Raw genomic sequence first — 72,089 nt, 5'->3', positions numbered from 1 at the left:
TTTTAGATAATCCATTCTCCACCAAGTGACTGGGGTCATCATGAACATGGACCAGCCATAATAATTTTATGTCTATAAGAAAATGTAAACTGCATTGCACCCTCTGTAAAACTTTAGCATAGTGGCAACTCTCCCCTATGACCTCGCCCTCTCAACAAAAAAAGATATTTACCGAAATTGAGCCCACATGTAAAGTAACGTTACATAACATAACATCATGATAGTAGGAAATGTTGCAGAATTAAGTTGCTACATCTGACCTGTATGACAACAAACACTCCCTGGAAGATTGGGTAAATAATTTTGATTGGAGATTCACAGTGCATCAAACTGGCTGATTTACCAATCTTCAGCACATCGAGAACCAAAGTGCAGACTCCAAAGACAACCAGACCCACTAATGAAAAAAAAAGATATTGTTGAACATTTTAGATTTTTTTTAGCTGGATATAATTCATATCATTTGTGTTTATTCTGCATATGGTATTGTGTTTAAAAATAACGTATATATACACTGTATTGCCAAAAGTATTGGGACACCCCTCCACTAGCTCAGTACATTCAAGCATGGTGCCGTGATAGGTTGCCACCTGTGCAATAAGTCCTAAATCTGTGAAATGACCATCAGACCAGCAGCTGAAAGCCTTAACTCATTTTATAATTTTTACCAGGCTAATTGTGACTGCTATGCTAAAAAAAACAACAACAAAAAAGTTTGTTGTTTACAGAGCCAAAAAGCAAAAGCTCAGATTATACACACAGCTGAATGAGTTAAAGGAGTGGTGTATTATTGGAGGAATTAAATATTTCCATTGAGGGCAGGTCTGTTTCTTTCTCTGCACGGTTTCATCTGCTTATAATATGGACAGATATCTGCTGCTATGGACATTATTTGAAAGGTGACAATGTCTGTTAAAGGCCCCCCAACCCCCCTGATATGCACATCTCCAAGTATGGAGTAGTATGTCACCTCTTCCTATGTGACTGCCCTTGGGTCCAGTGACCTATTACTAAACCTGAGGACTGTTATATGACAAAGGGTGTTAAGTCACTGTTCTCTTTAGGTGCTGACAATGGATATTTTGGAGCTGGCTGCGGAGGGATGGAGAGATCGCTGGATAGGTGACAGTAGTTGAGATGTCTGCAAACATTGTCCGTAGTGCTTGTCTCTTCTTTATTCAGGCCAGGCATAGAGGTCTCTGGAAAAGATGTCACTAACATGGAGACACTAACACTAGGCTTTCTGAAATTTCATTTGGGTTTTATAATGTTGGGTATTGGGCATTGAGGCAGATCTCATAAAAATGACAACTGATAACACTAAAATGATTGCACAGTACCTAGTTAAAGAACCCTCATCTAAGGGAAGGTGAACACCACAGTGCGCATGAAATTATGACTTTTATATCTGCTTGAATTCAGCTTTACGCTCTGTAAAAAAACAGGTTTCAATTAGGCAGCTTCAGATTGCCCGGGAACCTTATTAAAAGTAGCATCGAACTCAACCTGGTGGCTGGATATAAAAATGCAAAGTATTCATCTGTAATATCTAATATCTTTCGGCTGAAAAAATGTTATATATCTCAATAAGAAATATCCACATGAGTTATCAGTATTGCATCTCGATGAGGTGATACAGTCCACTGCTCTAAAAAATCTGACCAGAAACAAAATTACTGTATCACCACCACCCATAAATTCATTAGTTCATAAACCTCCATAGCAGCACAAGTGAATAGTAGCAACCATACAAACACTGCACACTGATAAAGCCTTTATGACGTCTTAAATATATTTTGCATACTTGATAAGCAGAGGAATAGCTGTTGCACAATTCCTAGGTCAATACTGTAATAGGAGATTAGATATCAGCTGAACTCCTTAGATCTGCACAAAGATCTTGGCCAGTGTCAAGAAGAGATGTCAGATTTCGGTTCATTTTTTCGCTTATCAGCCAGAGAAAAGTTATTTCAGACATTCTAACAATACAGTGGCAAGGAAGGGCAAATGTTTACTAGTGTGCCTGTTGGGCTCTCCCTTTATTGAGGCATCTCTTTGGGTCACAATGTTTGCAGTGTGCCTGTTGCCCACTTTCTGGCCAGAGTGTCCCAGATTGCTCAGAACCGGGAGGGGAGATGTGTAAGGGCTATACACATCTGTCCATCCAGCTATTAGTAACCTGGGAAGCTCTTGCCGGGAACCTGCCTGGCTAATTACATCACTGGCTGCCAGGACCTCGTCGAGACCCTAGCCATAGCATCCCAGGTTGCCAGGAGCAGGGTGGGGAGATGCAGAGCTATCACACATCTCCCCACTCGGCTCTTAGCAGCGTCACTCTCCACAAGCACCCCTACCGGATGCATGCATCCCCAGTACACCCCCCTGGCAACACCCCCTCAGTTGCATGTACCGCCCGGCCTCAGGCGGCTAAAAGGCTAGGGGCACCCTTGTGTTCCCGCACAGCTAGGAGTCATTAGATCCTGAGTCTTTTCATGGGACACTCCAGACGAACTGCAGGTCAATTAGCAATTATTGGGGGTGAGAAGTAAGTCATAACTCCTATCCCTTATAGCGCACCTTCTAACCTTCAGTAATAGCTTGGTGGATCAAATACAAGCTGTTTGACTCCACACATGCTAGCTCTACGATAAAATATGGAGCAAAAATATTCACTCCTGGACGCCTGCTAATCAGCTGTCAACCGTCTTTTGAAAAGCAATCTATCACGGATTGCTTTTCAGACTGCGGTAAAGCCTAATCTGTAGGTTGACTGCTGAACTCTATGTTATTGTCTTTGTGTTGTTTCCCATATCTGTTCTCCCTCCACCCTAAATGAATATCTTTATTTTGTCATCTGTCTCTCTATACAACCTATACAACAGAAACAAGCAAGATAACACATTGATTTTTTCACACCGTACGAGGTAATGTTTTGACTCCTTATAGGAATCGCCTTATCTGTAAATATTTTTTCTTCACATTTTATCTATAATGAATTGAGAGAAAATATCTCTAATAGTGACACAATGGCAGCCGGCAAAAAGCTTTTATTAAAGATAAAATCTCGATCTTTTTATGTTCCTTTGGGGAGATTCCCTTTACTTCCTGACCACTGTGATTAGATTGGAGGAGAATTTCCCAAAGAAAACAGAGACAGCAATAACAGAATATATATATATATGCTGTATATGGTTCTATCTGGTTCTATCAAACAATGCAATTCAAAAATCCAGCAATTTTGTAAAGTATCTTGGTCACTCCAGAAGCTGTAAACTGGCTTTACATGCTATAAATAAGTTGTCCACATAATTCTCAATCCTATGGAGAGATCGTACTTTGCCTGTCCCACTAAAAAAACTCTTTATAGGAACTAATGGAGAATACGGCGTGCATGCACACTAGTACAAAGAAAAGCAGGCCAGTAGAAGACCAGTGTCCTTTGGTGGCAATTTTACCAAAATGGCAAAGTGTCAGATGTACTTTTTCTCAAAGTGAAAAAATTTAACAACTCACCAAGTGCCACATTTTCATGCCAGTAGAAAGAATACAGACTGGCACTTGTCGTTTAACACTTGCTAGCTTTGCTGCCAAGTTAACAAAAAACAGCCTGGCAGTTTACTCTGTTGGCAATTTATCAAATGCTCTTGCTGCAAAGTGATTAGTATGAGAGTACTTGATGCACAATGCCAGAATGAACAAAGTCAGCAGTTTGAAAAAGGGTAAGCTTTGCTGCCATGATGAAGCAAACAAAAAAATGCTGCCAAGTTTGCTTTGTTAGCAACTTTCCAATGTGGTGAATCAGATGTACAATCCTACTGGCATCATATTTTGGAATGCCAAAGGTTAACGATTTAACATATGTCAGCTTTGCTACCAAGCTAAAAACAATTCCGCATCTTTGTTAGGCTGGGCACACACCTTACAACCATTGCAAGACTTTTGTCTTGCGATGGTTGTAAGGTAATTAAAAAAACGTATGATCTGCCTATCTTGGACAGGCAGATCGTACTTGCGATGATCGCAAGCTGTGCCCCCCTGAGGGGCGGGCTTCCGATGACCGCAATGACGAACGGGCAGTGTGCACTTGCACACAACGGCCCGTCTGGCTTTTATGTTATGAACATGCTACACACCCGCCGAACATCGTACGATGCTCGGCGGGTTTTCGAACATGTTCCTAAGATAAAAGTCGTGCGACCTTACAGTAGTAGAGGTCGCGTGGCTTTTGCACACACCTTACGATAATCGTACGATCGTGGGATTTCCCGCGATTATCGTACGATTATCGCAAGGTGTGTGGGCACCTTTAGCAATTTTTCAAATGCGCTGTCATTATGACTAGTGTGAGAATTTTCTTAGAGTGAAAATGAAAACAACTCAGAAAGTGTCAGCTTTCCGGCCAAGTAAAAAATGCAACCTGGAAAACTTTTAAGTAATGCCAGATGCGCTTACACTCTTGTGACTAATTTTCCACTGCCTTTAATGCCTAAAGATTTTATTATATAAATTACGTTGAGGGCACAGTACTACAGCAGCAGTCTTCCACTGTCCTAATTCAGAAAAGCGCTACCATCTTTCCTCTTCCCATTACATTTCCTGCATGCTGAACTGACTTTACTACTGCTAATTGAAACTGCAGATGTCGGAAAAGGTGTTTCTTGGGTCAAAGAGTGTGTGGGTTCCCACTCCCAAAAAAACAAGCATCCATCTCTTGCAATCTACCACGAATAATCACATCTGGCAGGATACATACCTCTACTATATGTATTGATACAATTACATATGGTTCTGTTAATATACCTTACCTGTCAGGTCTTCTAAGGCTTGGATGGCATGTATTACAAAACTACACCTCATGTTCTCTTTATGGTTGATAACAAACTCTGAAATATGGCATATTTCTTACCTTTTAGCCAGATGGGACCAGCATGTGAATCCTTCAGGTTTCTATAGTTCTTCTTTTTTGATGTCCAGGTAAGGTACACAATCATCCAGCAAGCAGTAAGGCCCATAAGAACACACAGCAAAGAGAGCACCTCACGCTCAACTACTGCTACATCACTGAAGGCAGCGCTACTAACTAGAACACTAGCTAGGAGCAACACATTTAGCCCTAAAAGTCCAGAGAACAGTCGCCCTCCTTTCTTCATCAAAACAAGGGGTTCAGCGTGAGTCGAGATATTATCATCGATACTGGTTTTCTCAAACTTAGCATCTGACTCTGAGGATGTGGGCATGACTGTGGAAATATCATCAACCCCAATGTCACCCATATTCAATACCTGGAAGAAAATTTAAAAAATAAATTATTGCTGAGTTCACAGGCCTACTGGCTTCACAGTGATATTCTTTAACATCTATGCATCTTATATGTTTATAAAATGTTTCACAGTATGGTAAAGGTACAGAAGGTGAATCTCGACGTTGATATCTTTTTAAAGCCAAGCTCCAGTCTAAATTTTTATTGGGTAAGAGTTGGTAAGAAAAACCATGTATCAACTTTATATTGCCATCTGTGTTCTCATTGAGGAGATTTACTCATACTTCCTGTCCAGTGACACCAGGAGTAGAAATAAGGGTGTACGGGTGTTACTAGGACAGGAAGACAGAGAGCATTGAAAATATGACAGATGTTCTAACTGGGAGATACTACTAAATAGATAAAGCCCCTGACTCACAGAGTGTACACCACACAGTCTCAATAAAGTACATTGTGCTGTAGTATAAAAAAGCAATAGCAGCACCATAGCAATAACTGTAGAGTCAAAAAGTGTGCATATTATTTTATAATCAGATGACACAAATGATTACAACATGTTTCAGGGGTTAATACCATCTCTCTTCATCAGGGCTTAGAATACTGTCTGCAAATGAATGTCAGGACTTTATGGACGTCAAAAGTTCAGTAGATAAGTGTCCTGTTTTCTTCGATCCTCTCTTCTGTGCTACTGCAGCCAGTAACGCTTAGTGGACTAGTAAGCTATAGCAAATAAATCCCTATACCTTTGTACAAAATTTAAAAAAGTTTTGGATAGAACTGAGCGTTTATTATAATCAGCTTCCATGGCAATATGTGAGGCTTCTAAAAGATTAGTGTTGGCAAATTACTTCAAATGAGGACTTATACAGTGTTCTGTACGTGCATGATGGCAAAAATATATAAACACATGTAGGGTTAGCGCCAGCATACAGAAACTCTAACCCTCAGACTGCAGAAAGTAGATGTGTAGCTGGATAGAGACTTTTCAGGATATACAATGTTGACTTTGTAAAAGGTAGCTGTATTTACTTAAGCTAAAGCTATCTTCAGGTCAATGACTGAATAGTCTAACTAGGACTATTGCATGCTTTTTATAAGCAGGTTTCCATGAAAGGTTGAAGAAATGATCCCACATAGATGAATTGCCAAGTCACGCGCAGCAAATAAAGTCTATGGCTCCTGCATAATGTAAAAGTACTGTTATGTAATGGATTGTATATGATTAGAATTGCCCAGGTCCATGGCACAGTTGATACTAGAGGTGAAAGTTCTTGGTGCCATTGTTAGAATAACACTCCAATAATGGAATCTTATCTCATATCATGTATCTTAGATAAGACTGATTGTTAGGTTTTAGTGAACCATCTGCAGCTTATGACCGATCTATAATTTACTGCATAACCTTAACCAGGGCGGCTGTAACTTCTTCCAGGGCGGTGGTATAAATTAAATTTAGTTTAACAAACAAGTTATTGACCGTACCACTTGTGAACCATAATTTAACCCAGGTTGTCAAAGCATTGCGGACTTGTTTGTTTCAGTCCAGATGAGTATATAGAACTTAGACCTTTTCTGTTTTATATTCATCAAACAGTTCTCAAAGTGTTTATTAAAGAAGAGTGCCCATCCAATTTTGATTGCTTTTTATATCCCTACTAAGTTTTCTTGCCTTATATATTTGTTGAATGCTTGCATTGCCCGATAGGTAGACTCACCCACTCTGTTTGTCCTGGTGACAATTGTCATTGGTTGAGAAGTGATGGAAAAAACACAATTTTTGAGTTGTGACTGGAACATGAATAGAGGGAAAATCCTCCAAAGGGAACACCTATGATAAACGTCAAAGAAAAGATTTCCTTTGCTTTGGATAGATCTCCTTTCTTTTCCGGCTCTCTCTCTCTTGAGAGGAGTTGAAGGAATATGTCCCCAATGGAAAGGAAAAAACAGGGTTTTTACATTTTAATCATTCCCTACTCTTAAAACTAAGACTAAACTAACTAGAAATATAAAAATGTTTTGATTTAATATACACTTCAATTTAAAAACATGCTATTGCCTAGTTTTAAACATGAGCATGCAGTATTTTTACCAATAACAGTTATTTTAAGTGTCCCCTGAATATAAATATATCATCTCATATCATGTCACAGCTTTTACAACAATGGCACTTTAATAAAACATAATCAACATTTAAATGATATTTGGGCAATATTGAAAAAAAACAAAAAACAGAGTGGGATAGCTCATATAGGAATGAGCTATCCCATGAGGGCACCATAAATGGCTTCTTTGTTCTCTATTGCTGAATAACATGTGCTACCAGACATGCATATGCCTCAATTAGCAGCATTCCAGCTGCTGGAGACCAGATATGCAAGTGTATGGCTGGGTTGACCCTTGCTAGGAGCAAATTTGCAGTGATCAGTTTTTCATAACCAGCACCTTACCTGTTACACTTCAGATGGACTTCCACTAATTGTGTAGATGGATTTAAAGTTTCTTGAACCTTCCTCTATTCAGTTCTCAAGATCAGTTTGAGCTATAATTTTGGGTTATGATTTGCAGTTGTTGGTCTGAAGGTAAATGTAATATCTGAAAGTCTAGAATACTCCTGGACCAGGATTTTCTTTGCACAAAGGTCTCCGTTAAATATTTCTGATTCTGCTTCACCTGTGCGCTATTTTTCATGGAGAGTTTCTTCTGAAATGGGATCCAAATCTTGAGGTTTCCCGGTGATAATCCATTAATTCCAAACTTGCTTCTCTGACCAGTGCTTCTCTAATTTGTTGTTGATGAGGATCTTGAATTTAGAGAGAGAACTCTACTCTATATTGATTATCTGCCCAAGACTTATAACGTAAATTTGTGTATCAGAATATCTATTTATACAGAGTCACTCTGCAATACTGGTTATCTCTGGGTCCATTTAAAGAGATGAGGTTCCTCTTTTTGAAGATTTATGCTGTATTTTGTGAATGATTTATACATTGTGATAATATGATATTATAAACTTTTCACTCTGGACTCATGTGAATTAGATGATTTAGAATTGCTTAAATAACAAGGAGTGCATAAAACACATAAAATACCTTAAGATAAATGGATAAAAACATCTGCTCTCACGGTAGGCAGTTAATTATTTACTTAACTTTATATGACACTACTATATGCCTTTTCAATACGTTGTTGCTATATCTATAAAAACCGAAAAAACTGTGCAATGTCAGAGACACATGCAAATAAGTTTATCACAACACTTAAGATATGCTTTCAAGGATAAAGCTTGATGCATGTACAGTCATTTATTTGATAATCACTTTATCTATAATATATAAGCACTCCTATAGATTGTCTGGTAATTGAATAGCTGGTGATCACACGAATTGGAATTTTCTGCTGATAAAGTAGAGATAAGATTGCCTCCTACTCCCTATACAGCAGTGGTTCTCAACCTGTGTAACCTCAGGACCTACATTTGTCCTTGATCATTAAGTCGCGACCTAAGTCGCACTGCATTGGAATGCACGGTATTAGGGTACCACGCATCTGGTGTACGAAATGTGGGTGGAAGGTGCGTTTGGGGTACCATTCAAATGACAACACACCTTCCACACCAGAATCAGTGCGATTGTGTGGTACAGTGCGTTAATTCCACGGTACTATGTGGTTAATGCACTGTACTAGTGTGAATGGGCCCTCAAAAACACTGACATACATACATAATTACAATCTCACACATTCAGACATTCGCACATTCACACTCCAAAACTCCAATTTTTTTTAGATGTAATTAAATTTTTTTGGGGTCCACCCAGTCTCCCTACCTTATGAGAATTGGAGTGGATCCTCAGCCTTGGGTCCAGTGTGAAATGCTGTGATTTGACGGCGCTCCATCCATATATGCATTGCTTGTACAGCTCCCTTGTGTGCCCTGTAGAGGTGGGGGGAGCCAGAATGTGATGTCACCTTGGCACCTATATAGGACACGTGAGGGAGTTGTAAGCATTGCACGTATGGATGGAGCTCCCTCATGGCCATAGCCCCATCCCATCCCACCTTAAGCTGACACTTGGCGCTGGGCAGCGTATTTTGAATGGCTGCTTGGTGCGAGAACTGACAGTGCTGTGCTTGGGGGAGGCAGAGGAGCCTCTCACCTAGAAAAGTGGAAACCCACTGAACATGGGGTCGCGACCCACCAGTTGAGAACCAAGGCTATAGAGGGTCCATTCACACCATTTGCGTTTTGCTATGAAAATGCACTGGCATTTTTAACACATTCTGGTTTGATTTCATGCAATGTAAGATGCATTTTATATGCACTTAATTAGCTTTTTCCTTTTATTGTTCTTTAGTGCACTTTGAGTATGTCACAATTGACTATAAGGAAATGCAAATTTTTTTAAGAGCTGCACAAAAGATGCAGCAATCAGGATTTTTCAAACATGCATCAATATAATAAGAACTATTTTCCTGCAGTTTTGGAGCGGTCTAAACATACATTCACATGGAAAAGACTACCAGATATATTTAGTCAATATGCCAGTATGCAAGAACTCGGTAATGAATATTTTGTTTAACTGGCTGACCCCCCAGTCTAGCTGGTAACTACAAACTGTGCATCTCACATACATATACAGTGATGGGTTATCTCTCCTTGGAAATACATTTAAATAAGCAGACATTAAAGTTCCCCCTACATATCACCCCTACTGTTCCCATGCAACTATAAAAACCCATTTACACTAGCTCGTCTGCTATAATGCTGTGTTTGGGCAGGCGGGCTGGTGCCTGAATGTATACTCTCCATCAGGTCCCCGCACTGCAATACAACGCACCAGTGGTGGCATCCATGACACAGTGAAAAAATGCAGCATTCTGTATTTTTCCACAGCACATCGCTCATCACAACCGCACCCCGTGGTGTGAACAGGGTTTTCTCGGTGCCCTAGCAATTATCTGCATTGATCTGGTGGGGTAAAACACAGGTCACCGCTGTATGTGTTTGCCTTATACCAAACACAAATGTGGAAACCAAATGAATAATAACAATAACTGTTGTATTTGGATCTGATAATTAACCTCCACTAGTGCTTGCATTCCAATTAAATACAAGTTTGCTTTGTCTCATCCTCTGTATTACATACACCCTTGCAGGGGCGTCCCGAGGCTGGGTGACACACGGAGCGGTAACCGAGTCTCACCCTGCCGAGACGTCACTGTGCATGCGCGTGACGTCAACACGCGCGTGCGCGATGACGTCATCGCGCACGCGCGGCAGTATTCTGATACCTGCCAGCGGCTATCTTGGTGATGGACGCCGGCAGAGAGAGGAGGTACCAGCCACCCGGCGGGATAAGGTATGCTGCCGGGTCCCCTCCTCTCTTCTGATACTGTCAGACTTTTCAGAGGGGGGTGACACCAAAATGACTGTGAGTCATTTTGGTGTCACCCCTCCAATGGTGTCACCTGGGTGCGGGCCGCACCGCCCGCACCCCCCTTGTGACGCCACTGCACCCTTGCTATATTTTTGAACCATGTCCTTATTATCTTATGCTCCTATAATATAGAAAAATCATACTGTTTTGTTGTATTTCTAAACTATGCATCATTTACAAATAAAATACAAAGAAAGTGAATATGTCTGTTGGATAAAAGGAAAACTATCTAGAAAATGATCTCCTCTTGTTGAAAATGAAAAGTGAAAATTAATTTTGAAAAGATCCTACTTTTTTAATTTCACTTGCACAAGATCAGGTATTCTTTATAAAGTGAATTTTCACTTTGTTTTACTAGAATAAGGGGAAATTTAGTTTGAAATAGAACATACTCTCTTCTTTTAGAAAATTATGATCATTCTGTACATATACTACACAGATATTTCAGATGCATTTACTTTGTGTTTACCATATATACCCTGTTCTCATTAGATACAGTTTCTGATTCTTTGCTAGATGATTCTTCCTGAGTGACCACAGAGATAGTGAGTGCTTGGAATCTTGCATCACACTTCTCCTTCATGGGAATACTGTTTGATATCATATTGTAAGGTAAGGGCATTAGCTCAGATATTATAGATGCTCCATCTGGGATTTGCCTCAAAACAAAGTAATTACAACTTTCTATTTTTCAGTTCTTGTTAATTGTAGCTTAAAGACTTGATTTAAAGATTATGATGACATAGTGTATTATTAATTTATATTTGATCCATTTTAGGCCCATACACAAAGATCCTACTTTGTTACACCAAGCTCTGATTCAAAGTCTGTCTCTGTAGATCTCTTTTTGGTTTGTCCCTGCATGCAGGGCCGGATTTCCCACAAGGCCAACCAAGGCCCGACCTTGGGGCAGCAGGGAGTAGAGGGGCAACAGGGGTGTGGAATTCCTTTCTCCCGATGCCTGGGACATGCAGTTCCGGGTGCCGGGCGGGTATTTGTTTTCTACATTTAGCCCTGCTTTGGGCAAGCAGAGCTACATGTACAGCGGGGAAGCCACCACTTGTTTTGTACAAGCGATCCCAGCGATGTTGCCGATGCAGCCTGCATACAGGGGGGCGTATTGAGGATCCTGGCATTGGGGCAGCAGAGAGAGTAAATCCGGCCCTGCCTGCATGGTACACGTGCACTAAATCATGAAAATGTTTCCGTTTTTTTTCAGTATAGAATGTCAACATTGTAATAAAAATGGTTCTAATAATATGTCACTGATTTGACCCTTCTCTATAAGTCTGATCTAGTCGGTGTGATCCTAAGAGTAAAGGATGGAGGGTCTAACTACATTGAAAGAACAGTTGGTGGCAAGGCTAATGCATAAACATTTATAAACATTTCAGCCGATTTTGAGTGTTATAGTTTTACAGTTAGCAGACACTACCCAGCCAGCCTTAAAGTGTTTGTCCAGCCAAAGCTTCTATTCTTTATTTTCGGATAGAGTGGAGAAAGAATAAAACCCCTGTTGGGTTCTACTGCTCTCTTGGACTCCATTGGAGAGATTTATCCTAATGTTCTGCCCCAGTGACAATAGTTTCATCAGACAGGAAGTGAACAAAAATCTTCAACATTAACATGACAGAAATACAAATGTTAATGTATAGTAGAGTAGGAAAAGGATAGAACCCCCCATCAGCTTTTTATTTCTGTCTGTGTCCCTGTTACAATTTTTTTCTCACTTCCTGTCTGTTGAAACTCTTCTCAACGTGACTGTAAGTAAGGGAAAATTTCTCAGAGCCCTGGGTAGCAGTAAAACCCCACATATATTCCTATAATTCCCTATCCAACGCTAAAAATAAAATACTGCCAAAGCAGTTATAATGGCAATTAATTTTTATCTACATGGTCCATATGGAACACAAACATAAGCATTTATTAATTGACTTTTGCTGGTTACGATGAAAGCTTGTAAAGCAATGGGAAACATTTATTAGGAAAATTAGGTAGGTTGTTCACAAGGCCATTAGTTGCTCCATTACTTTATTGTTATGCCTCAAAACTAGGGTTGCACAGATATCAAGTACAATACTCGGTACAAGTACGAGTACATGTACCGATACCTTTGAGCTCCAAGATTACACTAGATAAAAATTTACAAATTAGGAGGCAGCTGTCATTTGTAAGGAGCACGCGGAGCTCCTGGGATTAGTACATCTCTGTTTTAATGTACGATTTTGTTTTTATAAAGATAAATAAAGGGATGCACAGATACCAGTTTTGTGAGTACGAGTACTGGTACTTGCCGAGTACTTACAAGTATGAGTACTGATACATTTTTGTTTATTGTCATGTGACAGTTTTTCTAAAGCAATACAGACTAATGATTTCAGGACAGTGGTGGAGTGCCAGAGCCAGGTCCCAGCTGCAACCGCATCAACCCTGGTAGTTTTCATGAAAATGCCAAGTATCTGCACTGGTACTCGAAAAGTATCTGTGCATCCCTACTCAAAACCATAGGTCAGAGATATAAGAATGGACAGCACAGAACATTAGACGTATATATATATACTGAGCCTGCTATAGGCAGTCATACAAATAAGCTAAACATGCATCATAATTTTACATTTTAGGATATTTGTGTCTGACAGGTTCAGGGTGTGCATCAAATATGTCTTTGCATAGAGAATAACATTTTAATATACTGTTCTAGTATATTAATCTACTGTAAAGGAGCAGAGTACAGCTATGTGTATCTGTCTATAAGATGTGCCAACAGCTGATTATAATTTAATGTTATAATTGTTTAATTATTTACTTCATGGTGCTACCTTCTGTAGTGGCAGTACTATCTAAAACAACCATCTATCATATTACAATAAACAGCCATGACAGGCAATTGAAACTAATCTGAGTATACTCTGATAACAGCTACATTTTGTACAAACTGTATTGTGCTAGTAATAATACGAATAAATAGATATGAGTGAACTGATGCCCATAACAGATGCTATGAAATGCATGGGACCAATTTGCAGCCAGCAAACATTCACCAATAATATGCAGTCTGGCATATTTACTCTTGTTATTCTGCTTATTTGATAGATTCCTTTTCTTTTAGATTTTCCGAACATAATAATAATTAAAAAAATGAACGTGGCCACTCTCCCCATGATACCTGCCAGCCACTCTGCGCAGAAAACAACCTGTACGTTCTGCAGACCAGCTAGTACAGGCAATGCGAGGGCATTCATCATGTGTAGCTTGCCTTTGTAAAAATAAATCCTTACCATTTTTTTAAACATAGGTAGTAGATCAACAGAGTCTTCCACTTTCATTTTTGTAGGATTTGTCTCCTCTTCTGTAAAAATAAATACATACATTTCATTAGACATTACATTTTGAGGAGCAATGATTCTTCAAATGTTCCTAGATGAATAAACCAATGAAATATGAGAGTGTGTGTACAGGACATCCCATGGGATTGGTCTTAGCTCCTGAATCCAGAGAACAACTTCACAAATTTATGGGAAAAGAGAAATTACACAAATGTTGATTCTATCCTTGGGAACAAGTCATTTTGAGGTGTAATAATTTTCAGGGAACCCTTTTAGTTAGGTCCAGCTGTAGGGACCCCAACCTGGAGTCCTGGACTGGTAGCTTACAGGATATCATCTGTTATGTAAATGTTAAATGCAAAAAAACAAAAAGAACGAAAGAGAAGACTGAATACAAGTGGACTTGCAGATTGATATGAGTTTAAGGGTAGACTGGGCAAGTTTCTCATCTCTCTTCTCTACTAATACCTTTATTTATACCACACTGGGGTTAATTAAACCTAAAGGCAACTAAAAACTAAAACAAAAGGCAAATAGGCTCTTCCAGGGCTGTCCCTAAGGTATTCACCACCTAAGGAAATGTCGTTTGGGGGGGTGCTGGCAGTGAATGGTCACAGGAGGGGAACGGTGGAACACTGTGCAGTTGTTGTACTGATTTGTCCTTTGGAGGAGGGGTGGTGGATGCCGGACAACACTGCCAGTGGCTCTGTCCAGTGTCCTGACCACCTCACTGACGTTATTCAATGCCAGAAACTCGGCTGGATGCAAGCCAAAGCGTCCAAGCGCCCGGCTCAGCTCCTGGCTACCGGTGACATCAGTGAGCTGGTTCGGAAGCCGCACCGCACAGAGCATAACAGGTTGCTAAAAGCTCTTAGCAACCTGGGCTTGACTTCCTCCCTGACGCCTGCTGCACCCCCCACTGTATAATTTTCACTATGTAATTTAATGTTACCTTTAGCTTTGTGAATGTGGACATGCAAGGAAATTTAAAAAAAACAACATTTGCTTGCACATGATTGGATGATGGAAGTCAGCAGAGCTTCACCTCATTTACTAAACTAAGGCAAAAATCCCTACGAAAGTAGAATTTACCTTGCAAAGTGAACTGTATATTTGCTTTTAGTAAATCAACCCTATTGGCTCAATTCACATTTTGTGCTTTCATGCTTTAACACAAAGATAAGGACCACTATTTTCATTAACGACTGCCATTTTCAAACCTCTATGGAATTTTCAAACCTCAATTTTTTTTAAAGAAAATCCTCTCTTGGTGTGTTTTTACAGTGAATTGTCCCTTAGTAACATGAACAAATGCTCAATCCTATGGTAAATCAAACCATAGTCACAGGCATAGAAAGTAAAAGGAAGAGAAATATTCCAACCTGTCCCAGTGACAACTGTGTAGTTGACCCTGTTGTGACTCCACAAATGACATTGGTTTGAACCCTTTTCTGCTCTATCCAAAACTAAAACAAAAGTTTTGGTTTATATACAGTATGCTTTAAATTGAGTAAAAAAGCAGCTAATATAAATAGGTTCACTGCATTCATGCTTCTTGACTTTTTTCAGGAAACATTATCATACCAGAATGCTGCTTGCAGTGTTGCCTCTGGGGCAGGGGAACATGTATGGGAGTAGTACAAAGATGCAATAACATTATGTGTTCCATTCACTGCTGTATTATGTGCTTATGTCTTCTTAATCATATGATACTGTCAGGTACAAGAATCTTAATCTTAATGTTCACACCTTGAAATCTGCATATGTAATACAGTATTCATTTTCTGCAATGTAAATACAATACGTTCATTTGTGTTACTTCGTAATAATTTAAATAATGTTCCAGGTGATTTAAAATTAGCATCCTTCATTAAAACTGATTAGTCACGGCTTTTTTTGATTAAAGAAGATCTAAACTCTGGAAGCTGTTCCCAAACAGGCAAGCAGAGGACAAATGACTAGTTACCAGTTTTGTCTGTAGGCTCCCTGCAGCTGATATACAGGTGAAACTTGAATAATTAGAATATCGTGCAAAAGTAATTGCAGTAAGTGCTGCAAAAGGGGCCCAAACCAAGTACTGAGTACATATGTATGCTTGTACTTTTCAGAGGTCCGATATTGTTCTATGTACAATCCTTGTTTAATTGATTGCATGTAATAATCTACTTTTTTGAGGTTGTGGATTTGGGGTTCTTGGGGTTTTCATGAGCTGTAAGCCATAATCATCACAATTATGACAAATCACGGCTTGAATTATCTTGCTTTGCATGTAATGAGTCTATCTCATATATTAGTTTCACCTTTTAAGTTGCATTAGTGAAATAAATGAACTTTGCACGATATTCTAATTATTCGAGTTTCACCTGTATGTTGCCCATTACGGACTTAGCATGCCTCTGCGGCAGAGGCCATTATGTTTTTTTTCCTTGTACCTTTGATAGCTCTGGTAATGAGAATGTTGAAAAGGAGTAGGATAGTTCTTCCAAGTTTTTCCAAGAATGTTATGCCTTGTGTGATAGATTGGCAGAGAAACATCCAGTGCATGCCCAAAACCCAATTTGGGTTTGCTAATCATCATTTGAGATCCACGACATAAGAAAGTTATAAACAGTGCTTTTGTATCATACCTCGACAACAATGACAGTCAGACAGTTCAGGAGGTGAACTGTGTAGCAGGGAGCTGTGGATGATCAACTCCCCATCACACATAGGGGTCTATTCACTAAGCTGCCATAGGCAGCCGAGTGAAAGACTGACCTAAAGCGAAGGGAGCCAAACGCTGTTCGGCTATTCACTTCAGGCTGATTTCAGCATGTTTGGCAGACCCAAAGTGCAGAAGGAGTTCGAAACTCTGGATCGGCTAAGCCGAACCTCCGGCAGGCTACCCGCTGCTGTTCGGTCTATTCTTATAGATGCCGAACAGCAGTGAGTGAATAGCCGAATGCTGCTGAGCGGCATTTGGCTCGGCTGTTCTGCTCGGTCCCTCTGTGGTACAGAGCAGAACAGAAAAATAGTTTAAAAAGTAGAAAAAAATAAATAGAAAACGATTGTGCGGAGCAAGCAATGACAGCTAGCTCCGCCCAACAGTTTTCTATTGGCCGGCGGTTCTGCTGCCGCCAAGGAGAGAAACACTGCTTTTTCTTTTTTTTTCTTTATTCTGACACGAAGCCATGTCAGAATAGAAAAAAAACAAATTTTGGCCATAGGAATGCATTGCTAGATTCCTATTGGTTATTTCAATTTGAAATAGCCAATAGCAAACTAGCTTTTGTACCCCCCCTCTGCTGCTGTCAATCAGTAGTGGGGACCTGATGGAAAACTGCAGCAGAGGGCGGGTGCAATGCTAGTTTGTTATTGGCTATTGCAAATTGAAATAGCCAATAGGAATCTAGCAATGCATTCCTATGGCCAAAAATTATAATTTTTTTTCTATTCTGACATGGCTCCGTGTCAGAATAAAGGAAAAAAAAGAAAATGCAGTGTTTCTCTCCTTGGCGCCCGGGAGCGGGAGACCCCCGGAGCACCCGGGAGAGTTTGCTGTCTGGAGATCAGTGTCCCTGGTTAGCTGTCTGCAAGTGGCCGGAGCCAGCCGGAAGATCACGGCTGGCTCTGCCCAGCTGTCAGAAGCAGATTGTCGGCCGGCCAATGGCCGGCCGCTCGGCCAGCCGCTCGGCCAGCTTCGGCTTTCAGCGCGGCTCAGCCGTGCCGCGCGGCCAAGTTCGGGAGCTGTACGGGCTATAGTGAATAGCCCGTACAGCAGCACTTCGGTTCTACTAAACCGAAGGGGTCCTGGGGCCGAAGGTAGCCGAAGGATCGGCCGAAGCTACGGCTAGATCCTTCGGCTGCTTCGTGAATAGACCCCATAGTGTTTCTTAATCTACTTGAGCGATTTGTTTAATGTTGTGTGCCTGACATCTGGGACAGAGTAAACACATCATTTTGAACATACGCAATACCTAATATTTGATATTTACATATTTGGGATAGACATGTTTTTTTTGCTTTCGAACATCGTGGATGTGTGCAAACATGGATATACCTTGTAATATCTCCTTTTGTGGCAATGCAAGGATTCCTTGCCAGTGGATAACATCGGTGGAGGAGCTAATTTGAATCCCAAAGACTTGGGGTTTTAATATTAGCTAATATTAGCTATATCTGTGGGAACATTCTATTCAATAAGTACAAGAGTGTCCTGAACTGATCAGCGTTCAGTGTATCTCTAAATTGAGTCCTATTATATTGTGGATATTATATGCTGAAACATTTGTCTCTAAAAAATGTGCAAGAAGTCCACCATCTGGAATCTTTAAATTATTTATTGGAAGTTGAAGCAGTACATTGTAGACAACATATGGAATCTAAATTTGTTGCATTAGTAAATGAGATCAGTTTCATCTAAAGACAACAATCATAATGTATACAAAAGGTACAGCACTGTCATTGGACTACTTATATGTAAGGGATGACTATATATAGGATATGCATGTGCCCCCACGTGTTTTTTAAACAAGAGCTCTTTTTATATGTTTCTAAATGTTTGTGTTGGTATCTATGTATTCATTGTGTTTGATATATTAAAACGGTATACATATTTGGAATTTTGATGTAGTTGGTACTATATATTTCACATCCCCCTGATGGTTGAGATGCTGTTTATAGTGGGAAACATTCAGTATTTTAGTGTTACCATCTATTTTATTTGTTTCATGTCATTTCATTTTAACATCTTCAGGCAAGCAATAATGAATTAGGGATCATGTAAGGGCTTAGTCTTCAGGAATGGTAGTCATCTGACCTGTAAACAATGGGCATCTCAAGGCAGCTCTATTGCTGCCTCAGTTTCAGCTTGCTGTGGAGATCTAAAAGATGGGCAGGTGCAACTTCCTCTATCTGGGTTATAGGGTTCGAATGCTTATATAGGCCAACTTCACTGCAGCTGGGAAGTGGAAAAAGCTAACTTTCTGGTAATATCATCTCCTGGGCTAGAAATAATAGCCCTGCTGTAGGAAAAACTCAGAACAACTCCTGACTCACTTAGCTTTTTTGTTTCTATAATGATGGGACCAAGTGATTCCAGTTGCTGCTAGCACCAATGTACTGTATGCTGCTGTTAGCAATAACTTTCCTTTTGCCATATTCCCCTCTACCTAGGGTAGAAAGGACAGTAGAATGACATTTGTTGTGGCTACTGCCACACACACAGCCATCTTTCTTCTTGTGTCTCACCCCTACCATTTAGCTAAATAAACTTTAAACACATCAGCAAAAGCCACAGCAACAAATTAGTACTGTTGACCAATTTTTGAAATAATTTTTTACAGACACAAAAAAAGACAAAAATTGTTAGCTTTACTGCTACACTTTTCAAACACAGTGTTGGGTAAAGTCACAAAGTTAAATATAGCACCACTCGATTAAATACAATAAGTCTCTTAGATTAATGTCACTTATTTGCCCCACTGCCTCACAAATCAAAAATTAAAGAAGAGTCAGGTGGTGTTTTAAAATGGGACACCTTGTACAACCAGTAATTGTTTAAAATTACCTCATGAAACAGTAAAGAGCCATGGACCACATGAGGTTCTGTAAAATAGCTCCAGAAGGGTTTCAAACAAAAGATAAAACTAGCCTTGTACACAACACTGTGGGCTGATTTACTAAAATAACTGAGAATATTCACTGAATACATTTAAATTTTAAAATTGGTCATTCATGTGAAAAACAAATTTCTGCTTATTTCATCAGAAAATTATTGGGCATTAAAAGTGAACAGGAATCTGCTTTCCATATGATTGGATAATAGAAGTGGATGCTCAAACAACTGTTGAGTGAAGTTTCTAAACTCCTTTATTAATCAGCCTCTATATGTATCCAACAACAACACTTTATTAAATATATATCTCAATAATTATTGCCCTCACATGAGAATAGCAAGTCCCTCTTGAGAGTAAGGGGTAAGGATATTAAGTTCTGTTTCAACTTTTAAGGCAACCCTAGAAAGTCAGAATCAACAACTAATTTATCGTACGTGATACCTATATGTACATGCACACAAAAATATTCCATGTATTATTTCTGACCATGATTCTATAAATCACAATATGATCATAGATACTTCCTTCTAGAAGGTGGCTACTTTTGTTCTCCAAAGTCCCCTTGTGTGTTCCAAAGTAGCCACCGCTCCAAACTTACTCCCATGATGGACTACAATCTAAATAGACATTAGTAAACAAAACATGAGATTGTAGTCCATCAGGGGAGCAAGCTTGGAGCGGTGGCTACTGTACAACACACTCAGGGACCATGAGGAACAAAGGTATCTACCCTCCAGAAAGAAGGACAGTGTCAGCACCACTTCAGAGATGATTTGAGGATTTACAGCCGAGTGATGCACAAATAAGAATAAGTACCTGAATGCATTTTTAAGATTTAACTCCTGAGATTAGTGCCACTTCAAGTACCTCTTTACTAATGTGTTGGGATTATTTGTCCAACACATTCTTTTTGTGGTTTAAATATTATATGTGTACTGAGGGTGCACTGTATTTTAGAGCAGAACACCTGTTTTTCCCAGTCTACCTTCTCTTAGAAATTGGCATCAGCTTCAACATGTAGCTCTGTGTCAATACTTGGTAAGTGATGGTGACCTAAATGTGTTATATTGAGCCTACTAGGCTTTTAACCTAATAGCATTTTACCCTTTTCTGGCTTTGCAATAATTAGCCATCCAATCATCACAATAAAAAAAACAGAAACCTTGATAAATATCCACATTTTGTTTTACTGAAAAGTTATGATTCACCCTCTCAAAAAACACAACATCAAAAAACTTGTTTAAAAGCAGTTACAATGGTCATTGCAATCATTTAAAATCCTCCCATTGTTTGTGCATCCAACCCTTAGTTCTGCCAGTGTCCGCTGTGCAATATGGCTATTCTATCCAAAAGTCACATATTTTCATGATTTAAGATTATTACTTTTGAAAGGTTCAACTATATGTCTAAATTCGACCTGCCCTCTTCTGAGCTACAATCTGTGTATATTCCATGTCCTTTTCGATTAATCAAATCATCTTGCTCAATTCTTCCTGCTCTCCAAATACTGTAATTAATCTATAAAATACTTAATCGTATTGGAGCATAAAGCCCCCAAATAAAAGATGGTGTGTAAAGGGTTGGCCTCTCTATTCAAAATGTTTAAGTTATATGATTAATATATATTTCTGTGGAGGGGTTGGGGGGTGTAATAGAAGAGCCCAGCTGGTGTTTACCTACTCGCTTCAGATAATAGTTATTATAAAAAAGTAAGGTATACATTTTGGCTTTCTGCATTTTGCTATTGTTTATGGAAGAAAAGGCTTTCTAAAAAAAATAAAGGAGGGGAAAAGCTACAAAAAAAAAATCTCACAAAATACAGTGGATTGGCTGATTTTAGGAAATGTGCTAATGTCTACCCAATACAATACCATTTTCTGTCATATAGGTTTAACACATGTCTTAAACTTTTCTTAAAAGGGATCTTTTTCATTTCTTGTTTTACCTATGAAATTGCTTTTTGGAGGCAGAGCTTTATATTGATAACAGATAAAAATGCATATCATTTATTGAGTATTTATAGTAGATGCAACCTCTAACTGGATGACATTTAGTTTTCTCAAATATTCGGTATCATACCCCAACTGCTGTGTTATTTTTTCTTGGAAAAAAATGTTTTTCCCTTTTTTTTCACATCGGTGCTGCTGCTCTACTATATGTACTCCAGTGCCACCTGCATGTCATTGCTTAGGACAAGCTTCCTGATGGTGATAATGGTGGAGCATGTCTTCACAATGAGTGACAGTGACAACTGGGTGACAGGGACATATTGTTGTCACTCTATAAGAGTACAAGTACCTTAATGGAAGGACCATTAAATGTTATTCTAATGAATGATATAGGTTATAATGACTGAAAATTATTCTTGAAATTACATCAAAGGCTACGTTTACTCTGTAGACCATGTTTTAAGTTACACCCATATTTAGGGTATATTTAGGGTATAACATGAAGCAAGGTCACATGCTTAACCCCCTACCCCATCCTTCCCTCTACCCCTTCCTTTACCTGAGCCATGGTGTTCTTCTCCCCACAACATTCAGGCATCTTTTGAAATCACAGAATCTGAGAATGAATAGACTACACGTTCCATCTGCCACCATGGCAGAGGGACTTGTTATATTAATGGACTACAATTGTGGTGATGTCAGAGGACCTGTCGTCCAATGGCCAAAGGACTAGCCCATTGGCACTTCCTCCCATCCCTCTAACTGAAAGTACATACCTTGGAAGAGTCTGCAGAAGCCTGAGTATTGCAGCTGTGATCCACTGATTGCAGTAGCAATTCTTTTTAGGGCTACTATGCAAACAAATAATTAATGCACATTTTTTTCTATAATAATGTATGTGGAGTTATTTTTTGTAAAAGGTGGAATATGCCTTTAAGTGTTCATAATTATATGAGATCTTTGTGACTTCAATTAAGAAATAAGAAAATTAGTATACTGAGAAAAACATACATTTTCTAATCATTTTTCTCATCACGTCTTCTCTGTAATAAACACAACTCCAGATATTAACCCACATTTACAATATATAAAGTCTTATGAACACATGGATACCACATACAGTATGCATGATTGTAATGTAGAGTGGCAAAGTCAATTTTAGTTAAGGAGAGCTTTTTTTCCTTTTTGCATTGTTACATCACATTGCACACAAGTGTTTATCGGTTTATAAATAAATTATTATTCTATCAGTAATATAAGATTGACTCAGGTTTGTGGAATTGGCATTATGGTGCCATTTTGAAATTGCAAAACTTGAAAAGATATTGTGAACATTTCTATGACTGTTTGATGTTCAAAAAGTAAGTAATAACATTTAGATTTTTTTTTGCTTTGTTTGAATGAAGAAGACTTAGGCTTCATTCACATGGATAACGGCCGCCCTGTACAGATCCGTGCTGCATGCACGGCCATATCGGGCAGCTCCCGGGAAGGACAGGTGCTGCGTGTGATTTGTACGCAGCAGCCTGTCCTTCTCTGTGGGTGCATGCGGCCATACGCTGCCCTACGATATGGCCGTGCACGCAGCACAGATCTGTATGGGCCGGCCGTTACCCGTGTGAATGAGGCCCAACTCTTCTGCCCGATATGGCCGTGCCAGATACAGTCGGGAGCTGCCCGATACGGCCGTGTACGCAGCACGGATCTTTATGGGCTGGCCGTTACCCGTGTGAATGAGGCCTTAAAGTGACACTAAACTCAGGGGTTAAAACTTAAAAGTACCATGACTATTACCAACACTGTACCTTATTTGTCTATCACTCATCTGTGGATCCTTAAATCATCTCTAAATTCATGCTGACACTGTCCTTCCTTCTGGAGGGTGGCTACTTTTGTTCTCCATGGTTGCTATGTATGTTGTAAAGTAGCCACCGATCCAAGCTTGCTCCCATGATGGACTACAATTTCACGTTTCGTTTCCTAATTGTTATTGAGATTGCAGTCTATCCCAAGAGTGAGCTTGGAGCGGTGGCTAATTTACAACACACACAGGGACCATGGAGAACAAAAGTAGCCACCCTCCAGAAGGAAGGACAGTGTCAGCATGAATTTAGAAATGATTTAAGGATCCACACATGAGTGATAGACAAATAAGGTACAGTATTGGTAATAGTCATGATACTTAAATGTATTTTTAAGATTTAACTCCGGAGTTTAGTGTCACTTTAAGGAGTGTTTATTTTATCATGATTTATATTAAATTTACATCAGCTTTTTTTTAACACTTATTCTTTATGAGATGCTGAGTGAAGTAAGGGAAGATCTTGTTCAGCTCCTAAATGCATTTTTGCAGAAACAGATCACTTATAATAATGATCTTTTGCTAGCTGTTATCTACAAGCAATAGATCTATATTACAGGCAGATGTGAATGGAATTCCCCTTGAAGCTAAAATCAGAAGCATTGCATTTCACTGTAATAGTAAGAGTGCATGTCTAGGAGCAGCAACTCCGGTCCTGGACTTCAGATTGAATCCCAGCCGAAATCCCTGAAATTACCAGTCCTGAATTACGCTGGACTGCATACAACTGTAAGACATAGTAAAGCAGTGCTGTAACCTTGCTGTTATTAAATGGTGCTGTGTCTAAAATGACTAAAGACTTCAATATGATTATTTTTTCTTGCAACATAAAGGGGCTAATTTATAAATATTCCCCTAGATGGTAATGAGGAACATAAGAAATTCCATCTAGTTCTGCTAGTGCTGTGTAAATATCAACTGCCCAGCTATACACTGGATGGAAAATTTCTCAACAATTTGCTTTAGACCTGTGACAACTTAACCAATGTCCCAAAAATACTTCATACAAATCCCTAAAGTACCAAGCCCAACATTTTTGTAGTTTTTGGTAGGGATTGTAATGGAATAAATTTTAGCTCATGTCAATTTTTCTGTGTGCCTAAAGAAAAACTCTTCTTTATTTCTTGTCCAAGATCAAAAATAGCAAGTGAAAGAAAATCTCTCCAAAGTAGGAGATATTTCTTCTTGGCTTGACAGTGGTAACGTTTTAGATTTGCTATTAATTTTTGTCCTGGTGCCATCAAAACAGAGAGAGCTTTTCGCAGGATAGGGAACATAATCCATGATAAAGACCACACAGGCATTCTAACCTTCCTCTAATCAATCCAGAAATTAAAAAAATACTATATATAAACCTTAAATAACTTCAGTACACATTATCACTCGATTTATTAAGATAAAAATTTTAATTAAGTTGTTTGAGTTGCATAAAGTATGCGATTTATGTTTTAGTATTTTTTACCCAACAATCCAGTATGTGCTAAACATAGTTTTTTCTTAAATCTAGCATTCTAGTGGGTTTTATGGGAAATATCAGAAATCTAATCTTTTTTTTCTAGCTATCAAGCATTATCCTATTAATACATTACAACAAAAAGTCTCAATGTAATGGGACTATCCTAAAACCTTAACAATGGTTATGGGCACTACACAGACAAGCTAGACACAATATAATTTGTATAGTATTGCGTTTTAAACATGCTTCTGTTTTAGACAATCCCACTGAAAGAACTCACCAGTAAGGCCTGTTATAAGAATTGCGAGTTGACAGGACTACTGTCTTGCAGAGAACAAAAGTCAGCAAAGCATTTGCTAAAGAACAATTTGCTCTAGATCAGTGACAACTCAACTAGTGTCCCAAAAATACTTCACAGTCCAGATTTTTCACAAGCCCTTTTCATCTGAACAGGTTCTTCTTTTAAATCCCAAGGTTGTTTTACATGTCAGCTATGCAGCAGCTAAGTTGTTGGTAGTACAGAGAAGTCTTGTATTCTAGAGAGCAGATAGTATTGTAGACATTCTAGGACATGCTATATAGTTCCAGCAGACTGGCGGCAGCATGCATCCGGTAAAAAATTCCAAAGGGGAGGCAAATATTGGTGATAATAGCCCACATAGAAAAACCATAAAAATTCACCTCCAGTCCTGAGTCAAACCTGATCCGAGCTCCGAAGGCTGGCATAATCCAGAACTGTGGGAATATGACAAGTGTGTCAATAAATAACTCAGGTCTATAGGCAATGACTGCTATAAAAAGTCATATATGATAATATTAGCATGATGTCTGCTAGTTTGTTCTCAAAGAATTTCACTTCCTCACAGTAAACTAGGTGAATCAAACATAAAGTATTACTTATTCATAAATAATATATCATTCTTATTCCATTAACATTCCTCTTTTGCTGGTAATTGTTTTCTCTCATGTTATGTAATGATGATAGTGGGGCAGTAAGTAGGATTACTTATGAAAACTTTCTTTGAATATGTTTATTACTGTGTTTTTTTTTTCACTGCAATGTGGAGTTAATGCCTAACTCATGACAAATATATTTTTTTAGCTAGAGTAGGGAAGAGTAAAAATGTTGTAAGGTTTTATGTTCTGTTTGTAACCCTACTCGTTAGATTTCCCCTCACTTTTTGTCTCTGTGACACCTGTATGTAGGGGGGGGGGACCAGGATCGGAAGGCACAGTCTGCAATAAAAACTTTGTTAGAAGTTCTTATTCTTCCCAACCCTACTAAAAATGTAGAGTATCTCCCCAATAGGGTTACAGACAGTAAGGCTTTAACCCTTCTCGCTTTAAAACAAAAACAAAAAAATTGGGGCTGAAGCTGGGCTTTAACATAATAATTTTTGCCATTACAGCTTGTTGTGGAAACTGATGACTTGTTCTGTTTTTTATCCTTTATAATTATTATTTTTTCCTACATACCCACACTCCGTGCCATATCTGGCCGCATGGTTTCCCGGTCAGACGACATTGCGGCCCAATTCCAGGCCTTCTTCAGGGACCTTTACAACCTACACCCGACATTAGATTCAGACTCCCGCGACCACCGAATCATGGCGATCCGACAATACCTGACTGACTCGGGTATGCCTTGCCTGACGGACTTAGATAGCCAGGCATTGGAAGCACCCAAGCACCCATCTCTAGAGCTGAATCTGAACATTAGATTCAGACTCCCGCGACCACCGAATCATGGCGATCCGACAATACCTGACTGTCTCGGGTATGCCTTGCCTGACGGACTTAGATAGCCAGGCATTGGAAGCACCCATCTCTAGAGCTGAATTAGACAAAGCCCTGAAAGACTCGAAACCGGGCAAGGCGCCTGGACCAGACGGACTCACACTGGCCTATTACAAACAGTTCCCAGACCTACTGGGGGATCAATTTGTTATAGCCTATAACTCCATCCTGCAGGGTCATCCTCTACCTCGAGACTCCTTGAGGGCTCAGATATCTGTCATTCCGAAGGAGGGCAAAGACCCAGCGCAATGCGCTAGTTACAGACCAATCTCACTGCTGAATGTGGACCTAAAGTTATTCACCCGTATCTTGGCCTTCCGATTGCTCCCCTTTTTGGGTGAGTTGGTGGACCGTGACCAGGTTGGTTTTGTCCCGGGCCGAGAGGCCAGAGACAACACCATCAGGACCCTGACTGCAATCCACCTAGCACGGTCCATGTCTAAGCCTCTTCTCCTGCTGTCACTGGACGCGGAAAAGGCGTTTGACAGGGAAAGACTGTGCGTTCCTACGAGAGACGTTAAGGTATGTAGGCTTGGGGAATAACATGAGGCAGTGGATAGGTTCATTATACTCGAATCCTACAGCAGTGGTTAGAGTGAATGGGGTCCTGTCGGAGCCATTCGACATTTCGAATGGCCCCCGCCAGGGATGCCCGCTATCGCCCCTTATATTCCTCCTTACCTTGGAGCCACTCCTTCGTATGATTCAGGAATCGTCAGATATCAGAGGCCTTGAGACCAGAGACAGACACCATAAAGTTGCAGCCTATGCAGATGATCTTCTACTTTATGTGTCGAGCCCAGAAACATCACTTCCCAATATCTTACAAGTATTAGAGACCTATGGACGGCTCTCAAATTTCAAGCTGAACCTCAGTAAATCTGAGGCACTTAATATTTCAATCCCCATCATTCGGTTCTGCAGCCTCCGTATGTCCTTCCAGTTCAAATGGGCGGTGTCTCACATTAAATACCTAGGGGTGTATATCCCAGCAGACATCAAAGACACTTTAGCTCTGAACTTTATCCCCATTCAGAAGCGTATCATTGCGGATCTGAAGTCCTGGGACCGTACCACTTTTACGTGGATGGGTCGCAATAGCATTTTAAAAATGAGGATTCTGCCTAGACTACTATATCTCTTTCAGACGTTACCCATTACAGTCCCGACTGCTTATCTTAGACAAATGCGATCCCACTTCTTGGCCTTTCTGTGGGCAAACAAGAGGGCACGACTCTGTCATCAGATACTCTCCAGACCTTGCACAACGGGGGGATTGAGCTTCCCAGACCCTGTTCTCTACTATAGAGCGACCCACCTATCGGTCGTTGTGGACTGGTGTTGTAATGCGGACTAGAAACTATGGGTAACCTTGGAACAGGAAGATTGCCCATGGCCGTTACATGGCATCCCATGGATTGTCCCAAAGTTACCACTTACCACCTGGATCGACCCACTAGTGAGAGCCACGATGCAAGTGGTGTTCAAGGTATTCCCTGCCCCAGGAATATCTCCTTTACCTTTTATTCAGTGCTATTAAGATTAGGAGTAATCCAGGCCGAATGGCCTGGAATCGACCGACACCTGGAATTGTTCTTTTGTTCTTTTCCCCTTCTACCCTTATGTGTTGTACATTCTTTGTACTGCTTAATGTTATGTTATTCTGTCCACATAGGTTTATGTTTTTAGAGGGGGCTGGAATGGGACTGGCCATCCACGTTAGTGGGCTGAACCATACAGTCCGCTGCATGGTATTATTTCCCTCTTGTTATAAAAATATAAAATGCCTTAGAGGATGGGATGAAGAGAGCTTCATTAACACCCGACATGGAGGAAAGTATGAATATTGTTGACTAAATATGCTTTAGAACTGACTTCTATGCTTCCACCGGTTTTTATTTCTGTTTTGTTTTCAGCTATTTACTGTCATGACTTTACGGTCGGGTTTCTAGATTGGAAATGTTCTGAGGTCTTGTGACCCATATATTATGATTGTACTCTCTGTTTCTTACCTCGCTGTTTATAAATAAAGAATTTAAAATAAAATAATGATAATTTTTTTTCTATCATTATTCTAAAAGTGCACCTGCGCCCAGACCATGAATAATAATCTATTAGCATTTCTAAGCCCCAAGCACAATGGCCTTCCTGTAATCAACACTGGAGAAGGTATTTGGGAAGTATACTAACTTTTATGCTTCCCAGATCACTTTTTCCTCTCTTTAGATGTTCCTGGGTTAAGCTGTGTTTAGATGTGGTCAGCCGCGCTTACATGTGTTTAGCCACATAAAAGCATGCTAACTGGTCTCAGGACGCAGAAATTTCTTGTTTGTGAAAACACTGCTAGAACGAATGCACCTATACCCTGCTTAAATGTCTAGGTGTGCATTCAGCTATTGCAAAGCATTACAGACTTGCAGGTGCGTTTAGCGATGAGCTCCAAATGCCCTGAAAGCGTGTATTTTAATTCCTGATCTTTCTCACTGCTTTTAATGTGAATTTATTGTTTCTCAAAGACATTCAAAGATCACAAGACTCTAAAGTTGGGTGTCAGTGGTTTAAAAACAGTGGTTTAGAAGGCTGGCAGTCATGGATGAGCTGGGTCTTGCTGTGAATCAAGTTCGCCCAAGTCGGCTCATGACCGACACCCCCCTCATGGCTCAGTCAGTTGCAGCAGGGGCCTTCCCAACCCCTTTGTGAAGTGTAGCTGCAAGGGGCGGAGAATGCAATAAGCCCAGGCTCTTCTCTGCTGGCAGTCTGCCAAGATCTGCTCTCATTGAAAAAAGGTTTGATTTCGGGTCCTGTGTGGTAAACTTTGAGAAAGAATTTCTCCGCAATGCCTATACAGGTAACAATGAGCTCTTGTTTTAAAGTGCTTTGCTGCTTGTTCAGAATAAAAAAAATACTTAAGTGTGCATGATCTGGGCACATGTTTACTTTAAAGGTAACAGATACTTAGGGAACATGTAGGCTGCCATCACTGACATCTCTTTCTGAAAAGCCAGTTTGACTGTCTGGAATGCATGGATCTTTCTAACAATGTGAACATGTGAAATGCTGAAATGCCCCCATAAGCATTATAAAGCTAAAGACAGGGGCTCTTTATTGGTACATTAGGAGTTCATTGGATGCCTGATGCCTTCTCTGCCTAAACTGCATACAAGTCAAGACAAAGCGAACCAATCTGCAGCTAACCCAGCTGGGAGTCTGACAGCTCTGACCCACTTCTAAGTTCAGTATAGGGCAGACTAGATGGGAAAATAGCAATTCTTCTATCTTCTCCGAACCCCTGCTCTCTATCCTAAATATCACTGGCTGCGTTCAGAGGCTTACAGAGGAGCCACTGAGCACTGGGGCTGGAAACAGGCAGAAGTGATCAAACAGCTATATATATAGCCACCTGAAACACTTATGAGAAACATTCAGCTTTTCTATGTGTACAGGCCTCTGGACAGCCTCCAGGCACCCGCCTAGGTCACCTTGTAGGTAGTCCAGCCCTTTCACTAACTGAATGTCTCCCTGCACATGGGTCTTTACTGCCTGTAGCTGTATTTTAATTCGGCTGCAATATAGAGTATATATGTATCATCTTATTATGATTTACATGTTTACAACTCTAGAGACAGAAATTAGAAGTCCTCTAAGGTCTGTTCTGTCACCTTTCTGATCCTATGCTAACAGGTGCTGACTCTCAGCTCCCAAGTGTACATAACAGATCTCTAAAGTTAAGAGGAATGCAAAGTAAAGGATTATTATTACATATTTTAGTTAGAGTATTGCTCATTGTTACATAGTTACATAGTATTTGAGGTTGAATAAAGACATAAGTCCAACCTATTGCGTGTATGCATTTATGTTTGAGCAGGTGTGTGCGTGTATTTTTATGAGTCCATGTGTGATTTTGCTCTTAAGCGTACTTGTACCCCTTTATGTTATGGTCTCCAAGGAACTCGGTCAGGAGTTTCTTGAATGATTCCACACTCTTAGCTGAAATCACTTCCTGCGGCAGCGAGTTCCAGACCCTAACAGCTCTAACTGTGAAGAACCCCCTTCGCCCAGTGTGTAGAATTTTTTTTTCAACCAATTTTTGGTGGTGCCCTCTGGTCTTTGTTACGGAGCTAACCGTAAACAGTTTGTTAATAATGTTGCTGTCGCCGTTTAACAGTTTATACAAGAAAATCATGTCCCCCCTTAATCTCCTAACCTCCAAAGAGAAAATATTTCATTTTAACAACCTTGTTTCATAGTTCAGGTCCTCGAACCCCTAATGAGTTTGTGTGCCCTGCGCTGGACTTTTTCCAGCTCAAGGACATCTTTTCTGAGTATCGGTGACCAGAACTGGACCGCATACTCCAGATGTGGCCGAACCAGTGATCTGTAAAGTGGCAAAATTATAGACTTGTCCCTGGAATACATTCCCTTCTTAATGCAAGACAGGACTCTGCTTGCTTTGTTTAATGCAATCTGGCACTGCGAGCTGTTCTTCAATCTGCGGTCTATAATGACCCCCAAATCCTTCTCCGTTTCCGACTTCCCTAGTGGCACACCCATAAGTGTATAGTCCATTTGCCTGTTTTTAACTCCAAAGTGCATTACCTTGCATTTATCGACATTGAACTCCATCTGCCATACAGTTGCCCACTCCCTGATTTTATCCAGGTCCTCCTGTAATGTTATAATGTCTAAATCTGTGTCTATTACCCTCCCAATTTTCGTATCATCAGCAAACACTGAGACATGGCTACTCACTCCCTCCCCGATATTGGAATGGAAAAATACCCTGGCATAGGCAAAATGCCTGCGTCAGAGATGATAATACACCTGTGGGTGAAGAGGACAAACTCCGGAGCCCAGAAGTTGTCAGCTAAAGAGTATCTAAAAGGAGACCTAGATATTTCAAGTGATGAGTCAGCTCTGGTGCTGAAAGTTCAGAAACAACCAAACCTCTGTAGAGTTTGGACGGTCTGTTGAACGGAGACTAATAAAGTCTGTGCCGACTGTTTCCTCAGCAGAAGGTCATCAAGGTATCTCACCATGGGGATGCCCCGTGAACAAAGCAGAACATGCACACGGGCTAGCACCTGCAGTGCAGTGGACAGACCAAAAGAAAGGACAACAAACATATAATGCTGTGTGCCCACAGCAAACTGCAGGTAGTGTTGGTGCGCTGGAGAGATGGAAATATACAAGTAGGCATCTTTGACGTCCACAGTGGATAGAAAATCCCCCCTGGATGGAATAAAGCAATGTCTAACTTGGTAGATTCCATGCGTAATTTTTGCACTTAAATGAAGGTATTGAATACCTTTGGATTCAGAATGAGGCGAATGCCCCCTTTAACTTTAGGAACTGTGAACAGATTTGAGTAGACACCCTAAAACCTTTGCTTTTCTGGGACACTGGCTATGGCTCCCTGAGAAAGGAGTTGTGCCAAAGCAGCAGAGAGTTCCGCGTCTTTGCAGAGACATCCGCAGATTTGACTATATGAAGCCGGGCAGAGGTTTTCCTAGCTTGTAGCCCTGAAGGCCATGTTTTGAACCCATGCATTTGAGATAATATGGGTACAGTTGGCTGCAAAAGGCTAACTGACATCTCCCCACTTTGAGAAGTGGGGTGTCCTCTAATTTTGGTGATGACTCGCTTGCAGGATTTCATAGTCCAGGACTTGTGATGGAACTGAGTCCCAGGCTTAGACTTAGAGGAATAGATGAAACAAAAGGAACTCTTCTTAGATTCAGAGGTAGAAGGTTTCCCAGTCAATGGCTTAGTCTTCCTTAGTTGGGGCAAAAGGCTGCTCTTCTTTTGAGTAACAGCTTTCATAATGTAATAAGCATTAATTCCAATGATGTTCAGCAGACTACCATCTGAGCTCTTTTAGTCTTCTGGTTCCTCCCTGATGGTTGATGTAAGTCACTGCTGTGGCATTGTCTGACTAATTCCTGGTCAAGTGAATGTGCAGTCGAGACGCCCATTGTTGAAGGGATAAACGGATTTCAGGAAAGCGAGTTCCACAATGTTGATTGGGAGGAGAGCTTCCTCCACTGACCAATCCCTTGCACTGAGAGAAAATCGAGGACTCCTGCCCAGCCCAACAGGCTGGCATCCATCAATAGAACCTTCCAGGCAAGTGGGAGGAAGGTTTTGGGGTTAAGCTGGATGAGATGGTCCACAGTCTGGGGATTCTTGTCCCATGCAGCCAGAATGATGAGTTGCATTAGTCTGGAGTGAAATTGGGTATATGGAAGTGCCTTGAAGGAGACCACCAATAAGCATGGAACTTTCATGCAAAAGCAGAGTGCTGATTGGCTGCTGGACTGAAGTGCCTGAACATGGGAGTGGAGACTTTCAAGCTTTGTCCTGTGGAATGAAGGCCCCAGACACGGAAGTGCCCAGGTAAAGGCCTTGAAAGCAATGAGTCTGATCCAGCACTGACTTTTGAAGGCTCAGGATCCACCCAAACCTCTGCAGAGTTTGAACAGTCTATTGGACATTGACTGACTGAGTGTGTGCTGACTGCTCCCTCAGTAGGAGGTCATCCAAGTATCCCTTTATGGGAATGCCCGGAGTGCAAACCAAAGCAAGTACAGGTGCTAGTGCCTTGATGAAGACATGAGGTGCAGCCAATAGACCAAAGGGAAGGGCAACAAATTGGTAATGTTGAGTATCCACTGCAAAACACAAAAAGCAATGGGGAGATGCAAGTATTCCAGCACAAACACAGGTGCACATACAGTAAGAGAGCGTGCTTCCTTGACACTACATATATGTGGGAAGTGGCTGTAAAGGTGTTACCAAAGGTGTCTAGGAATTCACCAAAGAGGGGTTCCCCCCCTCAAAAGACAAGTGCAATAGGCTTTCTGCACTGCCATTCTGCAAACCAACATTTGAAGGTCCCGCTCATGTGTACTGAAAGGAGACTCATTCTGGTAAATAATAATATCCCACAACTAATCAACAAAATAGAGTAAGGTCCCAGGCATGATATTTTCTCTTGAATAAAGTAATCATTATACAAAACAGGTTGCAATGTTGAGTGCACAGGAAATATTTTAGCAGACTAAGGACTTCTAAGAGAACCCCAGGCAACCTTAGGTATGGCCAACACAGGCTGTTCTAGGTCTAGGATCTTATGCACTGTGCCATTAAGGACCAATGTCATCACACACATTTCAGGTCGTCCTCACATATTCATCATGGTAAAGTTGGTATACAGCCTCCAAGGCTATTCTAAATACGAGCCAATCTGGAAAAACTGCATATATGGGCTCTCTGGACTCTGCAGTAAGCAAATAAACTCTACTGAAGAAACAGGTATTGATAAAACCAGAAAAAATGTGTGTAATAAAGTGTTGCTTCTATCTGAGGAGAGAAGTAGTTAATTCACCTAAGACACTAGTAAAACCTGAAGCATGATGGGAGTGGGATAGGTTATACCAGGCTAAATAATAGTTATGTTTACAAGTGACCAATCATCTGTAGGTAGCAGTTTAACCCAGTTGTCTCAATCTGACCCTCTGCCAGGTTCAGGTGAGTATAAATGTTTCATTTTATACCCTAGACAAAAAGCAAGCACTTAAGTCTTGCATTGCAGAGGTAGCCCCAGCATGCCTTGTTTACTAATATTTTTTTCCTGGAGTTCTGCTTTAACCCCTTAAGGACCAATAGCGGAATTATTCCGCCATGGTTGTCAGTGCCATTAGGACCCATGATGGAATAATTTCTTAAAGGTTTAAGCTTCCCTCATGCACTATATGAGAACTTATATATGTATATGTCACATCAAATTAAAGCCCTTTTTTTCCTTTAAAAACAGTATATAATATGTGTTGGTGCAATAAATGAGAAAGATGGAAATTGCGGTTGAACACACACACAGCAAAAATTGCTTTGGTCCTTAACTGAAAGTCAAGCATCTGAAGCTTGGTCCTTAAGGGGTTAATGATCAATTAAGAAAAACAGTTGGCCTGGGGTTGCAGGAAGTATAAAGGCTTGCAGGCCTTTTCTAAAGGAGTAGAGGATGTTTGCTTAGTAAATTTCACATTGACTACCCAATCAGGCAAGAGAAACATGATTATTGCATTGATTTGATGAATGAAGCTTCGCCTTATTTACTAAGCTAGTTGAACACTCACTTTCCAAAGTGGAAATGCTCTACTCCTTTAGTAAATCAGCTTCTAGAAATGATTTCAAAATCACTGTACTGTACTGTATTGTACTGTTGAAAAAACTGAGCCTGTGTATGCCTCGGATGCAAAGACATGAAATACTTACTATAAGGTTGCAGAGGAAGAGAAACAAGTAAATGTCCTTCATTGTTTTTCTTTTCTTAAGATGGCTCTTAATATGCTGAGTCAAAGTTTCTCTTCTTTGCATTCTTGAATTTCCTGGATGGCTTGCCAGGGACAATCTGCTTTCTTTCTCTGGTACACTTCTACGTTTTATAGAATCATGTTGTTCCACAGGCCTAGGGTGACTTATGCCCTGATGAGCATGAAGTAAGTTAATGGGGGGCAGCCGGTGCAAGCCTTCTATTATAAAAGCATTTTGAAGGGAGTGTTGAAAAATCATTAGTAAAGAATAAGAAAATGTTAAACCACACAAGAGGCTGAAGGGCACTGTGGATACCATGGCTATAATAGAATAATAGGAAATTCCATATTGGCCTAATGTTGCTAACAGGAGCAGAACTGTATCTAAGGTCCGGGTTGGGTTTTTCTCATTGTCCATGTTTCTTTTATCCAGCTTGAAAATTATAATCCCCACCACATTGGCCAAGCACATGAGAACAAGGCTGATTAAATGAAAGAAGTAGAAAGTAGTCAAAGGTAGCCAGTGTTTTTGAGGATTCTCTCTACCCACTTCATACATGATAAACATAACTATTCCTGTAATCAGAATGGCCAAACCAAAAACAAGACCCAGAAGCGGAACATGTTGACGGACTCCTGGCCCCAGTCCATGGTGGAAAGAAGCATTTTCATCAATCTGGCGTCCAACATTCTTCCACATGATATAAATCATTGCTGCAGCAAAGAGGTTGTACTCAATATGAAAAGGGTACAAGTAAATAAACACTTTGTCGTTAACTGCACATTTGAACTCGCAAAAACAATTCTTCACATCTTTATTCACATCTGTTGAGAAAGGTAACATGGAATAGTAAGAAAATTAAAGTCCAGTTTCATAGGGAAAACATTGTTTTCAAAATTAGACAACATTTTTAACACATAGAAAGTTAACCGCACTTCTTGCCCTGTGACAGCAGGTCAGGAAATAAGCAGAGTTGTTGTCACTGTTGGAAATACAACAGCATATTACTGACATTCTACTCTTATGTCTTATGTGCTGTAGATGCCGCTGTAGTGCAATGCTAGTCTATGCTAGATTTCTATATGCATGCTTAAATCTGCGATATACAGGAAGTTCTCTCTGTATGCTGTATAATGTTGTATTCTGATGTAATGGCCTTCTAAGCAAGTAAAACTTAATTCTGCATTCCTTAAGATCTCAGTGCTAAACACATAACCAACAGTCACTAGGACAGAGACAAAAATAATAACCTTATAAAGCAGAGCCAGGCAACTTAAGGCACACGTTCCAAGGCATGCAATGTTATTTCAGTGGCACTTAGAAGATTATCATGCGTCACAGCCTGCCAGTAAACCGGAAGATCCTCAGGTAGGCCATGACGCATTACAAATACAGAACAACTGTCATAGGCTGTAACTGACAGCACACTAGGCTGTCAATGACAAAGCCTCACCTGTCCTTCTACACCCCTGGCCCATCTACCCCCAATAACGTTTCAGAGCGGCTCATTTCACATCAGTGATGTTCAGGTGCTGGACCTCCTCCCAGTAGCAGTGTGGACCTGCCTTTGGCTGTGCACATTGTTATTTGAAGAAGCCTGCCACCTACCCTCTTCTCCTCTCAGTACAACCGTCACTTCCTCCAGGCATGAAGGAAAATCCTCTGTGTTTCTGATGGTGCAAGAATTGGGGCTAATCTGAGAGCTGAATGTGGAGGAATTGGGGCTGATCTGAAGTCTGAAGGTGCAGTAATTGGGGATGATCTGAGGTCTAAAAATATAACTTTATTGCAGCTTGACAAATTAATTAAAGCATAACTCCGGCTAACTCAATTAAAGCAGTTACAGCAACAGGTTTTTCTTGTGAAAAAAAGGTTTAAAGCATATGAATATACGGTGACTATTGTAAGCACTCTGTCAGTGTTAAATGGTTTATTCCAACCCCTCTAAATCCTTATATGCTAGTATTTTGGGCGAGTATTCGTACTCTCCCAAATGCTCCGATCCCTAGCCCGATAGCTGAGCTTCTGGTATCAGGAAGTCATGCAGCGAGCCATTACACGCTGCCTGACTTCCTGATTGGCCGGGGGGAGCCACCTCCATGGTTCCTGATTGCTTGGGAAGCTGCCTAATCAGGAAGCCGGACGACGAGTCATTACCCACCCCCCGGCTTTCTGATTGGCCAGAAAGCTAGCTCCATGCTCCCTCATCACCTGGTCAAGCTGGGCAAAGAGTCATCACACGGTGCCTGGGTTCTTGATTGGCCAGAAAGCTGGCTCCATGGAGCTGGCTTCCTGGCCAATCAGGAAGCCGGGCGCTGTGTAATGACTTGTTGCCCGGCTTCCTGATTGGCCAGATTCTCGAACAATCAGGAAGCTGGGCAAAGAGTCATCACACGGCGCCCGGCTTCCTGATTGGCCAGAAAGCCGGCTCCATGCTTCCTCGTCACTTTGCAGACCTGCAGGTACATTACAAGTGATCTCGGTGGCATCGGTGTTAAACTAATCTTACCTTGCAGTGCTACGCGTCAAAATTAGATGCTCATTTTAATTAAATTTAGGTGAATGTGAAATCAGTAATCTTGCTTCAAAATCAGGCTTATTGAAGTTGTCTGCTTATCCCTAGTGGCTGAAAAATTTACATGGAAAAGTAGCATTTTTACAAAGTTGTAGCATTCAGTCACCTGCCTAGTGAAAATGTAAATGTTGCGGATTTGTAGTGTAGATATCTTAGTCACTTCAAACGTTGTCACCTCTAGCTTAGATCTAACAAAACTGTTAGGCAGGGGCAGAATGTTCATGGTTCTAACAGTCAGGCAGAAGAAAAAAGATGTACAGTTTAAAAAAGAATGTGTGTACCTTGATGTTCACTGCTATTTGTTTCCAAATCATTTATGTTAAAGTACTCCTGTAGTTCAGTTGTGTGATGTCTGGACTCTTCAGTCACCAGCATAATCCAGATAGTCAGATTTACTGTCAACAGCACCATCAGAAAACACCTAAAAAGATATATAGCACAATGACATAAAGAGAGTTCTCTAATAATGTCCATAAAGCTCATAAATAGTTTTATACCCAGAAGCACAGTACAATTCTTGTCCATGCTTTAATAAACTATCTGTCTGCCTTGTCAACAAAATGTAAAGCCTAAAGTGACTGTGGTCCCGTTTGCCAGGTGGTAGGGTTGAAACCTGGGAAATATTGTGTGCACTTACTGCCTCTCCCGCATGCATCCTCTTTGCTAGTCAGAAACTGAACAGCTTGCCATTTTCTTTTTCCTGTGTGGATACTAATATATAAACAGACTTTTAGATTGTAAGCCCTCACGAGCAGGGCCATCCTTACCATCTTGTCTTGAATTGTATTGTGATTGTAATGTCTTCCTTACATTGTAAAGTGCTGCACAAACTGTGGGCGCTATATAAATCCTGTATAATAATATAATAATAATTTAGTAGCCTTGTGAGAGTATGGACCCTCCATGTGTATTGTTGGCTTTAAGGGGGTATAACTGAGTCTGAGAGGAGAACTAGGAACATTTGGTCTGAGAAGCAAATAAGGCAACTAGCTCCTTCATTGTAGGGGCAGATTTCTATGGTTTAAAGAAAGTACACCATGCAAGGTGTACCATAATACCACATTGCTTGGTGGAAATAATTGGAGTAGATACTCTTAAAGGACATGTCTTCAGGCATTGCTTCGTCTACAGTTCCTGGTATTGGGTCACATATCATCTCAGAAATGAAAAAAAATTGGTGCTGGAAGACTTCCCTTTGCCTTTTCCTCTACTCTCTGCCAGACGCTGTGATCAAAGGTCTGAACAGTTAGTAGGCAACTATATAATACCTAGCATGTGCCACTGACTGCAGGAGCTGCTCTTATTTTTTTCTGAATGCTAAAGTATCTCCAGTCATTACCAACATCCCAACATATGTTATTAGTACTGACCCAGGGATCCTGATTACCTTCCATGTAATTCCTCCACAGGGTGACTACCAAGTGAGCTTACCCTCAATATAACCATTGCTATGCCTGTCATAAATAGTTTTATAGCCAGAAGCTCTCATGTATCATAGGAATGACACTTGACTTAAGTTTTGTGACATATGGGCCTATTAAACAGTGTTTTCATTCAAGATTCATACATCTTTCACTGAAGATTCACCCTTTTTTTTCTATCACACCCTTACTTTCACACATTTTCCAATTATGAGGTCCTATAATGGTATTTTTTCTTTACATGGAAAACCATAGACAAAGTTTTGTCTATTGAGTTCCCATTTATGAATCAGCTCTGAACAGTTTTATTATATTTTGACTAAGGCAAAAAAAAAAAGAAAGCTATTATAAATAGGCTTAACAATTTCCTTGTAGGGCTCAGTAACACAATAACATGCTTCATGACACCTCAACTTTCAAAAGCATCTAACTGGAGTTGTAAGTTCACGGTCTTCATTTGCAGTAGTTACATAATTGTTTTTTTAAAACATGGGTTTTTTGCTTAAAATTTTTTCTTTAACATGCCATATATCACTGAAATTTACTCCCTGTTAGATCTCAGTGTCTCATAATTTAATTACTTGAAAACCTTTCTATGTAGTTAAATCCCTATGCCGTCATAAAAAGAATTAAGTATACTGTTGAATATGAAATAGGTATGTACAGACTAAATATATTTCTGTTTTATTGTACAGAATGTAACTCATTAATTAAATGATAGGATTTGAGTCTATTAAACAAAGAATAAAGTACACTGTCCCCCCAAAAAAGGGGGTGTGATTCACTTTTTACATTTTTTATCCATTGCATTATTAGCAACAGCTAGAGAGTTTTCAATTGCTGAGCTGTTGTTAAAGGATACAGCTTGCAACTGAGATTGTAAGGGAGAGAAATTATTGGGACTATACTGATGTGTGTTATTCCCAAATAGTTTCATTTAAAGCTGAACTCCGGGCAAAACACTAAATAGGTGAAATCAATATATAGGAACCATTTTATCTGCAAAAATACATGCAGAACATCCAGATCAGATGTTTACACAGCCCTGGCACACCACACAAGTCTGTCAGACAGGGCAGAATACCTAATTTTTCTCTGCTTTATTTAGGTAACATTTATAGCTGTTTTCACTACCCCAGACTGCAAAGGATAATGAAAAGAGAAGCAGCAGTCCCATTGTAAGATCTTCTCAATGGGAAGACTTCTCTTTACTTCCTGTCTCAAAAACACAGAACAAAGTGAGACAAAAATCTCTAAAATAAGCAGAATACCCTCTTAGATAGTTGTCACCAGAAAAAAATGCCACCATTGGAAGATTGCCCCTCTATACTTAATCAGAACACAAATTTGGGATTTTCCCATACTTTCAGTCTCAGTGACTATACTAACAGGTCAAATACAGAGAGTGAATCACCCCAGTGGAAACACAGGCAACAATATAAAGCTGAGAAAAATATATATCAAAGCGCTAAAGGTGTAACTAATATGAAACTTAGTATAACCAAGTGATATATTGAAATTTTAGGTTTAGGCGGTCTAGCCCTAAAACAAGTGATATGTCTTACATAGAATCATAAAAGATTATCCGAGCTAGCACGTCTCTAGGGACGGCATCTGGCATAAAGGACGGTTTGGCTATTCACCATGAGGTCAGCTGTAGTGGCGTCAGGAATAAGCTTTTTGAGGATTTGAGTGACATGACCTGACAGTTTGTTTTCTCGACTGTTGATAGGATTCTTCTATCCTCTTTTTAGGGCTGCTTTAGGTCTTAATTTATTATACATTTCCACTTTAGTCTCCTTTCCAGAAGCGCGGATTATCTATTTCTCAACAATATAAAGCTGACAGAGGTACCTATTTGATCCATGACCCCATGGATATTTGGATCTAAAGACTGGACCACTGCTGTGAAATGACCCAATATATAATAAATGATCTTATCTGCCCACCCTTCAGAATCTTTTGTTAGAGTTATTATGATGGGTGGCATAGTCTAAAAAGAACACCAAAGAACACCAAACTATCACCAATAACTGTCAAGAGGTTGACATCAATCAAAATAAATGTGATATGGAATGCAATCAGTAATCCATGGCATTCCTGGTACAGAAGTGGAACATGTTGTTTGGATGCAGTTACAGAAACACACCATGTACAGGTACAAAAATGTGACTTGCTGGTAGTAAAAAGTAGGCACATTCACTTTGGACTCCTACTTTGCTATGAAGGTACTGCAACTAGGTACATTTTTATCAGGGTTATTCACAAAAGGGGAAGAGTTTGGAGAAGGCAGGAGAACAATATCGGACAAAATAGCAGATGTGGAAAAATTCTCCAAGTTAGCTCACTTTCCAGTTCAGCTATGTTGTCCTAGATTGTCCACTTCTCCTGCCTTCTCCAAACTCTTCACCCTTTTGTAAATAACCCTGTATGTATTTCGGGCTTAGTGCACAACCTCTTTATCAGAAGAAATTGCTAAACATTTTATAAGTGTATGAACTTACAATTATACTTACACAAAATTCAAGATTGAGGACAATCTTGGAGGCTAATGTTTAAAGCCAGGACAACAAAATTATAACAAATTGTAATAAAATATGTATAAAAAAGTAGCAAATCACCTAAAATATATAATATTAGGCTAAAACGAATTTTTCCAATATAAAGAAGAAAAAGCAGCCTACATTTTAGTTCAGGTTTACAGATCAAAGTTGAAGGAAAATGGATCTTTGAATGAACAAAATGTGATATCTATATTTTATATATGTTGCAGATTTAAAAGTTACATTAAAAGGAGTCATATATTAAAGTGTGTGTAAACCCATGGACAATTTTTTTTTATTGTAGTTCATACTTCCTTAGATGTGGTGGCTGTAGCAAGCACTATCCCATAAAATACTACCCTTTATTTGATGGATATTAGGAGAGCAGGAGCAGGAGGTGTTTGTAGTCCAAATAAAGAGAGCAGCCTGAAGGGAAAATGCTGCTCCCATATAGATACAGTGGAGAGAAGGAGCGTTGTCACCCGAGGACAGGAAGTACTGTATGTTACAGGCAGGACCACTAGGTGAAAATAAAGAAAAAAGCCTGGAAAAAGAAACGAATGCAGCCATCAATTCTAGAGACTAGTAGGTTGGAATATATAAACATATTTGGTTTTGGGTTTTCTAGATGAAATTGGATGTACATAGGTGGAAAATTGGCTGCAAGAACGGACCCAGAGGGTAGTGATAAATGGGTCATTCGCTAATTGGGCAAGGGTGGAGAGTGGGGTACCCCAGGGTTCAGTCCTGGTACCAATCCTGTTCATCTTATTTATCAACGACATAGAGATTGGGCTAAATAGCTCAGTTTCAGTTTTTGCGGATGATACCAAACTCTGCAGAGCAGTAAATTCCGAACAAGAGATATTCGCACTACAACAAGTCCTCAGCAAAATTGAGGCATGGGCTACAAGATGGCAAATGCGATTTAATGTTGAAAAATGTAAGGTTATGCACATGGGAGTAAAGAACATGTGCGCAATCTACTACTTGGGGGTGCTACATTAGGGAAGTCAGGAATAGAAAAAGATCTGGGGGTGCTCATAGATCACAGATTTGGCAATAGTAAGCCAGTGCCAAGCAGCAGCAAGTAAATCTAACAAGATACTGGGGTATATTAAAGAGGAATTGTAGCAAGGGATCAAAGAGTAATACTTCCACTTTATAAATTTAGATGTTCGGCCCCACCCTGAGTATACGGTGCAGTTCTCTCAGGAGGGACATCTTGGAACTGGAGAGAGTTCAGTGAAGGGCTACAAAATTAATTAAAGGGATTGAAGGCCTGAGTTATGAAGACCACATTCAAAATCTAAACGTATTCACCTTGGAAAAGAGGCGATTAAGAGGGGACCTTGCGGATGTGTGTGCGGATATCATTGATAAATTCAAGAAACTTCCGGATGAGTTTCTGCATTCGCAGAATCTACAGTGATATGGGAAGTGTTTGAGCAAGATAAAGATATACACACACACAGACACACGCATAGGTTGAACTGGATGAACCTTGGTCTGTATTCAACCTTACATACTATGTTACTACGTTACAAAAATAACATAAGTAAAAACAAAAAAGGAAAGAAATTGGAAAGAAAAGAAATTGCAGCTGGGAATCTGCCCAGGAAATTTCCAACAGGGGATGGGGTTACAGTGCAAGACCTTGGATGAAGTGGGACTCAGACCACCAGACCATATGGCTATTGTCTCTCAAATAATATACAGCCAGTCCCTGGGTTACGAACAAGATAGGGACTGTAGGTTTGCTCTTAAGCTGAATTTGTATGTAAGTTGGAACAGGTAATTTTTTTGTGTGTAACTGCAGCCAAAAATTTGTTTCTAGTTTTGGATAGCATAGGGAATGATTAACCCCCTGTAACGTTTGTTTTGCTGTGTGTGCCCGTGTTCAGAAGATTTCACCTCACTTTCTGTCCCTGCAACAAATTAATTTGGAAAATTTTGGGTTGTTGTGGAAACAAGGATTGGTGATAAAGCTTCAGTGGAGACACCTTTTTCCCATGGGTAAAGGTAGATTTCCTCTCACTTCCTGTTGTCTCAAGGACAGGAAGTGAGATTAAATCTTTCTAATGAGGATACAGACAGCAATAAAAACCTCACAGTGACCCGGAAGAAGAGGCAGGCACCCCTCGTCTGCACGTCTAACAAAGAGCCAACTTCCTGTAATGTACATACAGTACTACGAACCAGACCGAAAAAGGCGGGCACTTCTCGTCGACACGAGCGCGGTAGCATTACAACTACTGAAATGCTGCGCGGTATACTTTGGCTGCAGCTTGGAAACCCCTGCTGTACAGTAATAACCTCTGTTTGTAAGTAGGGGGTCGTATGTGCATCGGATGTTTGTAACTCGGGGACTGCCTGTACTATAATTTCAACTTCAAGATAAAAACAGGGGGGTTCGGGGTATGTGGGGTTTTAGTTTTGAGGTGTTCTTGTGCACTCTGTTTTAACGTTTTATTAAACATTTAAGACAATGCAGTGTGATACTGCAAAAAAGGAAAGAAAAAAAAAAGCTCACAAACTATACCATTAAACTGTTTTGCCATTGGTCAACTTAGGATGAGAGCTCTTACTTTTTTTAAGACTAAACGTCTGGTTGGCTGGTACATCCAACATTCAATTCAGAGCTAATACCACTAAATAAAAAAATCAGATGTCTCAGCCAAAACCTACCTAACGAAGCCTTTTATTCAAGTTAAAATTATTAAAATGAGGCTACTGCTCCTGTATTTAAGTCAAGCTAAATATAAAAGACAACAAATCAATTACACATCTAAAATAGGTGATGCCAGAATACATTTGCATTGCCGCTGTAAGTGAAAAGTGTACTGTTTTATACACCACATACAGCTTAAAGACTTCTCTCAAGCATGATTTAAAGGGTCAGTGTTTTTCCATGTGATTCTCAAGGTCATATTAAAATGACTCACAAATTGTTTAGTTTACAGGTAATTTACCTGTAAACTAAACCTGCTGCGATTACCTGCAAATGATCTCAGCTAGACACAGACTGTTTGAATCCCGGGTGATCATGCACAGGTTATTGCAGTATGTGCAATGACATGCAAACAGCTGCAGGCGCTGGCAGCTGTCATGGGGCCTCCTGCCCACACTTGATCACATGAGTCTCTCAGAGCAATTCGTGACTCATGCGATTGATCCCATATAAGCTTTCAGATGTTAATGTAATTTTAAAATTAGTTTTTCATCGTTTTAAGGTGATACTGTTATGAAGGTCCTTGTTCAAGCACTTACCTTATGGGGTGACAACTGTCTCCCAGTTATTTTCTCTGTGTTGCCACCCTGTCACATGCATCTCTGGTGAAGACTACAACACTAGCTGTGCCAACACACAATGCGAAGGCATGTTTCACCATCAGAGATTGAGTAGAGATTTGTACAGACAGGAAGTGTCTGAAAAAGACTGGAGCACATCTGCCGCAGCAGTGTTGAGATGCAAAAAATATAAAAATATGAAAAAAAATATTTTAAATATTTTAAAAATGGTAATTGTATATGAAACACAGTGCTTTAGCAAACTAAACACTCACCATACACGTTTCAGTCTGCTACACTCTGACTGTACAATCTCTGTGCAATCAAATCTACCAAAACTATGTAATATGAGGGTCTACCTAATCTGTCCAATTAAATTATGTCCAATCACGCAGGCTTTTGCACTTCATTCTTGTTGGTAGATTAAAAGAAGTTTGCATAATCAGATTGTAACATGTGTGGGGAGCTTTAACGTTTAAATCTTTAACACCTTAACTCAGGGGCGTCCCGAGGCCGGTTGTCACCCGGTCTCCAGAACGGATGACACCCCGTCGTGTCGTCATCGCGCGTGACGTTACCTCAGATTAACTATCAGATTGACGTCTGCCGGTGGCCATCTTGGTGATGGACGTCGGCAGAGAGAGGAGGGGACGTTCGCCCGGCGGGATGAGGTATGCCCCTGGGTCCCCTCCTCTCTCCTGATACTGTTGGGGCTCTCAGTCCATGACTTTTTAGAGGGGGGACACCAGTCAGTCATTTTGGTGTCACCCCTGCAATGGTGTCACGAGGGTGTGGGCCGTACCCCCCGCACCCTCCTTGTGACGCCACTGCCTTAACTAACATTTCAAGAAGTCCTGCCTTTTATTTTCCATACTACAGCCAGCATTAATTCAATATGATGGTCTCTCCCAGGACTTAAAGTGGACCTTTACCCCCCTTTGAATAAAAATCATATCAGAATACAGCTCTGCATGCTGATATGAAATCATCTTACAATTACTAGCTAAACAAACATATTTGTATATCTTTTTTTCCACTTCCTGGTCCACGTTGACACAAATGATGTAATTGTGTCCAAGAATTGCATCCTGAGAAGATTATAGCAGCAGTGCATTGCTGGGAAATTTCCTCTGTAATCTCACAAGATCTTAGGGAAAGGCATTTTCCTCCCCTGAGATGATGCGCATGGTCACTTGCCCTAGTCACATGTGTCAGAGTTCCAGGAAGTAAAGGGAGATCTAGTAACCTGCCCTTAGTTAAAATGCGAGTGTGACTGTGAGAAGGTATGCAAAAATAAAAAGCCGGCAATTATCTAGAAGTATGTGTTTGTAGATTGTTGAATTATTTCAGGGTTTAGAGCGCTCAGTGCACTGGAAATAAATACATTATTAAGCGAGGGCAGCATTTTGAGTAATTTACCCCGTGCGTAGAATTAGAGGATTAGCCCTGAAAGGGGTTATCAAATGACTTGTCACACATTTAATTTTTTAAATGACAGTTTTGGAACAACTTACCTGGTAGCATTCAAATAGATCTGGACACAATGTTTGCAGGACACCCAAAGAAAACATGTCTACAAGAAAAGCACAATTTGCTTAAAGAATACTGCATCTTTAATGTAAAAAGTTTTACATTGTAAAAAAAAAAAATTATCTTTAAAGGAGAAAGGCACTAATCCTTTTTTCTCCTCCCCACGACCTAAACTACCCTCGCTTTCCCCAGATGCATACTAACCTATATCCTGCAGTCACTGACTGTGTTTACATCCTTTGTGGAAATATTTTTTTGTGCTGATTGTGCCCACACAGTTTTCAATAGACTTCTATAGGACTGTCTCCCATGGTCTGAGATGCCCAGGATATGCCCTGGGAAGACAGCCTCATAAAATTCTAGGGGAATCTACTGTGCAGATGCTGAGCATCAAGAGTGTAAAAATTGTTGGAGGCTGTGCCCATAAGATGAAGATAAGTATGCATCTGGGGGGGACTTCTGGTCAGGTGGAGGGACATAAGGATATGTAAACTTAATTTGAAAGTGCACTTATTCTTTACCATTTTGCAAATGTTACATGTACATTTTAGGCCTGAAGAATACTTTATACCCCCCACAATATACACTATTTGAAAGTAGAGTCCCTGTAAATCAAAATGCTGGCAGTTACAATTTTATATGTCTACATATGACTCTATGATTAAGCCGTGAAGGTGAAATGTGTGAGAGGTTTCGCATGCATAGTCTGTTACTGCTATTTACAATACTGTAAATGGCTGTGATTTGGGAAGATCCATGGAGTGCGATTATTGGTCTTCTTCTGTGAGATTTTAGATACCAAATATATCAAGTCTCAAAATTGCACACACCCGTGAACTGGCAAAAAACTGCTGTACACAAACTTAGCAATAAGTCTTTACAGTTCAGCGGTTTAGAATTAATAGTGATTGATGGCACTCAAATTTTTGCCTTCACTCTTACGTGTGTGGTAATACCTCATATGTATGTCACAATTTTTGTTTTCATACAGGTGTCAACTGTCCATGAAGGGATTTCCTCTTATTTTAGATAGAGTTTTACGCCTATCCTGTTATGCCTTCTAGAAAGGAAAATGGGATACCGACAGCAAAAATATGTAAACATTGATCCTAATCATTCCCTACTTTGTCCAGTCCTAACAAAAAGGTTTGGGTTATAGATGAATTCTAATGCTGTTAGGTTGTTTAGAAATCAATTTTTGTTAAAAAAGGAAGTAATACATGGCAGTGAGAGTACTGCATGTGTTTGAACTGAGCTCATACTGCAAAGTTTATACTTTTCTCATACCTGAACAATGACAAAGACAGCCTGTGTGACAGGTTGCATAATTTTTATTGGTGTTGCACAGTCCTTGTACTCAGCCGTGTGTGCAATCTTAAAAGAAATCATAATAAGTGAACCGACACCAAAGAGAATGATTCCCGCTGCAAGGAAAATAAATCATGAGAAATAGTTAATACCCAACATTTGATGTATTTAGGAAGTATTACATTTTATCCAACACATACTATATATAGTTGGTGAACACATTTATTTTCTTCCATTTCTTCCATAGGAGAAATCTGCAACAGCTAATGTATTTTGGTAAATGTAAATCTAATTATAGATCTATTTTGCTGATAAATCTCAGTTATGTACACATAGGGGTCAATTCACAAAGCTGCCAAAGGATCCAGCCGTAGCTTTAGCTGATCCTTTGGCTAGCATTGGTTGCGTTGGTTGCGGGAGCCCATTATAGCCCGTACAGCTCCCGAAGGCGGCCAAGCGGCTCAGCTGAGCCGAAGGCATATGCTTCGGCTCGACTGAGCCGAAGTGACAGCCGAAGCGGGGCTGGCCGTACACCTCGCAAATGACAGCTGGGCAGAGCCAGCCGTGATCTCAAATGACAGATCAGTGTCCCTAAATGACCGGGAGATGCTGATCTGTCATTAAACAATGACAACTGGGTGGAGCAGGTCATAATGGACGGCTCCGCCCAGTTATTATTCATTGGACGGGACCCAATAGAAAACAGTGCCGTTCGGCCCCTATGTGAGTTGAAGTCCTTCTGAAGTCGAAGTCCTTCTTCGAGTCAAAGTCCTTCTGCACTTCGGCTGCCAAAGTGAAGTCGAAAGCAGCCGATGTACGGCTGAGATCAGCCCTAGTGAGCCGTAGTGAATAGACGAATGTTGTTCAGCTCACTTTACTACGGCTCAGTTATTTACTCGGCTGCGTTCGGCAGCTTTGTAAATAACCCGCATAGTTTTAAATCAAATTAATCGTATCTTACACATATTGTACTTGTCAAAAAAAATATATTAGGCTGATCTAAAGTGTGGATGTTAAAGGGGGGAGGGGACTGATCTAAATGTTAAGGGGGGGCTTATCTTTTTCCACCAACTATAAGCTCCTCGGGGGATTTATTCCTGCCACTTACAGATCATGCCGGGCAATTCTACAATAGACATGTGCGATTTGTTTAGTTTTGAATGAAAAATCGACTGAAATTCAGCCATTTTAACACTTCAGAATTACCAAATCCCATTGCATCCGAATGTTTCTGAATCCAAATTTTGGTTTCCGAATTTTGGATCTTGTCCGAATTTTGTTCAAAAATGAAACTGAATTGGACATCTGACTATGGCCAATCAGATGTGTTTTTCAGTTTAATGCATCCGAATGGGTATGAACACGAATTTTAGTTACACCAAAATGAGCCATCTCGCCAGAAAAGTCACCTGCCGTAACGAAAATTTGTGTTCAGTATATACTGTACATTTAATACTAAAGCTGAGGCTCCTAGACCCGAATGGCATTCAGGATCAGAATTTCCCAAAGCAATATATGTATATGGCTCCCAGACCGGAATGGCATTTGGGAGCTCCTGAATGAAATTCGGAACCCGAATGCCATTCGGGTCTGGGAGTCATATACATATATTACTAAAGCTGAGCATCCCAAACCCGAATGGCATAACTGCAATATAAGAATGACGGACCAGTGGCCAAGGGGGTCCAGTTGTTATATGCAAACTGCGCCCAAGGTAAGGCAAAGGCCCAATGGAGCTGCTGGTCAGTGTCAAATCAATGTTGGTACCCCACTAAAAATTGGTTGGTTCCTTCTGTTTTACCCATTTGATTATAGGCCATTGGGGGATGCAAAGGACAATGTGATTCCTAGTATGCTGTGAAATGCTTTCAAGAATCTGGATATAAATTGGGTTCACTTGTCAGAGACAATATTTTGAGGAGTAACTATTAGGTTTAAATAGTGAGGCAAAGGGAAAGGGACAAAATGTACCCTTTTGCTGAACAGTTTCATTGTAATCCCTATGTCAGTGGAGCCACCTAGCGAAGGACTTCACTGTGTATTTACCCCCCGTAGGTACACAGTGAAGTCCTTCGCTAGATGGATTCATAGGCAGTTGGATATGGTTAGAGAATGTATCAGTTCTGAAGACATGGACCTAGATGATTTCACACCTTTTGACATAGGCCATGGTGTGTCTGCATGGGGTTGGTCACTGCAAGGTGCGGAAAATCAGGGAGAGTCTTAGAAATACCTGGGTGTCCAGTGATTTTGGATTTGAGCAGTTCAATAAGCATTTTAAGTCTCAAGAACAGCTTTCAGAAATATCTGTGGGTGGATCAGCTTGCGCATCCAGAAAGGTCTGAAGTAGGGATGGGGTTCACCTCTGTCATTCATTCAAGTATAAAGAGTCATATCTTTCTTTTCAACAAAATAGAGCCCTGCTTCTGCAGGGGAAGTGAATAGACAAATAAAGCCATTTTCCAGGTTTAATATAAGTTTTCATGGCTTGGTTTTCTGCCTCAGAAAGAGAGAAAACGTATCTGCTAAGGGGTAGTCCTAGGCAGCAGGTCATATGATCAATGAGAATGTATTTAAATTTAAATATGTTCACGCTGGAACTAAGGAGATTAAGGGGGGACATGATTTTCATGTACAAAATGTTCCATAGTCATAGCAACATTAGCAACAAACTCTTTACGATTAATTCCGTAACAAAGATTAGAGGACACCACCTGAAACTGGTAGAAAAAAAATTCAAACACAAGGGGTGAAGGGGATTCTCGCGGTTAGGGTCTGGAACTAACTGCCACTAGCAGTGATTTCAGCTAATAGTCTGGAATCATTCAAGAGGCTTTTGGACGATTTCCTGAGAAACGGTAATATACAGGGGTACAAGTACTCCTAAAAACGAGATGACTCGGGGATCTTTACACACACACACACACACACACAATAGGTTGGACTTGATGGACATGTGTCTTTATTCAACCTCAAATACTATGTAACTATGTAACTATGTAATGTAGGACTGAAAACCAGAAGACCCTAATTACATTTTTGTAAATAATCATTAGGCTGTTTTATGATTACTATTTGTAAAAAAAGTTCCCCTTGTTTTATATCAATTAAATGCTAACATATTTTATTTATTGAATTTCCACAACACATTTATAGTAATAATAAAATAGCCTGATGATAATTTACATACATTAGGTTCTTCTGGTTTTTAGTTGATTCATTGCTTTTTCATTTTATTTATTGAGTTTTTATAACACTATCTTGGTGATCATAAAATAGTTTTAGATTTGGATAATAGATTTTCATAGATATTTAGTACATACATATTTTAACTAACTTTTATACCTTTGACACGGTAAAGATGTAGTGCAAACCCATTATGTGGCAAAAACAAAACCAGTTTCTGCAATAAAAACTAAATGTGGCTCCTGCCGGCTTCATGACCTGCTCATGCCAGGCTGATGAAATCATGCCTGATTATGTATTAGCTTTATATCTTTTTTTCCTTAAATACATATTTTATTTGTTTTTCATGCAATTGGCATGGGATGAGATGTAATGGTAAACCATTCATGTGATACAACTAAGCTGGCATCTGCATGAAAACCTAATTGTGGCAATTGCCAGCTCCTTGATCTACCTCACTAGACTGTCTAAATTGCACTAGGGTTTCTTCAAGGTGGCAGGGGCAGGATAGTGGACCAGGGAGCCCTTAATAGCATCTTCCAGGCCTGGGAAAAATTGGCTTCTCAGAGCGGGGTCATTCCACTCCCAGCAGCAAAAATCAGAAAAGTATTGCTCCGCTGTCTATTTATCATGCCATAGGACTGTGAGGCTGGACTGAGTGGTATAGGCTTGATCAGGATCAACTTATATTAGTGCTAAGGCTTTGAAGAAGCCATCGATTAAGGATAGGGATGCATCTGTGGAGGCCAGACTAAAGGCCCGGGACTTTGGGTCTGCTTCAAGCAATGAGATGATAATTTTAACCATTTGTTTCTTTGAATCGAAGGAGTGGGGCTTCAGCTAAACATATAGCTCACAGCTATTGACAAATTTAAGGAACTACCAGAGATGGACCATAAATGGGTCTGGCAAGTAAGCCTTGGTTTCTGGGTTGCTGGGGCTAGCACCTTTAGTAGCCACCTGAAGGAGCGTCAGACAGCTGAGGGACTACAAGCACCAATAACAACCAGTGTGCAGTAGGCTGATGACAGGCATGCTGAAAACAAGCAGCTGATGACAGACGGGCTGATGGCAGGCAAGCTAAAAACAGGCAGGCAGAAGAAAATCCAGACAACATGGTCAGCAGTGGCGTAACAATAGCCATAGCGAACCCTGCGGCTGCTATGGGGCCTGGGGGTGGAAGGGGGCTCTAATAAAGATTGCAGAAGTTGCTGCTGACACTGACATTATGAATTAAGAAGAGCAGACATCAAATGTATAGCAAGGGACTATGCAGGCAGCTTTCCTGCTATCTGACTTAAAGATTATGGACAGTAGGGAGGTTGCTGGGAGCCCCATCAAAATTTTGATATGAGGCCCCTTGATCTGTGGTTAAGCCCCTGGTCAGTATCAAGCAGAAGATCAATTAGGTTGCAATCCAAATAGCATGGTCATTAAGAAGCAGATGTTGGGTCAAACAGGCAGGTGGAAAAGAGTGCCAGTGAAGAACCTCTCTTACAAGCCTAGATTACGGGGCTTGTGAGGCTTAAATAGTGTGTAGGCCTTAGAGTTGAGGGGACGGGATACGAGATCGATTGCAGGGTTTACACATGTTAGTGGGAGACTGGTTGCTGCAGACCAGAAATCCGCTGGAGCATAAACTGGAAACTGGCTGGTACTCTTAACTAATGAGGAAGAAATAGGCAAAGCAGGAATAAGTTGGATCATAGACTGACTGGTGCTCCTACCACCAAACCTGGTGCATTTTGTTTCCCACCGGCCACCAACAGCTAGGCATTTTGTTTTCTCCAACTGATGACCAACTCAATATAGACTCAGAACCTATTTACCATGCACCTTTAAACCACAATCAAAATTCAGTGCTGTATATAACCAAGTCTACTTTTAACAGTGTGCCTCATTATCCCTTCTGCCGACTTTTACTCTTTATGAAAGTCTAAACATGTGAGGCATGTATGTATCAAGTCAATCATCTGAACATTATAATATTAACAAATCCACAAAGTCCTGAAATTAAAAAACTTCTTTTTGACAGAAGACATGTAAAGTATTTTCTGCCAAAGAAAATATTCCTGTTCTTTTTGGCTGCAAGCTGCCTAGTCCTGTTAGGCCAAGTGCATACATGGCAAGCTGACAACGCTACTGCTAATGTTGGGTTATTGGCTTAGCACTGACAGTCTAGAAAAGAAAGTGCTGTTAAAGGTATCTCGATGTGTGAGAAAATGCAATTAATTCACACAAAATTTTTACTTAAGAAAACTGTATACAGTGAGGCATGATGCCAAACTTCAAGAAAAGCTGAATGGCCGTTTTTTTCCTACAGCAGCTCCAACACAAGACAAGGTAATTTGTCTTGTCAAGGATGGGCACAGTTCTGTGGTGTCATGCGCTGCATGCAGTATTTTTTTTCAGTGCAGTGGGCCATGACACAGTACAACCACAGTGTGCCCATAGAACTTAATGAAATGTCACTTGTGACATTTCAATAAAGTTCTAACAAAAAAAGGTAAACAATGCAATAAGCTGGGATTGGTGCATAGGCACTGTGACAGCTAGCGCACAGCAGTGGCTGTGTGTTGTAGTGCAGCCGCTGATGTGAATTAGACATGTGCGATTCGTTTCGTTACGAATCGAAATTCGTACGAATTTTCCTGAAATTCCAAATTTCGGAGCATCCGAAATCCGAATGGCAGTTTCCGAATTATATCCGAAATACGAAATTCCGTTAACGAATTTCGGATCCGAATTTCTTTGAAACAGGAACTAATATTACCCCTGTAAATGAGGTTGAACAACATGACAAGATTTTTTTTTAAATCCGAAATACAGATCCGCTGCTGCTGAGGGTTGCATTAATACACAGTTACACACACAGGCAGGAAATAAGAAATTCCGTTGACGTATTTTCATTCCGTTACGAACATTCGTTATATTAAAGTTAAAAAGCAAATACATTTATATTGGAATTGAAGGTATTTTTTTTTTAAATCCGAAATATGAAATTCGGATACGGAATCCGTTAACAGAATTCGTATTTCGTTTTGGTTGACCAATCAGAGGTTCTCTTCTGCTGCTGAGAGTTGCATTACAAATACAGGGAGGAAATACGAAATTCCATTGAAGTATTTTCGTTCAGTTACGAACATTCGTTATATATTGAAGTTAAAAAGCAAAGTACATTTATATTGGAGTTGATGTAGTTTTTTTTAAAATACGAAATTCGGATACGGAATCCGTTAACGGAATTCGTATTTGGGATAAAAAAAACAACTACCACTCCAATATTAACAAAGGTATTTTGCTTTTTAGCTTCATCAAAACGAATGTTCGTAAAGTTACGAAAATATAACCGCCACTAACGAAAATTCGTATTTCAAATTACGAAATACGAAATAACGGATATTCCGAAACGAAACGAAACAGAACAAATTTTTTGACGGCGCACAATTTTAGTGTGAATCCAGCCTTAAAGTAGATGTAAACTTCAACTGGACGACATTTACAGGGTTATTCACAAAAGGATAAAGAGTTTGGCAGGAGAAGTGACCAATCAAGGACAACATAGTTGATTTGGAAAAATTCTCCAATTAAGCTCACTTTCCAGTTCAGCTATGTTGTCCTAGATTGTTCACTTCTCCTGCCTTCTCCTAACTCTTCACCCTTTTGTGAATAACCCTGTTAGTCTAATAAAGCACACTTACCATAATTTCAGTGAGTTATTTGTGCTGACTAGAGATGACCAAATGAGGAGAATCACTGTTGCATCACATTTTGATTCTCATGAATGTATTAGTAGATGTAGATCTAGATGTAGTATTGTATACTATATATGTAGATGTATTTGATTTGAGGGGAATATGCAATTTTTCAATTCATACAATTATGATTTGTGAATTGTATGATTCTTTGCTTCCTTGACCAGTCTGTATGCATATATTCAGGAGAATACTAAAATAGTAAAAAAAAATATCAAATTGCAAATTTGACTGTTTTCAAGGCAGTTTGTTCAGCACAAGGCAATAGGTTTGTATATGGATACATAAAATATTCCACCTTCTATAGGATTATATGGAAAATCCCTAATATTTTAGATCTAATAGGGAGAAGCTGATTTACAGAATTCCTAAATATGGCTATGGAAAAGAACCTTTAAAGCCCACCTATACAGCCAAAGCATATTCTTTAGCTTTGGAGAGAGTGGGGAATGGTTATAATCTCTTTTGATTTTTATTGCTTTCTGTGGCCCTGTTGGGGAGACTTAGCTTGTTATGCTGGTGACCACAACTCAACACCACATAAAAAAGTTTTGTCTGCAGGTTGGCTCTATTTGATAGGTTCACTGGCGGAACTACCAGGCCCTGGCGTCTGCGCTCCAATAGCTTCTTAGGAGGGGAAAGATGACACTGGGGGTCTAATTGTCCACTAATATCACCTTAAAGAGAACCTGTCACCTCCAATGTGCTATCACATTCGGGGCTTGTAAGCCCCCTTACCTGAAAGCAATTAAGAAAAAAAAAGTTTAAATAAAATAAATGTAAAAACAAAAAAAAACATTTAAATTTAATGTAAACACGCATTGGGTGCACCTACATACGAAAACGAAGATTGCGCTACACATGTTTGGTATAGTCATGCATGCCAAAGTGAGAGCAATCATTTTAGGGCCATTATTCGCGGATTTCTCTAAACTGATGACCTATACAGGCTTTGGACAATTTGGGGTACTGTTGCTGTTTCAGGGAAGCACGCAATTTTTAACCTGGGCATGTTGGATTTCTATTTACTCACCCTAACCTCATATTTTATATTTTATTCAAAAATTTGGTATTATATCGTGTTTTGGGGCATTAAAATGAACTTACGTTTATCAAAACCCAAATTTTGGGTTTGATAAAGAGTTACGCTAATATTGTACGGCATAAAAATTTGCCACCATTTTATTGTACAGGGTCTTTTCTTTCAGAATATATAATAATATAATGTTTTAATTTTTTTAAAACTAATTTGCAGGCCTAAAATGTGGATTATAAAATGTGTGCAAAAAAATGCCGTGGCAGCAAATTGGTTGAAGAACGAGCACTATATTTAGGATTTGTAAATATCCACATGCGACCTCTGCAACCCTGGTAATTCTGCCAGTGATGGGAACATGCTTTACCGTAATTGCAGGATACATTTTGGTACCATAGGCTTAGTTACGCCAGCAACAGCAGCCATTTACAACAATTATTTATTGGAAGAAAAAAAAGTATCAAAATCATGCTCTTTTTGATAGGGGGGCCTTCATGGTTTCTTGCACCGGGGCCCTGAGGTTTCTAGTCATTTTTGCTTTTAAAGATTTAATGAACATGGATAAAGTGGCGCTTGCACACCAAAATTACATAATTCTATGAATGATGTCTACATTATTCCTACATTATACCTACATACCTACTACAGCTATAAGGCTAGGTTCACACCTAACTTTTGGGGTGCGTTGCAGTAACACATGAGCATTAATCCAGTACTTTAACGTGTTCAAAATGAATGGGCTGGTAATGCACCTTAACGGCCCAGAAATGGGATCTGTACCATTTTTGGCAGTGCAAAACAATGCACTTTAGTTGGCAGGGTTCAGATGCCATTCAGTATAAATGTAACAGCATCACACCATTGCGAATAATGTGTGGCGCAGTGCATTGGGGTAACGTGCACAGGAAAGTAAGCATTGCTGCAGCTCAGTAATGTGAACAAGGCCTTAGATATCTCTTTACATTAACACATAGGATAATAGAAATACATATATTAAAATATTTTCTCATTTTACCTTAGAGGTGCAGTATCTGAACACAAAGACATTAAAACTTGAGAAATAATAAACATTGTTAAACAAGAAAAGCAAAGCAACAATAAGACCCCTTTCATATGGATGTACTCAATTCCAATCAGCAGGGGATCCAAGCATGTACCCCCTGCTGATCAGAGCAGTTTGGAACAGATGTCAGAATTGTGACATCTGTGTCCATCCAGTTTTAAAAAAACTGAAGTTACTAGACCCATGTCGGTCTATAGGGAGTCAGATGTATGCAGACATGTGTCCGTTTATATCAGATTTCCCCCCGATCCAGCATGATCAGGTCCACCATAACGTAACTCTGTTCCATTTGGTTTTTCAGACCTGGCCAGAGTCTGGGGCAATGGGATGTAAACGAACATACGTCCTTTAAGATCCAGCTGCCAATAGAACTAACATCAGGCTTCCAATCATGTCTGCATAAAAAACAGAGCTGGTTTGATCACCCGTCTGAACGGATTCTAACAGCAATTACAAATATTGACTAGCAGAAGTAAATAACTGACCTCTCATCCATATTGGACCTGCCTGGCAATCTTTAAACAGAACTGCATTTTTGTTCTTCCAGGTGAAATACATTTGGAAAAGCATCCACAAAATACAGATGGCCATTATGATAGTTAGAAATATGTCAAAGTCTTTCTCAAAGATGTCAATGTCCTCAGTTAACACACAAGTTAGCAAAGCACAACTAAAGAGAAAGGCATTGCAGCCCACTAATCCAGAAAGTAGCCTACTTCCTTTTTTCCAGTCATTCTCAACTTTCCCACGTTTGTTAGGTATCCTGTTTTCTGGTGAATCACCATTTGTATCCAGTTCTGCATTATGCTCCATTACAGCTTCAAAAGGATTCAATCTTCATGTGTGAGTACAATCTTCTTCAGCACAAATGTCCACTGTGCATCTCCTACAACAATCAAGGTGCAGACAGAACACATTCAGCTCCTGCACATCTATGCTGAATCCTTTTGTTCGGCTGCTCGTTCGATAGATAAAGCTCCCCTCTCCTGTCCTAACTTGCTCTTTTGTTTCTTTAATCACCGTATTATGTGGATTGCAATACCAGAACATTAGTACATTTGAGCAGCTAAGACATCGTCAAACATTTTTGATGACAAAAGGCAGTGTGATGAGAATCCACGCAGATAAATGAGGAGGAGAAATATAAATATTCAAAGCTTCTGATGATCAGTTTAAATGTTTGGCTAGATGACAGTGCTTGCGGCAAAGGTGTGTTGCAGTTATGTTACAACCTCCACCTGACAAACATATGTTTCTTTTTAAGTTAATCAGAATATCCCATCCAAAACAGTAACCCATTTTAATTTAAGGCCAAAGAGCAGATTGCTGACATCTACTGATTAACACAGATCCACAAATTGTTGTCTTTGGATCGAGACTGATGGTTGTGTAACCTGTAACTCTTGGTCTTAGCCCAGATTTAAATAGTTGTTTAACTTGAGGCTGCTGTGAAATTTGAGCTCGACTCCCAAGTCAACTATAAAATGTTAAAGTGACAGTATACTCGGGAGTTAAACCTTAAAAATGCATTCAAGTACTTTAAAGTGAAATTAAAGGCAATTTTTTCCGCCCACCCAATGTTAGTGTCAAGACTTATCTGAAATGATGCCTCTTTATTCGATATTCTTCTTTTTTACTGTCCTTTTCAGCTGTCCCTCCAGCGCTGGTGCGGGTCTCCGATCCAGCTCTGACTCCTCTGTCCTCCTCTTTTCTGTTGTCCCACGGTGTCTGTGCGGATGCAAACTGCTCAATAAACTTACCTTGTGTCTCTCTTCTCCCGGCCGAACATCTGAAGTGCGCATGCGCCCTCCCGAAGATCCTTTGCGGCCGCCCGAGATGTTTGGACGGGAGCATGCGGCGAGGTAAGTTTAAACCTCTTTCAAAAGGTTTTTTTAAACAAAGTTTTTGCATATATCGACTGCTTGCTAGCAGTAGACATATGCAAAAAATTTGAGGGTTTAATAACCCTTTAACTAGTAGCAAGAATGTATTGTATTTGTGCATCACTAAGCTGTAGATCCTCAAGTCATCTCTGAATTTGTGCTGGCACTCTCCTTCCTTCTGGAGGGGGGGCTACTTTTGCTCCCCATGGTCCCCCTCCACCCAGGAGTCATCGTGGAGTCCAGTGTAGCATGGAGCTGCAGGTTGTATGCCAAGTGTGTGGGTTAGCCCGGTATTGAGGCTGTCTGGAGGAAACAGACAGTGGCCTGAGGACTGAGGCTGGAGCAGCAGTGCTGCAAGAGTAAAGCCGAGAGGCTGGATAAGCATATATGTATTTTTTGATGCATCCTTAAAGCTCTACTGTTTGAAGCTAAAGCTCACAATTGGTGGCGAATGCGGGCAAACTGTGTCATTCCCAGTGAGTTCATGTGTTTGTGAACTGTATTTCTGTGAGCGAGACTGCATATGTTGCATGTTGTGTAAAGCAGGCGAGCCAAGGCCCACAGGAGAAAGAAAAGCACTTAAAGGGACAGTGCTCTATTTTTCTGTGGACTGTGTAAGAGAGTGACTGCTAGCATGGGGTGTTCAAAGAAAATTATGTATTATGGGAAACCGATACTGATGTCATAACTAATAGTGTATTGGTTGCTGTAAGCAAGAACTGTATGTGTCAGTGGGAAAACTGCTGGTGACATTATTGATGACAACTATGAGGTCATTTCAGATCATGGTGGGATGGTTGCCAGGAGCAATGATGAGAACTCTAGTGTGGAGTGTATTACAAGGTAGATTACTGGTGAGGTGACAGCATGGGACTGTAGATACCCAAAGGACATGGCCAGCAAAGAGACTGAAGACTGAAACGGATGGCCAGGAATTGAGTGGAGTCAGGGAAGAGACAGCTGCTACGGAAACTGAGTGTATGCCCAATGAGACTGTCTATGAACATAGTGAGGTTGGCCATAAAGAGACTATGAATCAGGTGACCTTGAGTGATGTTAAAGAGACTGTAATCGATGGTGTATTGGGAGATTACACAGAAACTAACTGCAAAGAGACGGATGATAACAGTATAGAGGTGGTTGATGAAGAGACATCTGACTATTGACTGTGAGTAAAATGTACATGAGCCCTCAACTGTTGACCATAGAGAGATCTTTCATACAATGAAAGAGACATTGGAGTCTCATAGTATAGAGGAACAAAATGAACTGCTAGCTTTGTAGAGAAGACTGAACAGGATAGACAGTGGCGGACCTAATAACCAAAGGGCCCTGGTGCAAGATTTTATCTTGGGCTCCCCTCCCAAGCCGGGGAAGGGGGGGGGGTGCGGGAGCAGATAACACTGGCCCCCGCACCCCCCTCAGCGGTCTCTAATGTTGCAGTAGCGTGCTGGACTTACCTGAGACCCTGCAGAGCACACCATAGATCCTGCATAGCCCACGTGAGGCTCTCTATGGTGGGCTTTGCAGGGTCCCAGGTGGGCTGGTCTGGTCGCCGGGGTCCTTTTCCCTGTACCTCGTCCCAACTCTTCATACCTGCTGCTGCTGGGGCCCGGCCTCCTCCACTCCCTCCCCTGTCACCACTGCCATGCCGCCCCGGTACAGTTCTTCACCTATTTCACCGCTGAAAAACTGGGCGAGATTACGTTTAAATGTGTGACCACGTCACTGGTCACATATTCTAACGTAGTCTCAAAATGTGATAGAACAGAGGCCTGTCTGTAATCATTTAATCAGAGAAATAGATTATAACAGGGAACATTACAGTGTGATATTCCCCATTATAATCCACATGTCTAATTACATGAAGTAAGAGCCCCCCCCCCTTCCCCCATTCGAACTCACCCAGCCAGGATAGCAGCAGCCATGTGTCGATGTGTGCACTGCAGGGGGCGGGGCGTGTGACACATACACGTCTCCTATGACTCACCTCCCCTCCCGCCGCCTGTAACTATGGATGCGGCCGGGAGGGGAGTCACAGGACCCGCCCATTCACTGGGAAGCCCGTAGGCAGTGCGAGGCCCCGGTGTTCTAACACCGGGACCCTGCACTGCCCCATATTGCAGGACTGGGCCCCACTGAGGCTGTGGGGGTGCCCAGGACCGGACCCCACTAGGCCCCCCACAGCCTCAGGCCCCGGTAGTTCCGCCACGGAGGGTAGAAACATCCAGAACAAGGACAATATTTGTGTAGAGAAGAAGACTGGCGTGGCACCGTGTAAAATATTATCCTTAGTGGAAACAAAGACGTAAAAAGATGAAGCATATCCAGGTGAACAGTTTAGGCCTGTTTGTCCGCTCCTCCGGTATACCATGGTAAAATGTGGCATAATAGTCACCCAGGACTCTCAGCCAGAGGGAAACTGAGTGGCCTGAGGACTGAGCTAGGAGAAGCGGTGCTGCAAGAGCCAAGCCAAGAGGCTGGATAATCATATGTGTATTTTTTGTAAAGGGATGCTGAACAACCCCCGCGAGGGCAACTGCCTTGTTGTCTGTGAATTTTCTTTTTAATAAAAGTGGGCAAAGTAGCCTTTAAAAGAAGATTTCAGTGAGTGGATGCAACCTTAAAGCTCTACTGTGTGAAGCTAAATCTCACAATATAAACGAAAATGAGTCAAACATTATCCGCACTCTGGATGTAGAATTTATTATAATCAACTTTTAGAAAAGACAAATACATAATTTTTCAACATAGTCTCCATGCTTTTCAATACACTTTGTCCATCTGCAAACAAGCTTTCGTATTCCCTCATTAAAAAATGTTTTAGGCTGAGCTGCGAGCCACGAATGCACTGCTGTCTTCACTTCACTGGATTAATTGCTGCCATACCTTTATGGTCTAGTCCCTTAAAAAAAAACACGTTATTCTTCCTTATTGGCTGCTGCATCCTCCATTCATTCTCCATTCTGCGACTTTTAAGCATCAGCTCTACAAAGGCGCAATGCCTGCAGTAAAAACAAAAATAAAACCAACAGAAAGAAGGCATATTGTCACCTCAGCCGTGTTAGCCCCCCCATATCAAAGTTTTTGAACAAAACATATGCAGTTGGTTAGATCTTTGTTAGATCAGGTTAGATCAATTGTTGTTTGCATTAGATCTTACATAGAAGTAGAGATATTAACAGTTATTTGCTGGGGGGGGGGGGGGGGGCTAACCTGTCATCAGCCCCCCTTATCAAAAAATTGACCAAACAGCTATTTTGGAAGCTATTTGTTAGTTCCGGTATGATTAACTAGTTGTTTTGTTAGATCTCACATAATTACAGATTTATTAAGTGATTAATGAGGGGGAGCTAGCCCCCCCCTCCCCACGTGCAATTTTCTGGTAACATTTTATTCAGGCTAATTGGTCTTCGTTAGATTCGGTAAGATCAAGTGATTTTAATGTTAATGTTTAATAGATCTCATATAATTACAGAGATATTTCACATAAAAACAAAGATATTAGGTGGTATTACATAAGGATATGACAGAGATATTATGAATATTTGGTATTACATAAGTGGGGGCTAGCCCCCCACATGCAATTTTCTGGTAAAATTTCATTCAGGCTAATAGGCCTACGTTAGATCCGGTAAGATCAAGTGGTTTCAACGTTAGATCTCATATAATTACAGAGATATTTCACATAAAAACAAAGATATTAGGTGGTATTACATAAGGATATGACAGAGATATTATGAATATTTGGTATTACATAAGGGGGGGCTACCCCCCCCCCCCCCCTCCCACATGCATGTGGCACCTACTGTTCAGACCCAGATCGAAACCATTCATACCGGATCTAATGATCAAGTGGTTTCAACATTTAATATCATATAATTACAGAGATATTATAAATATTTGGTATTACATAAGGGGGGCTAGCCCCTCCACATGCAATTTTCTGGTCAAATTTCATTAAGGCTAACAGGCCTTCTTTAGATCCAGTAAGATCAAGTGGTTTCAACGTTAGATCTCATATAATTACAGAGAAATTATGGATATTTTGTATTACATAAGGGGGGCATGCCCACCCCACCTTTATATGCCTGTACTCCTCTTACCTTTGACTCAGTATTGGGATTTGGCCCAGATCACACCCCTCCCATTTCTAGGGGGGACGGCGCAGGTGTGTGGTTCGACTAGACCTGCCCAGACACATATACACATCAGACTATGCAATTCTGATATTCCCTGTACCTGATGAAGCGCATGTGTGCGCGAAACGTCGTACAAGCTCCTCCAATGTAGATCTCTCAACATCTCACAGCATCATAGTTTTTGATGAAATTATGTTTTGTTGATTACCTTTGAGTCCTTGGAATGTCTATTATGTTCTAAAATCCTCATATATTTATATTGTTGTGTTAAAATCATGCTGTAGGACAAGTATACATGGAGAGAGCATCCAGGGAGCTATCTATTTAGTTGATGTTTAAAATGGACTAGTTATCTAGCTCCTTTTAACTTTATATAATTAAAAATACAAATTTTTATATTAACTTTTTCTATGTGGAGTTATTCTTTGGTGCTTTGAAAACCCCACTTTCTATTCTTGCGACTACAAATTTCAGGGGTGTGGCACCTACTGTTCAGACCCAGATCGAAACCATTTTACCTTGTAATTATATGAGATCTAATGTTGAAACCACTTGATCTTACCGGATCTAATGAAGACCTATTAGCCTGAATAAAATGTTACCAGAAAATCCATGTGGGGGGCTAGCCCCCCTCATTAATCACTTAATAAATCTGTAATTATGTGAGATCTAACAAAACAACTAGTTGATCATACCAGATCTAACAAATAGCTTCCAACATAAGGGGGGGCTGATGACGGGTTAGCCCCCCAGAAAATTACTGTTAATATCTCTACTTCTATGTAAGATCTAACGCAAACAACAATTGATCTAACCTGATCTAACAAACATCTAACCAACTGCATATGTTTTGTTCAAAAATTTTTATATGGGGGGCTAACACGGCTGAGGTCATATTGTCAGGCCTGGAACAGCAGACAGAGGCATCTGTGTGAGGCCTACATGATTGGGTTTGTAGAGTCAAGTGGTAACGATGGATAAATAGGTTATCTAAACAATGAAGCGAAAGTTAGTTGGGACACTTACCTGATTGGTTGGAAGAAGGGGCTAGGAGGAGGTAGTTGTAGATAAAGAATGAAGATTGCAGCTTCAGATGGAGTCAGCAGCATTGAAGCAGAGCCCAACACTGCCACACTCTTTTTAGAATTTAGTACTTGTGAATTTAGTATGTATTTTTAATGCGTTCTAATATTGTCACTTCAGCTGAGCAGGGTATTAGGGTTTTTGAAGGACAGCATCTGCAGTTAAAGTTTAATTAAGATTGGGGAGCCATCTTAGCTGTGGCATCCCTGTTGTAACAGGTCATGTGTGAAGATACATTTGGTATCTGCCTTTGTGATCCAGCCCCGTTGTTGTGTCAGTTAATTTAAAGGGGTGGAGTTGGGGGGTGGATTTGGCTGGCCTGGTGGGACATATACAAAAATTAAAACATGTTTTTGCCCTTTAAGATTTACCTTGCTGGAAGTGTTTTCAGGTCAAAAATGGGTGATGTGGGCACCAAAACTACCCAGTAACTGACAATATAATGGCAACATTTTTATAACAAAGTAATTCAGAATTCTCCAAATGGTACCAGAGGAACAAACTGGGAAAGTCTTTCGTGAAACATATTTTACATTTGCTCGCCTGTATTTTTTTATTTTTCCATGAGAACTATAATGTCAGGAACAGGGAGAAACATATCCACAAATTCCCAGAGATCTGACAAGTACAAGTACTTGTCAAAATGCCCTGTTTTTTCCACCCTCACCCTGCAGCGCCCTCAGGCGGCCGCCTGACTTGCCTTGCGGTAGCGCCGGGCCTAGTTTCAGGGAGTTAATATTGTTTGTTGTTTTCAGAGACCTGTTGTTTTCCCTTTTTTTATGCCAAAAGAAAAAATCTTTCTGTGTCTGGTACTTTTTTTTTTGTCTTACTTCTCATGCTGATGCGCTTTTAATGTCGTTCCGCACATTTAATATAGGATTCTTCCTGACGTACATGCATACCCCTCCCCTCTTCCATGTTCCCGATCCCTCCGAAATAAATTGTACCCTTCAATATTCGCAACGCATTCCTCTCTGCTGTCAAACTAGGTTTCTGTTATTCCCACAAAGTCATAATCCTCCTCAAGTAGTAAAAATGCTATCTCTTCCATTTTGTTCACCAGACTTGTAGCATTTGTAAACATGCCTTTCAGTTTTTTGTTAAAGTTTAGTTTTTTATTTTTGTTATAAATATCATGAATATTATTATTATTGTTATTATTATTATTACAGTAAATGCAGTAAACATGTGTATGAGTTATTAAGGGAATTTCCAGAAACATCACAAGGAGGGGAATGTTATGAAGACACATCTCAAAGGAACATTGCCAAGGACTTCTGCAACCATTTATCCAAACTTATCTTAGAGAATTGGGTAATTGTGGGCATAGTGTTCTGTTTAGGCTTTTCTTCTTTTTTTTTTCTCCGTATCTCTATAGGTTGAAATCGATGGACTTGTGTCTTTTTTCAACCTGACTAACTATGTAACTATGTAACCCATCTGGTGGGCACAAGTGAACATGGTCTTATGTGATGTTGTTTGATGATTGAACAAATATGAAGTAATTAGTTACTAATAACCAATTATTTTTAGGCTTGTTTTGAATTGAAAATTCATAAAAACTGTATGATTTTTAGGGGAGTTGGCAGTCTCTGACTTGTAAGCTGCCCCCACATGTGTGTTGAATAAAGCCTTATCTGATTTGGGGCTACTCGCAGATGTTGTGGTTTCCTTCCTTAAACAGAAGCCAATGTGCTCTCACACCTTTTAGAGTCTTTAGAGTGTGGGAGGAACTAGAGTACCTGGAGGGATCAATGCAAACACAGCGAAAACATGCAAACTCCATGTAGGTAATGTCCTGATTGGGATACAAACCTTCTTTTTCCCAATTTTACTGACATGGCCTTAACATATGACAGTATTATATTTCTCTAGATATAGAGTGGAGTTTAATTTAAAATAAAAAATTGGCAATTTTGAAGAATGTGAACCACAGGAAACATCATGTCTGTACATCGCAGGCACCCAATCTACAAGAATTATAACTCCAAGAAACTGATAAGCATGAAGGTGTCTATTTATGACATACAAATATGTTCACTATTTTGCCTCTTTTGACCTCCATTTCCATATCTCCTCTGCTTATTTTTACAGCTTTTCATATAACTTTACATTTGGGACAATAACAAAGCTATTTGCACTTCTTTGCAAAATGCAGCACATGATTATGAGCAATATATCAAGCTTAATATTGTTGAAATTGTTATTCTCTTGTGTTATCTCTTGTCTAAGATTATCTTGTCTCTTGTCTATGGACCAATTTTATAGCTTGAAGCTCAGGAGCCTGGTACTTCCCCTATCAGTTTTATCAGTGTCCCTGAACTTCTAAGTAATAGGAGAGTCAGGCATCATTCCTGACGCTAACGCAATTGAATGACATACTGTATATATTATGTTTAACCACTTCAGGTGGGTAGACATACTGTATATACACGTCCACCTCCTGAAGTAGTTATACCAAGAACTTGTTCTTGGTATCATTTTAAACAACCAGCGATGGCTGTTCAGTTACAAGAAATCCGGCGGCTATACAGCTGCCTGATCATTTGTACTGTGCCGCAGAGCGTGCTCCCCCCGGGCTCCGCTTTCCCCGGCGGTCCTCCCCTCATCAATCAGAGGGAGATCAGCAAGCGTCTACCTGGTCTCTCCTCCGATCACTGGACCATGGAAGTGATATTAGCTTGTTAGCCCCCTATGTGATAGCAATACAATTAAGTGTAAAAACTATATTTATAAAAAATTAAAGTAACATTAAAAAAAATAAAAAAATGCAAACAGTTTTTAAAGTCCCCTGCCCCCACATACACACACATACAAACACGCGTCGGGTGCACCTACTTTTCAAAAACAAAAATTGCGTCACACATGTGAATGAGCGCAATAATTCTAGGGCTATCAATAACTGTTAACACTAAACTGATGAGCAGTTGGAATGGTTTCGATGTTCGAGTCGAGAAACAGTTCCCCACTTCCGTCACCTTCCCGATGCAAGGGTTACATGCTCCAGTCCACTACTCTGCCCCAAATTCCGACTTTGCTCACTGAGAGGTAACAATGGACAGGATTCATGAGACTGAAACAATTGTGGAACTAAATTTACACTGATACACAGACCCTCATCCAGGCTACAATGGTAATCTTACATCATGTAGACATCTCAACTCTCCCAGACGTTCTGAAAGTCTCCTGCTATAAGATAGTGGCTCCCGGACGCCCGGGAGAGAAACATTTTCTTCTGGAAAGGTTTACTCTGCTCTATCTAGCAGAGTAAACCTTTCCCTGCTGTCTGTTTTTTTTTTTACATCGGGGCCGTCAGAGAAAAAAAACCCAAACAAACAGCATAGGAATGAATAGCTAGATTGCTATTGGCTATTTCAATTTGCAATAGCAAATAGCCTACTAGCTAGTGCACCCGCCCACTGCTGCTGTCAATCAGCAGAGGTGGACCTGAAGGTCACCATCAGGTCCTCCTCTGCTGATTGACAGCAGCAAAGGGTGGGTGCAATAGCCAGCTTGCTATTGGCTATTGCAAATTGAAATAGCCAATAGCAAGCTAGCTATTCATTCCTATGCTGTTTTTTGTTTTTGTTTTTTATTCTGATGGCAGCAGGTGTCAGAATACTATAAAAAGCAGCAGATTGCAAGGGAAGCAACAGCTTCTTTGCTATCTGCCATCATTTTAGGGGGGTGCCCTCTCCCTTTTGCAAGTACGAGTACTGATACGTTTTTGTTTATTGTCATGTATCAGTTTTTCTAGAACAATATAGACTAATGATTTCAGGATAGAGGTGGAGTGCCAGAGCTAAGTCCCAGCTGCAACCGCTGCAGCCCTGGTAGTTCACATGAAAATGCCAAGTATTGGCACTGGTACTCGAAAAGTATCGGTGCATCCCTAATCTGAACCCAAAATCTAAAATGTAATATATTGCAGCTCATCCGTCCTTAGATGTAGCGACTGCGTTAGTTTTCTTTTTTCAGGCTTTTCCCCCCTTATTTTAACCTGGTAATTCTGCAAAAATGCGAACGTCTTCCATTTTCCACCATCTACTAAACACTCTCCTACAATGATACCGGTAGTTACATAGTTACATAGTATTTGAGGCTGAATAAAGACACTAGTCCATCAAGTCAAAAGTTGCTTTCATAGTGAGGTGAAAAACCCAAGCCTTTGACTGATCAACAGGTCCTGCTAATAACACCACTTCCTGTTAGGGCCACGAAACGTGGCCCCATGGGATTGTCACCCCTATCACCCATGTGTTTTTAAAACTATTTATATTCAAAAGAAGGTCTGTGGTGACTGTTAGGTTCATGTCTCTCTGGGGTAGCTTTGCTAGTTCTTTCTGCTTTCAGGTTACAAGCTACCTGCTTTTGTTAGGAAGATTTACCTGGGTTGCTGGGCAGATCTCCAATCAGCTGAGCACAAGATTGGTGACAGATTTTTGGAGGGAAAACAGCTGGCCAATGAGTGTAACCTTTCACCTCTATGGTCACCCCTTTCTGCCTGGCTTGCCAGACTGGCTCATTCATAGAGAAGGCGAGGGACACTCTGTTTTTTTAAAAACATTTTTAATTTTAACAACATTACATTGACCCTTCTGGTGCTCAAACTGTATGGAAAGCATGTTGGCTAATAAATTAAAGAACATTTCTGTTATTTTTTCATTTATTTATTACAGATATTTATATAGCATCAACAATTTATGAAGAGCTTTACATGCAGTGCACATTTACATCAGTCCCTGCCCTCATGGAGCTTACAATTTAAGATCCTTAGTGTACAGGGCCAATTTAGACAGAAGCCAATTAATCTCCCAGCATGCCTTTGGAGTGTGGGAGAAAACCAGAGTACTTGGAGGAAATCCACGCAAACACAGGGGGAACATGCAAACTGGTACCCTGACCGGGATTCGAACCGGGGGTTGCTGCAAGGCAGAAGTGATAACAATTAAGCCACTCATTGTGTTAGCACATTCACACAAAACATTTCCACAAAGATTTATCAGAAGGCACACTAAACCCACAGATGGTCCAGAAAACGCCACAAAACCCTTTTGGTCCACAGGGGTGTGGAAATTAAAAAAAAAACTACTTGTCCAAGGACTAAAGCGGAGACCTGATCTACTTGTCCCTCATGAAAATCTATTTGTCCTGATACAAAAAAAGAAAAAAAATTTAACCATAACCGTATTTAGCAATGCCAAGAAGAGCTTCTCGTTGGTCAGTGCCATCAGATGACTGCGCTGACCAACAAGTGCTTGAATTTTGAGAGCGAAATTCAGATTACAATGGCACAGGTACAGATAGTACACCCATACTGGCGGATGGGAAGGACCATTCCCTGAAAGGTAAGTATAGTGGGGGCATGGTGTTTGGACCAGATTTGTGCGGTTAATTCCATTTTTCCAAATTACTTGGGAAAGTGAATTTACCGTTTGGGGCGGGTGCAGACTTGGGCGAGGCCGTGTACGGTTGCCTCCCGGCCTCATTGATTTCAATGGGGTTACATCCGCGTGGTAATCTCTAAATGTTTTCAATCGAGATTATGTGCATGTGCACGGGTGTTATTGCGGCGGGAAACTGCGCAATCTGCCTTGTGCAACTGGGGTGCTGTTAGACAATAATGGCACTGCCAGCGTGATCGGCGGTGGTGTGAGATTCTGTGACCGCCTGGCCATCCACACGGTTTTGTGCATGATTGCCGTGTGGTAACGGCTCGCCCACTCCACTCACACAATGCCCCATGCATGCGTTTATTCGCATGCAGATGATAGGGATTGGTTTTAATTTTTTAGATTTTATTGAACTTTTTTTTTTGCTTTGTAATAATTTTTTTCATTATTAATTTTTTTACTTTATCGCCTTTTTTTCTTCTATTTTTAGGTATTTACATTTTTAGGATTTGTTTGGGGCGGGTGCAGACTTGGGCGAGGCCGTGTACGGTTGCCTCCCGGCCTCATTGATTTCAATGGGGTTACATCCGCGTGGTAATCTCTAAATGTTTTCAATCGAGATTATGTGCATGTGCACGGGTGTTATTGCGGCGGGAAACTGCGCAATCTGCCTTGTGCAACTGGGGTGCTGTTAGACAATAATGGCACTGCCAGCGTGATCGGCGGTGGTGTGAGATTCTGTGACCGCCTGGCCATCCACACGGTTTTGTGCATGATTGCCGTGTGGTAACGGCTCGCCCACTCCACTCACACAATGCCCCATGCATGCGTTTATTAGCATGCAGATGATAGGGATTGGTTTTAATTTTTTAGATTTTATTGAACTTTTTTTTTTGCTTTGTAATAATTTTTTTCATTATTAATTTTTTTACTTTATCGCCTTTTTTTCTTCTATTTTTAGGTATTTACATTTTTAGGATTTTTTCCAATTTTATGTTTAAATTTTTAAGTGTTATATATTTAATTTTTTACTTGACTTTATTGCTATCACACAAGGGTAACAAGCCCTTGTGTGATAGCTTTCGGAGGTGACAGGTTCTCTTTATTGACCCTGTCACCTCCAACACAGGAGTTCTAGCACAGCTCTGTGCTATTTCTTCTGTGACAGGAAGGCTGCATTCCTGTGTCACTGCACACATGGAGCAGAGTAGAGAACCGTTCTCTGCCTTGCTCCATGCTCTGGAACCTAATTTGCCGTGGTCATCAATCCCCCACAAGAGGGGGAGGGGGGGCGAAGACTACGGCAAAAAGGAAGCCCAGCAGGTGCAGAGAGACAGGCAGCCGGGAGCAGTACACGGCCGGCCGGCCGGCCACTGGAGATAGAGAGAGGAGAGGGGAGGGGGGAGGAGAAGCGAGATTCAGGCAGGTTACAAGTGATTTTTGGACGGCTGCACAGCTGTTTGAAATCACTCGTACAAAACGGCTCCCACACTACATTTAGCAGTGCTGCTTGCCCGCAGCCGGGCTAAATGTAGAAAAAAACGACTCGCCCAACGCCCGAAACTGCCTCTCCCGGGCGTCAGGCGATAGGAATTCCACACCCCTGGGTTCAGTTTGCATTCCCTGGATCCACAATCAGGGGTGTTATTACTTTTAACGATTAACAGCTGCTGTTGATAATGGCAGCTAGAAGAATCTGGTCGGCGTGTTGGCTGATATTTTTGTTTTTATTGAAATTGGTACAAATTTTTGGATGAAAGAAAAAACAAATCCAAACGATTTTGTTATTCTTATAGGATCTCAGTCGCATAGGTGAGTATGGCCAGTATATAACATGAACAATTTTTATCCACCGGACTGTTTAGGAATACGGTAATTCAGTTTTCAGTTCCACAGTTTGTATGCTCCATAGAGTGAGGAGGAGGTTGTGGAACTGGTTAACATCATGCACCGTAAATGTAACTTAATAGTAGGGGTAGGTTGCGTATTCTCCCACTGGTGTATTATTTCATACACCAAGTATGGCATATAAATTAGGAACCATTGGTTCTTCTGTATGAAAAAATAAGAATTGTCTGAGAAATTTGTAAATAGCAAAAGGAATCAGGACCATGGCAACCCAGCTGGGTACAATAATATTGTGCATGTTGTGCAAGAGGATATGCAGCAGATGCGATCTGCAGTTCTTATCAATATGATTGTATGGCAAAGGCAACAGATAAAGAAGATGATATCTGTATTTTGTATCAAGTAACAACATCCAATTTTATGTAATGGCAATTGCTACAGCGGATGAGATTGGTAGTTTGTATCAAGTAGCAATATGCAATTGTATGCTCTGGCAATGGCTACAGCATATGAGAAACGGTAGTTCGTATAAAGTAGCAATATGCAATTGTATGGCAACAGCCACTGGCGGAACTACCAGCATCCCTGTTGGGGGGGGCCCAACGAGGAAGAAGAGGCCCCCCCCCCCCCGAGATAGTGCAGCTTCACCACCTGCAGCATGTTAATATATCCTCAATTATGAATGAATGGGAAGTGATCTACATCACCTCCTGTTCATTCATGATTGTGGTTATAGTAAACATACTATATTCTCAAGTTATCAATAAACAGGAACAGGATTCCTGTTCATTGATAACAGGGGATACAGAAAAAGAGATTGAGGACTCTGAGTTCTCAATCTCTTTTTCTATTTTAAAAGGGAAAAGACCCCTAATATTTCCCATAAGCCCCTAAAAGTAAAGTAAAAGATAAAAATATTAAATAAAAAAAAATTGAAAAATGTAAAAGTTATAAAAAATTAATTAAATATTTAAAAAAATTAAAATAAAAACATTTTCGGTATCGGTTTCGGCCTGACAATTATTTTTATTTTGGTTTCGT

The 72,089-nt window shown here is 40.4% G+C and overlaps 2 protein-coding genes across 2 annotated transcripts in view; both read right to left on the bottom strand.

The window, feature by feature from the left end:
• The window catches only part of LOC108796915 (otopetrin-2-like), a 14,579-nt gene extending 9,306 nt beyond the window's left edge, over positions 1-5,273 (bottom strand). Inside the window, exons 1-2 of the mRNA XM_018568474.1 lie at positions 4,907-5,273; positions 261-397 (exon numbers count right to left, since the gene is read on the bottom strand). Coding sequence (XP_018423976.1) covers positions 261-397; positions 4,907-5,273 — 504 coding nt within the window. The remainder of the gene's footprint in view (positions 1-260; positions 398-4,906) is intronic.
• A 20,141-nt stretch (positions 5,274-25,414) lies between these two features.
• On the bottom strand, positions 25,415-57,381 carry LOC108796999 (otopetrin-2-like). Its single transcript, XM_018568568.1, has 6 exons — positions 57,185-57,381; positions 47,639-47,775; positions 46,336-46,394; positions 37,848-37,987; positions 34,953-35,815; positions 25,415-25,619 (listed from the first exon to the last, which is right to left on the bottom strand). Exons 1-6 carry the CDS (start codon positions 57,288-57,290, stop codon positions 25,449-25,451), a joined length of 1,476 nt encoding a protein of 491 aa, XP_018424070.1. The 5' UTR covers positions 57,291-57,381; the 3' UTR covers positions 25,415-25,448.
• Between the last annotated feature and the right edge of the window lie 14,708 nt (positions 57,382-72,089).

This window comes from Nanorana parkeri, unplaced genomic scaffold (assembly GCF_000935625.1).
Source record: "Nanorana parkeri isolate BGI_ZX_2015 unplaced genomic scaffold, ASM93562v1 scaffold32, whole genome shotgun sequence".
In the NCBI taxonomy this organism is placed as follows: domain Eukaryota; kingdom Metazoa; phylum Chordata; class Amphibia; order Anura; family Dicroglossidae; genus Nanorana; species Nanorana parkeri.
The sequence above is the reverse complement of the archived record's forward strand: the minus strand, read 5'-3'. Positions and strand labels throughout refer to the sequence as shown.

What these genes read in the sequence shown, in the direction of transcription:
- LOC108796999 (XM_018568568.1), bottom strand. Translation starts at nt 57,290, where the DNA reads ATGGCCATCTGTATTTTGTGGATGCTTTTCCAAATGTATTTCACCTGG. An exon ending in AGGTCCAATATGGATGAGAG is followed by an intron (nt 47,776 to 57,184) that starts GTCAGTTATTTA and finishes TTTTCCTTGCAG; the next exon opens with CGGGAATCATTCTCTTTGGT. An exon ending in CTGTCTTTGTCATTGTTCAG is followed by an intron (nt 46,395 to 47,638) that starts GTATGAGAAAAG and finishes CTTTTCTTGTAG; the next exon opens with ACATGTTTTCTTTGGGTGTC.